General features: G+C 34.0%; 1 protein-coding gene across 7 annotated transcripts; it reads right to left on the bottom strand.

Annotated features, from left to right (window-relative positions):
- Positions 1-27,584: 27,584 nt before the first annotated feature.
- On the bottom strand, positions 27,585-72,057 carry GCC2 (GRIP and coiled-coil domain containing 2). 7 transcript variants are annotated; one of them, XR_897483.2, is made up of 20 exons: positions 71,986-72,057; positions 67,929-68,033; positions 64,771-67,245; positions 63,791-63,860; positions 62,164-62,264; positions 61,969-62,067; positions 54,890-55,009; positions 54,294-54,458; positions 53,833-53,937; positions 53,031-53,193; positions 47,288-47,388; positions 47,115-47,192; positions 46,187-46,324; positions 45,214-45,335; positions 43,362-43,538; positions 40,556-40,777; positions 38,783-38,971; positions 37,623-37,762; positions 35,694-35,895; positions 27,585-29,070 (listed from the first exon to the last, which is right to left on the bottom strand). XR_897483.2 is itself a non-coding variant. In XM_011386496.2 (20 exons), exons 2-20 carry the CDS (start codon positions 67,944-67,946, stop codon positions 29,000-29,002), a joined length of 4,752 nt encoding a protein of 1,583 aa, XP_011384798.1. In that variant the 5' UTR covers positions 67,947-68,033; positions 71,986-72,057; the 3' UTR covers positions 27,585-28,999. The 7 variants fall into 7 exon arrangements, 2 of the variants coding, with proteins under 2 accessions (XP_011384798.1, XP_023382436.1); XR_002778500.1 differs by having other exon boundaries at positions 67,929-68,061; positions 71,986-72,042; XM_011386496.2 differs by having other exon boundaries at positions 40,560-40,777.
- Positions 72,058-72,089: the final 32 nt, after the last annotated feature.

Here is a 72,089-nt window from a genome sequence, read left to right as displayed (position 1 = left end):
TGCTTAGTGCTCTGCAAATAAAGCGACTCTAATTTCTCCACTGCAAAACTCGGTGCTCAATGTTTGGTTCTTCTGTATACCAGGAGGGACAAACTCTTTTTCAGATCCGTTACACATTTATATAAGTGGTATTATGCTATAATCTCATTCTGTCTCTCGTTCTTTCACTCTACACTATTTTTAAGCAACCATCTCTATATGTTTATTTTACTTACTACTATACTACTGCAGAGTATTTATTGTATAGTAGATACCATCCTCCACATTTCCCTAGAAATGGACACCTAGGTTACCTCTGACTCTGCTACCACAACTAATGCTTAGATGAACATTCTCATCCTGTGCACATGTTTCTCTGAAATATATGCCCAGAAGTGGGATTGTTGGGCCATAGTTATGCAGGTATTCATTTCTCTAAATTCTGCTCTCCAGAACACCTATATCGTTCTATACTTGATCCTAATTTTTAAAAAAGACTTTGGGGTGCCTTAAAAAAATAGAATATTCAAAAGGAATTGCTATGTGCTGAACATTTAGCTTAATAGATAAGTAGCACATGAACCCCCTAATCAGCACTCGCTACCTTGGCCTGCAAGCTTTCTTGCATTTCTTTCCCACTGATAGAGCCTTTTCTGCACCAATATCTGCTTTCAGTTGATATTTCACATTCATTCTGATTTTTAAAAATGATTATTGTCTCCTTTAGGTACATGTACCATTGTCATTCTTCACCTTTCCTGTTTGCTCCATGGGATTCCTGTGATCTTGATTCTCTTTATCTATGATGCTGCTCATAGATATGGCTCTGAGCAGCATTCTTGGGGCAAAAACAGAATTCTCGGAATCCTAAGGGGCTTTAAAATGCTGGTGGACCACTGCCTCATACTTTTTCAGTCGTGAGTCCAGGGTGTCAACAGCTAAATTTTTAAAGCTTATGCCTACTCCCTCTTGATAATGCCTCCAGTGCTTTTCATGTTGATAAAAAAAAGAGGCCTGGACCAGGAGGATGTTGCTCAAGATGTTGCAAGGTGAAAGAAGGCTTAGGTTTTATAAATATTTCTAAAACTTTGCTCTTTTGAGTTGTACATGAACCATTCCATTACCCACTCCTACAGTGAATCACATGCCATGAGGTCAGTGAAGTCTCGTGAGATTCCAGCCTGACTTACCTACATGCTTAGGTGACTTACGTTCCACTGCACCACTACTGTGAAGGAGGCTGGTTATACTAGTAATGAATGGTATGTATGTATGTATTGTACATGTGGGAAAAAACTGAAAAGAATGTATTAAAACATTAATAATGACTTCCTCTGAGTGATTTTCACACGTTTTTGTATGTTACAATTTTATAACTTCAGTTACATGGAATTGGTTAATCATAGTTCTTAGTGCCTGACATAGTTTCATCATAGGTCCATTAATAGCTTGCTTTTAGTTGATTGCCTTGTTAGGTAGTTGATTAATTTAATAATGTAGTAAGAACCCGTGAAAACACCACTTAAAAAACTAGGTCTTTCATAACAATTTACATAAATATATGGTTACCAACTGGAACCATCCTCCTGCCTCTCTCCATCCAAGACATCTATCATTTTGAATTCCTTGTTTGTCATTTCCTTCCTTTTCTTTTTCTATAGTTTTATTGCATCTATATGAATTCTTGAACATACACATATCTATAAGCAAACAACTAAAATTTATTTTGATTCAGTATAAGTATAAAAAAGGTGCTATATAAAATCTATTAGAACTTATCAGTTAATATTACATTACTAAGATTCATTGATATTCCATGTTGCTATATTTAATTTGTTTGACTATTGTGTGTATATATAACAATCAATTAATCCATTCTCCTGTTGGGAGATACTTGGGTGTCTAGGTTTTTACCATGGTGAATAGTACTCCTATGAACATTTTGAACATGTTTACTGTTGTGTATATGTATGAATCTCTCTTAAATACATACTTGGGTGAATTGAAGAGAAAGCCAAACTACTTTTTAAAGTGTTTGCACTGAATTACACTCCCACTAGCGAAGTGTAAGAGAGGAAAGTACACATTCTCTCCAACACTTGGTAGTAGTGTCATTTTTTTTCTTTTGCAATAAAATAGTATTTTAATTTCCCAATCTGTAATGATAACGAAATCTGTTTTCTCATGTGTTTGTGGGCCATATGTGTTTCATGTTCTATGATGATTCTACTCATCTTTTGCCTATTTTTTTGCTTTGTTTGTGCTTTTTTATTGATTTGAAAGAGATCTTTTTATTTGTGATATTATGCTTTTATCAGTTATATTTGTTGTGACTATCTTCTCCCAGTTTCTAACTTGTTTTTCCACTTTTTAAAAGTTTCTTTGACAAACAAGAAACAATCTTAATACAAATTTATCAGTTTTTTCTTTAATAATTAATGTTTTAAACATCTGTTTCAGAACATCTTTCTCTACCCTAAATTTTAAAAGATATTCCTCTGTATATTTTAAGAGCTTTAAAGTTTTACAGCTGACATTTAACCTTTATCTACAGCTGTTTTCAAACTTTTAGTTGTGGTAAAATATACATCTTAACTATTTTTAAGTATACAGTTAATTCGTGTTAAGTACATTTACATTGTTGTGCAACCATCATCACCATCCATCTCCAGAACTCTTCATCGTCCTAAACTTAAACTCTATACCCATCAAACAACAACTACCTTTTCTATTCTCCTTAGCCTTTGGAAGTCACCATTCTGCTTTCTGTCTATGAATTTGGCTTCTCTAGGTACTTCATGTAAGTAAAATCATACAGTATTTGTCATTTTGTGACCCGCTTATTTCACTTAGTAAAACATCCCTAAAGTTAATCAATGTTGTTGCATGTATCGGAATTTTCTTCCTTTTTAAAGCTGAATAATGTTCTACTGCATAGCATATACCACATTTTTAGAGTTTATTTTTTATATATTGTGAAATACCTAAGTTACATATACATGTGGGTCTGATTCTGGACCCGTTATCCTATTCTGTTAGTCAATTTGTCTGTCCTTGCACCCATACACTATCTATGCACACTGTCTTCACTAATACCATTTTGTGTAACTTGATATTTGATTCGGCAAGTTCCTTGTCCTTGATTTTCTTCCTCAAAGTGCCCTGGATATTGCCCTTTTCTCTTCCATGTACATTTTGCAATCATTTATCAAGTCCCATAAAAAATCTCATTGCATTTTGGTTGAAATCACTGTGAATCTATCGACTAATTTGGGAAGGTTGACGTCTCTATGATATTGAGTCTTTCTGCTCATGAATCTGATGTATCTCTCCATTTACTTAAGTCTTTAAAAAATATTTTTAATCAATTATGTGACTTTCTTTCTAGGGATGTTGCATATCTTTAGTTATATTTATTTTTATGTACTGGGTATTCTTTGATTTACAATGATGTCTTCTCTTTAAGTTTTCCAGTTGTTTGTTAATAGTATAATGAAAACAACTGGCTTTTAAAATATATTAATCTTATAACCAGCAAACTTGTCAAATCCTCCTATTTTTTCTAATAATTTATCTGTAGATTTTTTAAACAATCATATCAGCTGAAAATAATGAGTTTAATTTTTCCCCCAGCTCTTTCTGTTATTTTATTGCACTATCTAAAATTTTCAGTACTCCATTAAAGTAATTATAATAAGCATCACATCATTATTCCTTATTTTTAAATGAATGATTATAAATGTGCCCAGTTATAAAGATATTTGCCCTTCATTTTTCATAGATACTCATTCCCAGTATAAAATTTTTTTCTATTTTTAATTTACTAGGAGTTTATATTAACGTATGCTGAGTTTTTTCAAATGCCTTTCCTTTTTTTATCTGTTAATGTATATGTGAATTCTCTAATATTAAATGATCCTTGCATATATAGAATAAATTCAACTTCCTCACAGTATATTATCTTCTTTTATACACAGTTAGATACAATTTATTAATCAAATTTAAAAAAAATTGCAACTATATTTTGCAACTATATTGTGCAATGGTTTGCAATGTTACTTTCTCATTTTATTTTATCTGATTGTGGTACACTGGCCTAGAATACATTGAAGAATACTTCCTTTTCTTATTGTCTGAATAAATCTGTATAATATTGGGCCAATTGTTACTTGAAAGTTTAGTGGAACATACCTCTAAATCCTTTTGGACTTTGTGTTTTCTAATTGAGAAGATTTTAAAGACCATTTCATTTTTTTTGTAGATATAGAATTATTCAAGCTTTTAAATTCTACATGATCATTGTTGAAACACAATATCTACAGAGTAAATTTAAATTAAAAAAACTTTTAATTCAGTTCATTTTATCTCCAAAGTTTCAAAACTGATAGCATATAGTTGTTTATATTATTTTCATATATTTTTTTCAGTTTTGAGAAATAATGTACATAATTCTTTGTATAAATTCAAGGCATGCAGGATGATGGTATGACTTACATGTATTCTGAAATGATTGCCACAGTAAGTTCAGCTAACATCTGTCTTCTCATCTGGATACAATGAGAAGAAAGAAGAAAATAAAAAAATATATATATATTTTTGTGAAGAGAATTCTTAGGATTTACACTCTTAACTTACTTATATATCACACAGCAGTGTTAGCTATAGTTACTATGTTGTACATTACATTCTTAGTACTTATTTATGTTATACCTGGAAGTTTGTACCTTTTAACTACCTTCATACACATCCCCCTCCCCAAACTCTCTACCTCATCTTTTTCTATAATTTTTTTAAAGTTTAGATTTTACATATAAGTGAGATCATACAGTATTTGTCTTTCTCTGTCTGACTTATTTCACTTAGCATAATGCCTTTAAGTTTCATCCATGTCACAAATGATAGGATTTCCTCATTTTTTTATGACCGAATTATACATTATGATTATATATATAGATTATGATTTCTTTATCCATTCATCCATCGATGGACTCTTAGGTTGTCTTGACTATTATGAATTATGCTGATATAAACATGAGGGTGCAGATATCTTTTCAAGATAGTGCTTTCATTTTCTTTGGCTATATTCTCAGAAGTGGAATTGCTAGATGATATGGTTGTTCTATTTTTAAGTTCTTGAGGATTGTCCACACTGTTTTCCATAGTGGTTACACCAATTTCCAATCCCACCAATAGTGCACAAGGGGTCTCTTTTCGCTACGTCTCCACTAATATTGGTTATCTCTTGTCTTCTGGTGATGGCAATTTTAACAGATAGGAAGTGATATATTATTGTGGTTTTAATTTGCATTTCTCTAATGAGTAGTGATGTTGACCATCTTTTCATGTACTTGTTGTACTTTCAGATGTCCTCTTTGGAGAAATGTCTATTCAGGTCCTTTGCACACTCTTTAATTGTATTATTATTATTTTTGCTTTTGAGTTATATGAGTTTTTTAATATATATTTCAGATATTAATCCCTTATCAGATATATGGTTTGATAATATTTTTTCCCATCCCATGGGTTGCCTTTTCATGTTGATGGTTTCTTTTGCTGTGCAGAAGCTTTTTATTTTCATGTAGTCCCACTTGTTCTATTTTAATTTGTTGCTTGTGTTTTAGGTGTCATATTTTAAAAAATCACTACCCAGATCCATGTCGAGGAGCATTATTCCTATATTTTCTTCTAGGAGGTTCATGGTTTCAGGTCTTACATTTAAGTCTTAAGTCTGTTTTGAATTAATTGTGAGTAGTGTAAGATATGGATCTAGTTTCATTCTTTTACATGTGAATTTCTAATGATCCCAGCACCATTTATTGAAGAGACTGGTTTTTCTCCATTGACTATTCTTGGTTCCCTTGCCAAATATTAATGTACTATATATGCCTGGGTTTATTGTGGGATCTCAGTTCTGTTTTATTGGTCCATTTGTCTGTTTTTATGCCAGTACCATACTGTTTTGATGACTAGAGCTTTATATTACAGCTTAAAAGTGGGAAATGTGATGCCTCCTTCTTTGTTCTCCTTTCTCAGGATTGCTTTGGCTATTCAGGGTCTTTCGTGGTTCCATATAAATTTTGGGAGTGTTTTTCTAACTCTATAAAAAATGCCAATGGAATTGTGATAGTTATTGCATTGAATCTATATGTGGCTTTCGGTTGTATTGACCTTTTAACAATATTAATTCTTCCAATCCACGAACATGGGATACCTTTTTATTTATATATGTCTTCTTTCATCAATATCTTGTAATTTTCAGAGTAGAGATCTTTCACCTTCTCAGTTAAATGTATTCTTAAGTATTTTATTTTATTTTTTGAGTACAACTCTTTATTGAATATAATAGACAATTAGTTGCTCATATTTACATTGTACAATTCAATGAGGTTTTTCAATTATCGTTGGAATACTATAATACATTACTTTCAGTTGTACTGCATAGTGATTAGAGATATATATAACTCACGAAATGATCACCCCACTAAATCTAGTACCTTGCCCCCCCTTACATATTTATTACAACATTATTAACTATTTTCCTTATGCTACACTTTATATCTCCATGTCTATTTTGTAACAGTCCATTTGTTCCCCTTCTTCCCAACACCCCTCTCATCTAGTAACCCTCAAAATATTCTCTATATCTATGAATTTATTTCTGTTTTTGTTGTTGTTTATTTTGTTCGTTAGATTCCACATGTACGTGAAAACATGCGATATTTGTCTTTCTATATGACTTATTTCATTCCATGCAATATCCTCTAGATCCATCAAGGCAATATCTTTTTCCATCCCTTTCCTTTTAGTCTGTGTATGTCTTTTAATCTGAAGTGAGTCTCTTGCAGGCAGCTTATATAGGGGTCTTGTTTTCTTGTCCAATCAGCCCCCCTATCTTTGGGTTAGAGCACTTAATTTTTTTCCATTCGAGGTACTTGTTGTTAGTAATGTAGTTATTACCATTCTTTATTCCTGTTTTTGATACGTGTTTTTTCTTCTTGAAGTTCTTCCAACATTTCCTGCAATACTGGCTTGGTGTTGATAAATTCCTTTAGCTTATTTTTGTCTGGGATGCTCTTTAACAGTCCGACTCTAAATGATAGCTTTGCTGGATAAAGCATTCTTGGTTGTAGATCCTGGGTTTTCATCTTGTGCTTCTGTCCTGAATACTTTTTTTGAGAAATCAGCTGCCAGTCTTATGGGTGCTCCCTTGTAGGTAACTAAATGCTTTTATTTTATTTATTTTTATTTATTTTATTATTTATGCCTACAGCACCTGGTATTCCTAGGTGGCCTCCCATCCAAGTAACCAGGCCTAACCCTGCTTAGCTTCTGAGATCAGACATCGAGCTTGTTCAGGGTGGCATGGCCATAGACCATGGACCATGGCTCCACTGGGGCGAGAACCCAGGACCTTCTGCCTGTAAAGCAGATGTGCTAACCACTATACTATGGAACCACGTCCTAAATGCTTTTCTCTTGATGCTTTTTTAAAATTCTCTCTTTGTATTTAACCTTTGGCATTTTATTTATGATGTGTCTTGGTGTGAGCCTCTTTGTGTTCATCTTTTTCGTGACTCTGAGCTTCTTAGGGAAGCTCTGAGCAGATTAGGGAACTTTTCCATCATTATTTCTTCAAATAGCTCTCCAACTTCTTGTTCTCCTTCAGGTACCCCTAGGACACTAATATTTTTACATTTAATTATGTCCCATAGGCTCCTTAAATTATTATTATAGTCTTGGCTTCTTTTTTCATGCCATTCTGATGGCATGTTCTTGGCTTCTCAATCCTCTATATCTGTGGTTCAAACCTCTTCTTTATCTACTCTGTTTATTCTCTCTAATATACTCTTCATCTCAGATGTGTTCTTCATTTCTGATTCGTTCCCTTTTATAATTTCCATTTCCATTTTTATGTTTTTTATCTCTTTGTTGAAGTTCTCACTGAATTCATCTCCACTCCCCTAAGTTAATTGAACATCTTTATAACCAGTGTTTTGAACTCTGTATCTGTTAGATTGCCTGACTCCATTTTTCCTGGATCTTCGTTCTGTTCTTTCATATGGTTTCTGCTTCTTTGCCTTCCCATCTTGGCTATTTTTCTGTGTCTGTTTCTATGTACTAAGCAAAGCTCCTAAGTCTCCTGGTTTTATTAGTGTGGCTTTATGTCATAGCTGTCCAGTGGCACAGTCTTGAGAGAGGATCAGCTGCAGGCCAAGTTTAGCCCCAGCCTGTATTCTTCCAGGGTCACCTGTTAAGATTCAGCAAGCAATCTACAGATGTTGTGCTTATAGTTGCCTCAAGAAGCCACTCAAGAAACCAAGGTCAGTTGAATCTTGGCACAGCTCAGTAAGTTGCATTGGACTCGGGGAGGACACAACTGGATGTGGCTTGGGTGGGGCCGTGGGTTGGGGGAGGCGGATTTTCAGGGAATCCTCTGGGCAGAGCAACCTCTGTTATCCAGTTCGATGATGTCTCAGCAATGATGGTGTTGGGTTCACACACTGAGAAAGGGGAAGGCTCAAAAGGGGAACAGTGGATACTTCCAGCACTTATGCCCGTGAGAGAGCCTTGCCTCTGGCCCTTGGTCCAACAACTTGGTGTTTCCCTGTAAGTTCCTGGTGCCACTTGAGCAGCCCACCCAGTTCTGGTGCTCAGAGCGAGCAAGTCTGTCACCGTGAAAGCCTGCTTGTGAACATAGCCCCTGTAAGAGGCATCTGCAGCTGCCAGAGCCTCTGTCCCATTCAGCTACTCAGAACCAGGCAGCCTCCATTTTCACCCCCTCCTACCTCCTACTGATTGCAGGAAAATTAGTTATTTCTCTCCCTAGTTGTAGGGTTTCTGTTCATCAAGACCCCAGGAGACTCTGTTTGCTATTTGCTCTGTGTTTCTGTCTCAAATTTGATTTGGTCATAAGAGGGATGAACAATGCCTCTATCATTTACGCCATTTCCCTCCGACTCCCAAATTAAGTATAATTAAAGTAAATTTATTATAAATAGTACATACTTGAGTCTTGCTTATTTAATGCAGTCTGACAATCTCTGCCTTTTAGTTATGTTTAGATTGTTTACATTTAGTGTAATTATTGTTTTTGTTGGATTTACATCTATCATTTAATTGTTTTTTGTGTGCATCTTGTCCACACGTTCTGCCTCATTTTTGATTATTTAAATATTTTTTAGTATTCTATTTTAATCTATTTGGTTTTTTAAATATCCCTCTTTTAAAGAAGTATTAGTAATAGGAATTATAATATACATAGCTAACCTTTCATTGCTTATTTGGAGTTAATTTTTACCACTTCAATGAAAATATAGATTTATAATCATATAGGTTCCTTTACCCTCTCCCCTTTATGTTATTATTATCGTGTGTATTACATCTACACCTATGTACATGGGAAACTCTACCAGACAATGATGCAATTTTAACTCATATGTATTTTAAAGAACTTAAAGTGGAAAATAGTATTTTAATACTTACCCAGATATTTATCATTTCCTTTGTTCTTCTTAAATTCCTGAAATTTCAAGTTTCCTTCTAGTATTATTTAGGATTATTTCCCTTTATTATTTAGGATTGTTTCTTTTGGAGCAAGTTTACTGGTGATGGATTCACTTCATTTTCCTTCATCTGAGAATGTCTTCATTTCACCTTCGTTTCTGAATATTTTCACCGAATATAGAATTCAATGATGACAAATCTTTCCTTTCAACAGTTTAAAAACGTTTTAAAATATTCACATCTTTCTAGCCTTCATGATTTCTGATGAGAAATCCAGTCAATCAAATTATTGTTGCCCTATATGTAATGTCATTTTACTCTAGCTAATTTCTAAATTTTTTTCTTTATTTTTATTTTTGATTTTCAGCAATTTGATTATAATTTGTCTGGGCATGGTTTTGAGTTTATCTTACTTAGGGTTAAACTGAGCTTAAATCTGTACATTTATGTCTTTCACTAAATTTGGGATTATTTTAGCCATTATTTCTATAAATAATTTTACCGTACCAATCTTTCTTCTTTCTTCCTCTACTAACATATATGCCAGATGTTTGATATCCTCAAATTCACCTGAAGCTCTGCTTATTTTTTTTCACTCTTTCAAATTGAGTAATTCCTATTGCTCTATCTTCAAGTTTACATGTTCTGTCCATAAATAAATTTTTTAAATTAATAGATTTTATTTTTTGAGTAGTTTTAGATTTTCAGAGAAATGAGCAGAAAATACAGAGAGTTCCCATATATCCTCTCACCCCACCCTCATTATCCCCTATTATTAACATCTGTACTAATGTGGTGCATTTGTTATAATCAATGAGCCATTATTGATATGTTATTATTAACTAAAGTCCATTGTTTACATTAGGGTTCAGTCTTGGTATTGTATCTTCAATGCATTGTGACAAATTATAATGATATGTATTCACATTATAGTATCTTACAGAATAGCTTTACTGGGAACTCCTGTGTGTACAAGTGTAAATAAATCTTGGTTTTTTTCTCCTGTTAATCTGTCTTTTCTCGGTTAATTTGCAGGTCCCCAATTATAGGATCTAACTTGGAAAATTTTTCTCCTAGCAACTTCTCGTTCAATTTTCTTTTTTATTGTAATGAGAGTAACAGCTTCCAAGCTCTTTACATGTTGAACTGAAAACCAGAAGTCCAAAACATTAACATTTAAAGCAAATTACTTTGTAGTAGAATAAACATCACTTGAAAAGTATTAAATAAACATAACATTTTAGATGAGAATGTTTATGCATTCATGTTCTGTCTTTATTGTTTGGCATAAGGTCATAGATAAATAGTATATACAAATGATTCCATTATCTCCCCAGGCATACAAATTTATGTAAACTGGCAATTTGACACCTAATTCTCTATTTTCTTTAGCAATTGTCTGACTTTTCTGTAGAAGGCATCTATGTAATGTTCCCCTTTCCCAGGAGAAAGAGCAGTTGCAGTACCCCTCTACCACAAATTATGCAGTCTCATTTTTTATATTTGGGGGATCAGCCTTTATAGGGATTAGTACACCCTGAGTGCTGTTAGTTAACCTTCCTTTTAGAATTACAGCATCTTCTCTGCCAGTTAACTATCATGCAGATTTTTTTTGTTTTAACTTTTTATTTTAAAATCATTTAGGACTTACAGAGCAGTTGTAATAGAACAAAGAACTCCTATACATCCCTCATATTGTTTCTTCAATGTTAACATCTCCCATAACTTTGGTGCAATTACCAAAACTAAGAAATTAGCCTTTGTATAATACCACTAACTAAACTTCAGACTTTAGTCAGATTTCATCAGTCTTTTCTGTTGTATCCTTTCTCTCTTTCAGAATTTAATTCATGATCCTTGACACTTATTATTTTGTCAAATGTCCCTCAGTTTGGGTTTGTTTATTGTTTTCTCATGGTGAAGTAGAGTCTATGGAATTTGGGAAAAGATACCACAGAGGTGCAGTGCTCTTTCGGTGTATCCTATTAGGGAGTATATCTCATTGATATGTCCCATGACTGGTGATATTAACCTTGGCCCGCCATTTAGGGTAGTTTCTGTCAGGTTTCTCCAGTGTGAAGTCACTATTATTCTTTGTAGTCAACAAGTATTTTGGTGTGGAGACACTTCAAGCTATGCAATATTCTTTTTCTTCTTAAACTTTTGTCCATTAATTTTTATATTCATTATTTGATCTTGTCTGCAATAATTAGTAGCTTTAGTATTCTAATGGTGATTTTTATTTCCTTCACTCCTAACAAGTTTATTAATTGGAATTCTTCTGTATGGAAGAGTTGTTCCTTCTCTCCCCATTTTAAAATTCACACATGGGACACATGAGTATTTATTTTATTCTTTGGGTTACAATTCAACATTATCGTTATTTATTTTGTTGCTCAAATTGTTCCAGCTTTGGCCATTGGGAACTCTTCCAGGTTGATTCCTGCATCCTTTTGACATACCCCATCCTTTTGAGTTTTTTTGTGTGTGTATTTCCTTAGTTTCTGGTTCCACAAGATGCTCCAGGCTCTTTTTCTATTTTCCCTGCCCAGCCCTAGAATCAACTATTTCTCCAGGAACTCTGGTTATTTTTATTATAGCATAACATTTTAAAACCAAGAGCTTGACAACTCAGTATATTCACCTAGGCCCTCTTAGCAAACATATATTTAAAAAAAATACATGTATGTATACTAGTCCACGTATATACACTTATCGATATTTCTGTCTCTCTGTGTGTGTAGTTAAAAAAATGATTTGTTCTGATACTTTTGGCTCCAATCTAGCACCATGGATTCATTCTAGCATTTCCCTTTTGCTTATTTGTAATTTTTTTCTCTGACAGAACCCTGGGTTTTATTATCTTATGCAGAGTTTTCCAAGCCAATTTAAAATTTTGTTTTGTAAAATGCAATGATTTTATACCTCGAATTTATTTCAAGGCATATGAATTTTTGATTACTCTAAGGGCTAACAGAACTTTCATATGCTTCCTACTCTTTAAGGAAAAGAGAGTTTTATTTAGTCTGTAATTCATAATCACATTACAAAAGTGATCCCGTAGTTCTCTAAAGCTAATTTATCTTTGCCATGTTTTAGGAAAAAAACAATCCAGTGATCTGATTATAAAATTACTAATAAAGGAATGATCCTACCCTAATCTTCTTCAATTTATGTTTTAAAAGAAGAGCTTAATAGCCCCCAGATAATATGTAATTGGTGTACTGGAGATGGGGAGTGAATATTTTTGAAGAGAGAAGATGTGTTTCTCATCCTTGCTGGTTTTTAGAAGTTGAAATTCAAGGAAACCCCCAACTTGGCACCTTATTCCTGAAAGCATCTGGAGTTAATTTTAGGACTTATCAGAATGGCTCTTTAGAACAGCACTGTGTAATAGAAAAATAATACAAGTCACAAATGTGATCCCTACAAGTAATTAAAAAAATTTCTAGTAGCCAAATTATAAAAGGTAAATAGAAATAGGTGGAATTAATTAAAAAAATATTTTTAAACAACATTTTGTTTAAACCAATATGTTCACGATTTTAAATTTTCAGCATGTAAGCATTATAAAAATTTTTAATAAGCTATGTTACATTATTTTTTCATATGTCTTTGAACTCTGGTGTGTATTTTATACTTATGGTATATCTCAATTTGGAATAACCACATTTCAATCTTTCAGTATCCACATGTGACTAATGGCTACTGTATTAGACAGAGTAGTTCTACAACAAAGCATTTCCTTTTAAAATATTTCAAAGTCAGAGTCTATAAGGCAATTTGAAAGCTGATCTTAATGATTTCTCCTTTTCCAGGAAAAGAAGAAAAATGGTGCAGTCATGAAATTAAGTTAGCTGCATATTTTATGGGTCCCAGGAGAAATGCTCATGGCCAGAAAGAATGATCTTAGTCAGAAACTCAGAATAAATCATATGAATTATACATTAGACGATGTCCAGTGCTCAACATGAGTTTTTAGTTTACCATAAGTTATAATACCACATATAGAGATTTCTTAATTATGCTTAGTGTAGGAGTTATATTGATACATAATTCTGTAGACTACCACAAATTCATACTTTGCGAAAAATTATATTTCATTCTTTGGGCGTTGTATCTTATTGTGATCTTAAACTGCAGTAACATAAATAATACAAACTATCTGTTAAATTACTCAGAGCTGGTCTGAATTTTAGCCTCGACTATGGTTGTAAAAGAAGTTATAAAAGTCATTCTTTTGTGTACCAATGAGACACCAAAAACAATCAACTGTATTTAACAAGCAGTGCTCTTATCAGTGGGACTATTTCTAAAATCTGGTACACCATTTGATATCAGTATGGGCATAAGATAAGGTTGGTCTATTAATTGTTTTCCATGTTTATAAGTTTTCTTTATTTTTTTAAGCAGTTAAAAAGAATTCCTTTCACTGAAAGACAACCTGTGGTGGAACTCCTAGTTCTCTTCAATCTGTATTCCACTAGACTTACCTCATCATTACAGTTTTGCAAGGAGTAACATTTACAACTATGTTGAGACAAAGCAAGCTGAAAAAAAAGTTACTGAATTACAGAGATATTCTGAAGTCAGATAGGCCAGTCTTCGGGAACAGATCTATTTCCTTGGGAAAGTTAATAAAAATAGACTGAAGTTGAAATAAAAAGTCTTCTCAAGGGAGTGTGACCTTCAGCTAATCTACTGAGATATGAAAAAAAAACAAAAGAGATGGCCATTTCTCAAAAGAGGCCCCAAAGGGAGGATGCCCTGTAACTAACCAGAAACAACATGTTAAGAAACAGTAAGCATAACATTTTTTTTTAAGTTGATCAAAAAACAAGCAAAAAAACACCTATTTTCTCCTAAGTTACCAAAAAAGATTCAGGGAACAAAACTAACAAATTGCAATATTCTGGATAAACTACATTTTAAATAGCTTTTTGCTAATTAGAAAAATAGTAACAGGAATGATATGAATGTCATTTATATTTGTTTTTTAAGTATTTAATTTTGTGTTTAGAATTTAGTATATCCTCCAGAGAATATTTATAGCCACAAACAATTATTTGACAAGGTAACATTAATGTTAATCTTCTTGGGAGTGACAGTAACAAGAGTGTGCTGAAACTAGTTTATAACTACACGTTTGAAGTAGAAAATAAAAATATATAATATTTATTGTGTTCTATGTACTAAACATTGTGTTGAATCAGCCTCTTATCTGAATTATTTCATTTAATCTAATGAAGTTATTATTTTTATTGGAAAATTAGGAATGAGTCAGTTATATATAACAGGAATTATACAAATAAGCATTTATTTCTCTCAAAAACAAGATTATCTGAGATAAAAGGTAGTTTATTAGCAAGAAACACAAATTCCTTAAAATTCAGCATTCTTAGCATAACTATCCCCTCATGGTAACGAGATGATTGCCACAGCTCCAGGAAGCACATCTACTTTCAAGGCAGGAAGAAGGAAGAAGAGTGATGCCAGGACGTTCTCTTTCCTTTTCTTAAATATATTCACAAAAATTTATTAATTTACTATAATGAGAAATGGAGTTCTAATAATCCATTAATTATTAACATTTGCTATTGATAGTTGATAAAATATTTGTTATCCAAGATCAATAGATTTAGTAAACACAACAAAAAATAGAATTTTTATAAAAATCCATTCGTTTATTATGAGAGTCCGAATAATGCATTAATTATTAATGTTTCCTATTGATATTCGATATTAATATTTGTTATCCAAGATCAGTAGACTTAGTAAACATAATTAAAAAAAAAACAGAGAACAATATAAATCCGAAAAGTATAACTTTAATATATATACTATATTGACATGTGTATCAGTCAGCTCACACTGCTAAAACAAAATACCATAGACTGAGTGACTTAAACATCAGAAATTTATTTTCTCACAGTTCTGGAGGCTGGAATTTCAAGATTAAAGTTATGGCCAATTTGATTTCTGGTGAAGACACTCTTTCTGCCTTTCAGACTACCATCTTTTTACTGTGTCATCACATGGCCTTTCTTTGGTGTGTGTGGACAGACAGACGGAGAGAGTTTCCTCTTCTTGTAAGGATACCAATCCTATTGGATTAGGGTCCCACTCTTGTGACTTCATTTAATCTTAATTATCTCCTTATAGGCCACATCTCCAAATACAGTTACGTTAGGACTTCAGACTTTAACATATGAATTTGGGAGAACAGAATTCAGTCCATAACAACATATGTTAGAGCAGTTTTGCTGGCATGTTTGGATTCCTGCTTATTAAATAAACGTATTTTTAAATTTATTTTATTTTAAAGCAGTGGTCCCCAACCTTTTTGGCACCAGGGACCGGTGCTCCTATGAGAATCTAATGCTTGATGATCTGAGATGTTGCTGAGGCAGTGATGCTAGTGTTGGGGAGTGGCTGCAAATATAGGTGAAGCTTCACTCGCTCGTCTGCCACTCACCTCCTACTGTGCAGCCTGGTTCTTAGCAGGCCATGGACTGGTATTGGTCCATGGCCTGAGGGTTGGGGACCCCTGATTTTAAAGGAGTATGATGGAAAAACATTAATCCCTTGCTCCATTTTTCTGACCCTAAGTTCTCTTCTGGAGTCAACTACTTTAAACTTTTTTAGCATTTCTTCTGATATTTATCTTCATATTTCTAAATAATATGCTCATAGATTTGTTAAATTCATTTTTTTTTTACCATTTTGATTGATTTACTTCTATATTAGGTAAAAATTTAGACCCTTATGCCTCCTCACTTCAACCATACCCATTTTCCTGATATAACATCCTAACATTTTACAAGTAGTGTTTTGACTTTATATTATCCAATGAGCCAGGAGTGACTCATTTGTTGTGTGCACTTTTTTGTTTTTCCTAAAGTTAATGTTAACTACCCGCTCCCTCACTTTCTTAGTCTCCTAGTTATATTTCACTAATTTTCTGATAATCTTGTTGTTTTTTTTTTTAAATTTTAGTAACTTTTAATTTTGGAAAATTTCAGACACATATCAAAGTAGTGAGAATAGTATCATATACACTATAGCCCTCATCATTAAATTTCAAATATCAATTTTTATTCCCAGGAATGCAAGCTTAGTTTAACATCTAAAATCAGTTAATGAAATAATATACCATATTAATAAAGGACAAAAAAACTTTATGATCATCTCAATAGACATTGAAAAAGTATTTGACAAAACACAACACTCTTTCATGATAAAAACACTTGAAAAATAAGAATAGAAATAAAATTTTCTAATTTGATAAAGGAAATCTATGAAAATCTCACATCTGACACCCTACTTACTTGCGAAAGACTGAATGCTTTCCCTCTAAGATCAGAATAGGAGAAGGATATCTTCTCTCACTACTTCTATTCAACATTGTACTAGAGTTTCTAGCCAGGGCATTTAGGTCAGAAAAAGTAAATAAAAGGCATCAAAATTGGAAAAGAAGGGATAAACTATTTTTATTTGCATATGACATGATCTTGTATACAGAAAAATCCTATGAAATTCACATACTCAAATAACTACTAAAACCAATAAAGAGTTCAGGTTGTAGACCACAAGATTAGTAAACAGTAAATCAATTTTATTCTATACACTAGCAATGAACAATTCACTAATGAAATTAAGAAGACAATTTTATTTACGATAGCATCGAAAATATCGAGCATAAATTCAACAATTAAATGCAAGACTTATATAGTTAAAACTACAAAACATTGTCAAAAGAAATTAAAGTAAACCTAAAGAATTGGAAAAAAAAAAACCCCTCTATGTTCATGGATGAGAAGACTAAATATTGTTAAGATGGTAATGCTTCCCAATCTGATCTACAGATTCAACACAATTCTTATCAAAATCCCAGCTTGTGCTTTTGATGAATTTGACCAGCTGATCCTAAAATTCATATGGAAATACAAAAGACCCACAAGAGTCAAAACAATATTGAAAAAAAAAGAACAAAATTTGAGGAATCAAACGCTCATTTCAAATTTTACTATAGAGCTGCAGTAATCAAGACAGTGTGGGACTGGCATAAGGACAGACATGTAGATCAACGGAATAGAATTGGTAGTGCAGATATAAACCCTTATATGTATGGCCAATTGATTTTCAACAGAAATGCCGAGATAATTCAATAGGGGAAGGACAGTGTATTCAGTAAATAATGCTGGGACAAATGGAAATATGCAAAATGCAAAATAATGAAGTTGAATCCCTTCCTACATTATATACAAAAATTAATACAAAATGGATCATAGACCTAAATGTAAGAGCTAAAATTATAAGAATGGATGTGAAGAAAAAATAGAAGAAAACATAGGTAAAAACCTATTCACTAGATACTTCTGTGTTAGTACAGTTTTCTCAACTTTTTCTGAGGTATCTGGAATTCTTAAGTCCAAAAGCTTATCTGTTTCAAATTCTTCAAAAAAAAAAAAAAATGAATCTGTTTCTTTCAGTGAGAGGGAAGGATTACTATCTGTTCTGGGTAGGAGTAACTACTCTTTTATTTTTTTTAATTAATTTTTTTTATGGTGACATTGGTTAACGAAATCCAGTAAGTTTCAGGTGTACAATTTAACAGTACAGCATATATATATTGCATTGCGTGTTCACCTTCCATAGCTACATTTCTTTCTATCACCACATATTTAACCCATATTACCGCATCTACCGTCCCCCTCCCCACTCCCTTTATCCTTTTGTAACCACTAGTCTTTTGTCCATGTCCATGAGTCTCTGCTTGTTTGTCCTGTTCATTCGTTGCTTTTAGGATTATATCCCACATATAAGTGATATCACATGATTTTCAACTTTTTCTGTCTGGCTTATTTCGCTTAGCATGATTATCTCGAAGGTTCATCCATGTGGTCACAAATAGCAGTATTTCATCTCTTCTTATGGCTGAGTAATATTCCATTGTATATATGTACCACAGCTTCTTTATCCAATTATGTATCGTATACACTTCGGTTGCTTCCATGTCCTGGACACCGTGAATAATGCTACTATGAACATTGGTGTGCAAATATCTTTTTGATATGGGTTTTCAAGACTGGGATAAATATCCTAAGAGGTATTGTTGGATCATATGGTAGATCATTCTTAGTTTTATGAGGAACCTCCAAATTGTTTTCCATAGTGGCTGTACCAATTTTCAGTCCCACCAGCAGTGTATAAGGGTTCCTTTTTCTCCACATCCCCTCCAACATTTGTTATTACTTGTCCTGTTGATAATAGCTTTTCTAACAGGTGTGATGGTATCTCGTTGTGGTTTTGATTTACATTTACCTAATAGCTAGCATCTTTTCATACGTTTGATGGCTATTTGTATATCTTCTTGGGAGAAGTGTCTGTTCAGGTCCTCTGCCCATTTTTTGATTGGATCTTTTTGTTGTTGTTGTTGTTATTGAGTTGTATGAGTTTTTCGTATATTTTGGATATTAGGCCCTTATTGGAGGCATTGCTTGCCAATATATTTTCCCATTTGAATGTTTGTCTCCTTACCTTGTTGACAGTTTCTTTTGCTGAGCAAAGCTTTTTAATTTGATGTAGTCTCATTCATTCATTTTTGCTTTTACTCCCCTTGCTTTTGAGGTCAAATTTGTAAAATCCTCTTTAAGTCCAAGGTCTTTCAGTTTAGTTCCTTTATTTTCTTCTATGCATTTTATTGTTTCAGGTCTTATATTCAGGTTCATAAACCATTTTGAGTTAATTTTGGTGTGTGGTGATAGACAACAGTCTAGTTTCATTCTCTTGCAGGTGGCTTTCCAGTTTTCCCAGCACCATTTATTGAAGAGGTTTTCCTTTCTCCACTGTATGTTTTTGGCTTTTTTGTCAAAAATTATTTGCCCATATAAACATGGGTTTGCTTCTGGACTCTCGATTCTGTTCCTCTGGACTGTGTGCCTGTTTTTTTGCAAATACCATGCCATTTTGATTATTGTCCCTTTGTAGTGTAATTTGATGTCAGGCAGAGTGATGCCTCCAGATTTGTTTTTATTCTCAGGGTGGCTTTGGCAATTTGAGATCTTTTGTGCTTCTATATAAATCTTATTTTTTTTGTTCTATTCCTTTAAAAAATGCCAATGGGATTTTGATAGGGGTTACATTAAATCTGTATAATGCTTTAGGTAATATGGTCATTTTAACTATGTTGATTCTTCCAATCCAAGAACTCGGAATAGCTTTCCATTTCCTTGTATCTTCTTCAATTTCTTTTAATAAGGTCCTATAGTTTTCATTATATAGGTCCTTCACATGTTTCATTAGATTTATTCCTAGGTATTTTATTCCTTTTGTTGTAACTGCAAAAGGAATTATTTTTCCACTTCTTTTTCTGACTTTTAATTATTAAAGTATATGAATGCTATGGATTTTTGAATATTAATTTTGTATACAGAATCTTTACTTATTTGCTCATTGTTTCTAGTAGTGTTCTTGTGGAGTCTTTAGGGTTTTCTGTACAAGAGAATCATGTCTTCCCCAAATAGCAACAGTTCGACTTCTTCATTTCCTATTTGGATACCTTTTATAACTTTCTCTTGCCTGATTGCACTCGCTAGGACCTCCAATGTTCTATTGAATAACAGTGGCGATAGTGAACAGCCTCGTCTTGTGTCTGATCTTGGAGGGAAAGTTTTTAGTTTTTCACCATTAAGTATAATGTTGGTTGAGGGTTTGTTATAGATGACCTTTATTATGTTAAGGTACTTTCTTTCTATGCTGATTTTGTTAAGTGTTTTGATCATAAATAGATGCTGTACCTTGTTAAAGACTTTTTCTGCATCTATTGATATGATCATATGGTTCTTACTTTTTAATATGTTTCTGTGGTGTATCACATTAATCAATTTACGTATATTGAACCATCCCTGTGCCTCTGGGATGAAGCCCACTTGATCATGGTGTATAATCTTTTTAATATGTTGCTACATTCGGTTCGCTAGTATCTTATTTAGGATTTTTGCATCTGTGTTCATGAAAAATAAAGGTCTGTAGTTTTTTTTTTTCATGTGTGTTATCTTTATTAGGTTTTGGTATCAGGGTAATGTTGGCCTTGTAAAATGAGTTGGGAAGTATTGCCTCCTCTTTGATTTTTTAGATGAATTTGAAGAGAATAGGTATTAAATCTTCTTTGAATGTTTGATAGAATTCACTGGTGAAGCCATCTGGTCCTGGACTTTTACTCTTTGGTAGGTTTTTGATGATTGTTTCAATTTCCATACTGCTGATCGGTCTATTTAGATTTTCCAGTTCTTCTTGATTCAGTCTAGGAAGGTTGCATCTTTTTAAGTATGTGTCCATTTCTTCTAGGTTATTAAATTTGGTGTTATGTACATTTTCATAGTATTCTTGTATGATTCTTTGTATTTCTGCAGTGACATAATTTCCTCTTTCATCCCTGATTTTGTTTATTTGTGCCCTCTTTTTTCTTTAGTAAGTCTAACCATGGGTTTGTCAATTTTATTAACCTTCTCAAAGAACCAGCTCTTTTTTGTGTTTACGTCTTCTATTGTTTTTTTTTTTTTATTTCAATCTCATTAAATTCTGCTCTAATTTTGATGATTTCTTTCCTTCTGCTGACTTTAGGTTTCAGTTGTTCTTTCTTTTCTAGATTTTTAAGATGAAGCATTAGGTTGTTTATTTGGGCTCGTTCTTGTTTTTGAGATAGGCCTGTAATGATATAAATTTTCCTCTTTTTTCATGTCCCAAAAGTTTTGATATGTTGTACTATCATTATTATTCGTTTCTATGTATTTTCGATCTCTCTTTCTATTTCTTCTCTGACCCAGTCATTCTTTCAGTAGCATGTTGTTTAATTCCCATGTATTTGTGGTTCTTCCTGCTTTCTTTTTGCAGTTGATCTCTAGTTTCAAAGCATTATGATCAGAGAATATGATTGGTACAATTTCAATCCTTTTATATTTGTTGAAGCTATCTTCGTGTCCCAGTATGTGGTCAATCCTTGAAAATGTTCCATGTGCACTAGAGAAGAATGTATAAGCAGCTGTTTAGTTATGAAAGGCTCTGTAAATGTCAATTATGTCCTGTTAGTCTATTAAGTCATTTAAGGATGTTATTTCCTTATTGATTTTCTGTTTGGATGATCTGTCTAAATCCAACAGTGGCGTATTTAGGTCTCCTACTATGATAGTGTTTTGGTCTGTTTCTCCCTTCAGTTCTGTTTGTAATCGCTTTATGTATTTCGGGTCTCCCTGATGGGGAGCATAGATATTAGTAAGTGTTATGTGTTCCTGGTGTATGACTGCCTTTATCATTATGAAGTATCTCTCAGTACCTTTCTTTACCTTTTTCTATTTTGAAGTCTATTTTGTCCAATGTTAGTACTGCTACTCCTGTTTTTCTTTGAATGCCATTTGCTTGAAATATCATTTTCTACCCTTTCACTTTGAGTCTATATTTGTCTTTAGAATTGAGATGTGTCTCCTGGAGGCAGCATATGGTTGGGTTTTGTGTTTTGATCCATTCTGCAACTCTGTACCTTTTTATTGGTGAGTTCAGCCCATTTACATTTAGGGTGATTCTTGAAATATGAAGTTTTCCTATAGTCATTTTAACTTTTTTTTTCTTCCTGGTAGCTCGGTGCTTGCATTGCTTCCTGTTTCTGTTTTTTGTTTGTTTGTTTTTTTGTTTTCTGTTTTTTTTTTTTTAATTTTGGTTGGGTTTTGTGGGTTTTCCCTCTGGTCCTTTTTGTTTTAGGTTATATTCTTCAGTTCTGAGTCTTTGGCATGTGGTTACCATTACTAATATGTAGAGGATATGCCTTATCTCCATTTCCTTTTGCGAATTTGGATCTTTGAATCCTCCCCTTTTCTATCATTGTTTTTTAAATTTGTCCCTGTGTATGCTAAGCATTTATTATCTTGCTATAACAAATCTCTTCTTATTGTTTAAGCTTATAATGCCTGTTCTTAGTAAGGGTTGCACTCTTCTGCTTCTATCTGTCTGCAAATCGCCTTACTTCTAGTTATGGTTTTTTGTTTTTTGTTTTTTGTTTTTTGTTATTTTGTTTTAGGTAAGCTGACCCCTTTCAGTATTTCCTGTAATGTAGGCCTTGTAGTGAAGAATCTCCTCAATTTTTGTATGTCTGGAAAGGTCTTTATTTCTCTTTCATATCTAAAGTAGAGCTTAGCTGGATGCATTATTCTTGGCTGGTAGTTCCTTTTATTTAATAGTTTGAGTATTTGATTCCACTCCTTTCTGGCTTGTAAGGTTTGTGCTGAGAAGTCCAATGATAATCTAATGGGTTTTCCTTTATAGGTTACTGTCTTCTATTCCTTGGCTGCCCTGAGAATTCTTTCTTTGTTGTTGATTTTTGATAACTTTAATACAATGTGTCTTGGTGAAAGCCTTTGTGGGTTGAGATAATTGGGTGTTCTGTTGACTTCTTGAATTCCAAGCTCCAGCTCATTCCTTAGATTTGGGAAATTCTCGTCAACTATTTTTCTGAAAATGCTTTCTAATCTCTGCTCCTTTTCCTCTCCTTCGAGAATGCCCATTATTTTTTTTGTTTCCTCTACTGATAGTATCAGCTAGTTTTTGTATTTCTCTTTCGTTATTTTTCATTCTTCGGTTTCTCTCTTCTTCCTTCTGATTAATTTCTAGATTTCTGTCTTTGATATCACTGATCTTTTCCTCCATCTGGTCGACTCTATTTCCTAAGCTTGCTATTTCATTTTTCATCTCTTTCAGTGTGTTCTTCATCTCCAGAAGTTCTATTTAGTTCTTTTTGAGGGTTTCAGTATCCTCGCTCTGTTCATCTAGTTGTTTTTTCAATTCCTGAAATTGTCGATTTGAGTTGTTTAGGATCTCATTGAGTTTTTTTCAGAGTACCATCCTGAATTCTCTGTCATTTATGTCACATATTTCTATGTCTGTAAGCTTATTTTCTGGAGATTTTTCTCTTTCTATTTGAATTGCCTTGTCACCTTGGTTGTTCATGATGTTTAATGGACTATTTCTCCTCTTGAGCTTAATGGAAGTGTATTCTGATTTTTTTCCAGAAAGATTTATTATATAAAGGTCTCTCTTTAGCCTGTCGCAAAGAAGGTGTTTTTCTTTTGGTTTCTAGTAGGTGACATCTAAGACTCTTGGATCCCTGCTTTATATAAAGTCTTAATAATGTCTTTCTTTTTCTAATAGGTATTCAATCATGCTTGCTACCCTCAGTCTCAGTCCCTGTCAGTGTTAGTGACAGTTTCAGTATCGTTTGCTCAGATTCCCCTGGGGCTCCGCGATTTTGGGTTTGGAAGACATGAGGGAAGAAGCCCTCTATGTTGGGGGATGGAGGCTGCAGTTCAGGTTCGTGTTTTGCATTGGTGGCTGGTAATAATCAACTCTTGCTTCTTTGCCATTCCCACTTCTCTGACATCCCCACTTCTTTGCTTCCTGCCCTGATCCCTAGGCAATGCCGCTGCATGGAGCTCTCAGCTCTGTCAGGCGGGGTTGTTCAGGGAACCCACTGCACCTCTTTCCTTCCTCCTTCTCCTGCAGGGAGCTCTGGCTGTGAAAGGTAGCTTCTTTTTCTCCCCCCAGTCTAGTGCTCAACTCCTGTGTTTCTGACCTGTGGTAGCTCTTATGTGAAGATCCCATGCTCAGATGAGCTGGTGTGCAGGTTGGGTGTTTTGGTTTTTTTTTAATTTTATATGTTCAGCTTATTGTTGTTTCAAGAGGAGAGATCTAGGGACATCTCTCACTCACCATGTTTCTGACAACCAGGAGTAACTACTCTATAGAGATTTCTAACTAATGTCCGTGTTTTCATCCCCGCCTCAACTCAACTTCCTTCCCCCTCCCCTAGCTCACAAAATAGCTAATGCCTCTAGTTCCTGTGTCTTTTTTGGGGTTCTATATGGCAAAATGTTTTCTCATGCTAGCTCCTATTTCCTGTACTCTGCCAAGTTACTCTAACCCATCCCTCCATCCAAATATTGTGGATTCCTTATTCAAAGGCTCTTATCTCTTATTTTTTTTCTTGTAAGCTTTTCTATTTTCATTTTAGTGGGGCATGAAGAAGAAGTGCATTCAGGCCACCATATTAAGCCCCATATACATGGTTTATGTTAACCTATTAAATAAAGTTACTTTCAAATTAATCGATTCAATTATTTTAATTCTGGACTGATCCAGATCTAGTGAATTTAAAACTACATGTTACTGATTGAGAGATGATAACTATTCCTTACTGCCTTTCATAGACATTTTGATCAACTTAAAAATATAGCATGAAAAATCAATAATGTTAATTAAGAACTTCTCTTTATCAAAAACTCAAAAAGAGATTTCTAGTTAAGATGGTGAAGTAGGTGAACGTTGTGTTTGCCTCCTCTCATGACATCAAAATTACAACTAAACTACAGAACAACCATAAATGAGAGCAGAAGTCCTACAACTAAGGACTGGTTGGAGGGGCAGAGACAACAAATTGGATGGCCCCACACTACTGGAGACAGAAGTCCCCACAATTTCTGGCTATGAAAATCAGCAGAGATTGTGGCTGAGTGAGATGGTGGGCAGTTTGAGTCCCAGGCATTTCTCTTAAAAGGCCTGTGCACTTACTCGCTGACAGACTTACTCGCTCTGAGCTTCAGCAATGGGGCAGCAGCTTAAAAGCACCAGGGACATATGAGGAGGAACTGAATTGTCTGGCTCCAGGGCGAGTGCTTGAGAGGCAGCTTTCTCTCAGAGTGCAGGTAGAATCTATTGTTTCTTTGTTGAGCTGTTTCTCCTCCCTGAATGCAGACACAGGTTGGCCACCATATCTAAGTCTCCATCAACATGGCTAACACTGGTTGCCCTGCCCTTGTATTCTGAGATCCCACCCCCTCCAACTTGCATGACCACCCAAGGCTTCCAGTGGCTTTTCCATACAAACAGCCTGTCTTGGTTCATGCTGTGGAATTTCTTAAAATCTCTCAAAGGTTCACAAAGCCTCCCAAAATAGCATCTAGCCTTGGCATGCCCCCTACTTTTGCAGAGTAGCCCCAAGTCCGGCACTAGTGGCAGGCAGCCCCAGGTCACAGCTTGGCCTCTCAAGACACCTCCAAGCTCAGTGGGGGTGGCGGCCATCTTCAGATTGCTTGGTGGCTCCAGGGAGGGCACAGGCTGTGGCTGAACTTGGCCTGAGGTGGGGGTCCTCCCAGGAGATTCCAAGGTGAGCACATATGGTAGCCGGCTTCTGACTTAGCTTGAGCACCACTCAGATCCAAGGATGACACACCCAAAGAGCAGACTCAGCATGCACCAGATCCCTGCTAAAGTGAATACTTCTCTGTAGGGTCAGTCCCTGAACAACAGCTCCTTCATTCTAGTCACTGCCAGTCCTCACAACCAATCAGCCCATGGGTCAATCCCTCCCACTGCTGTTTAGCAATCAAGGCTCAACTGTAACAGCAGGGCACACACACCCATACAAGGAACACACCTAAAACACCCAGCTCAGGTGACCAGGAAGACTGTGCCATTCAGCCCCACAGGACACCTACCACATAAGGCCAGTCCACTAAGACTGGGAGATGTAGCAGCCTTACCTAATACATAGATACAAACACAAGGAAGTAGTGAAAATGGGGAGATAAAGAAATATCTCCTAAATAAAAGAACAAAATAAAGCTCCAGAAAAAGAAAATGGAGACAAAATGGAGACAAGCAACCTACCAGATGCAGAGTTAAAAACAGTGGTTATAACGCCAGTTACATGAAGATGCTGACTTGACTCTGTAGGCCCAAATCCACATTCCTGAGAATTTGATTCAGATTTGGTCAGGGCTCTGTATCTGACTTAGTTGACTGTGGTTGGACCTATTTACCCCTCTGTATGGAGGTGGGGCAGTTTCCAGAAAGGGGCAGGGGTAGAGGGGATTGTCGTCAACTTAAATACTGGGCAGACATCTGGACAGGTAACCACTACATGGTTCAGAGCCCATCCTCGAAGGGAAACCGGGGTTGTCACCTCCATTATTGAAACTAAAATCATATTTCCTCAGTGTTCTATTCATACAAAATTATTTTTTTTTTACAAAACTATTTTTTTAAAGTGACAATTTGAAGGTCACAACTTGTTTTCTCCCATGTATTTTGAATGCAGGTGAAAAAGATTTTCCTTCTGTACATAACTTACACTTAAATAACCAAATGCTTTTTAACACTCATGGGTGAAAATCAGCTCAAAGACACATGCAAAGTTGTATCAGGTTGCTTTTCCTGTTGTATATTAATTTTGAAGCAATAGCTGATTTTCAGATAGCAAATCAAAACAGAATATTTAGTTATATGGTATGAGTACTTTTTTGTGTTGAGCCATTCACCAAATACCAAAATTGTGTCTTTATGAAAAACTTCATACTCCTCAATACTATATATTTCCAGCTACATCATCAGGTAACATGGGTTTAAAAAGAACAGATCACTGTGTGCCTTTAGCAAGTCTTATTTAGCTTTGCTAGTAAGTAGTTTGGTTACACTCTGACAAAGCTTGTTTAAAGAAATGTAATTCTCAGAGTTTAAAAAATATGTAATTCTTGATCTTATATTGTTTGGAGCACAAGCAGAGCTCACTGTACACAAAAGATGCCTTACATCACAGAGGAGGCTGTAACCTGAAGGTGCCCAAAGAAAGGCTAAGCATGGCTTGCAGTATCCACTGGAAGATGGATGTCAGACATGGCAGGTACCTTGGCCTACAGATCACATAACAAAAAGTCAATCTCTGTTGTTTCAAGCATCTTATATTCCACGTCCCAGGTGTGTAAAGACGGTAGTAAAGGAATTAGCAATTCTAATTCGTAAACTAATTTAAAACCCCAAAGAGACAGTGTCTCAAAGAAAAAGAGTAGGCATAAAAATATTATACACAGTTAAACGTATTTAATAGAAATATTAAAATAATCATTACATTTCCTCTCATTGCTGAAAACATGAAAGAATACTCCTTTCGTAATCAAAGTAATAATTTTTTAAACATGTGAAAAGGTATTTTTGTTATTACATAAGTAGAGGCTGTATTTCAAAACAAGTTTACACAGAATTCAAAAAAGGGCCTAAACTTAAAAGAAAAAATGAAATTTACTTAAATACTATTACAGTTACATTGTATGCTGCTGGCATACTTATATTCACAGTTTATAAAGTAAAAAAACTACAGTTTTAAAGTCAGCTCTGAAATAGATGCATTTTCATTAATACATTCACTAGTTAAGTCTGTTTTTTTTTTTAAACAGGAAGAAAGACATTCAAGATATTAAAGAACAAACTCAACATGTCAGCAGCAAATTTCAGTTAAATTAAATTGGAAGCCAATACTCTGAATAACCAAAGTACAAAGTCAGTTCACCAGTGGAGACGGAAAATGAGAATATAAATTGGAAGGCCTGAGAGAGAACTTCATAGAACATATTGTATGGTAGATTTTTTTAACAAATAAATATTAAAAATAGAATTCTCAAATTTATGATAACACAATTTTGATCTAGTCAATAAAATATACAGAGGCATCAAAGGCATACCATCATCTATAGTTATTCACAAGAATTGTGAAAATGTAGCACTGATCATAAAGCGTCTCTCTAAAATGCCTTCTAATGGAAAACTTATAGAATGCCATTATCTGCTGAAACATGGGAAGCACCAGTTTCATATTTAGATAAAATGCTGAGTAATGCAGTCAATGTTCTGATAAATTTTTATTTGGGGAGATGGAAAGAATTCTCAAACTAGACTCATGGCTTAGAAGTAGCTGAACCATAACAAGAACCTGGAGAGACAACATGAAATCAGCCCAAGGTAAGGTCACGCATGGTTCTATCTATTCATATTCAGCATATGCCAGCCAATAGTGCGCTGACAACACAATGAGTTCTGAGATAATTTACTTTACAGAAGAAAGAACAGTTCATTTTTAAGTAAATAACTACATAAATTGTATTTTAACTTAGTCTCATAATTAACTGTAGCATATTTACCTTAATAGTCCCTTAATAAACATGCCAACTTTACCAATAAAGCATTTTCCTTTCAGTTCTAACATTTTAAAAAACAACTTATAATAACAATCTACAATTCTGATCTTGCAATAAATTTTCTTGTAATGTTATTTTAAAAGCCTAAATTCCAGTTGGCATGGTACCACAATTTCGTTTAATTTCAAAATTCACAGTACTGCCCAGAAATAGGTGGGTCCTGAGGTTTCAGAGAAAGGAGTGAATTCATGCTTGGTGTTTTCACCTGGCAGCATGCTTGGAAGATCAGAGTCAAAGGGCTGTGGACTGGTATCAACACTTCAGGCTGCTGTACTTTTACTTCAAGATGAGACTTTTTAAATACATATGACATGCGTATGTACAAATATATGTAGATGTGGATGTGCACACACTTTTGACGAAAGAATGACAGAAATACACGTGAACCGTTTTTGCTAAGTGGATTCTATTTGGTTTTAATAAGTAATGTTCTTTCCATCAATCTATCGAATTCCAGACCAGCTATGCAGATAGGATGTCCATCCAGAGGAGTGGGAAGCATTTTCTTCCTCACCTTTGGGGAGTTAAAAAAAAATATATATTAATCTTCTCAAACCATACTTAGATATTACAAATCTGTCTGTTCTTAAACTTTCAGTATTTATTGTCTTTCTCTATTAGATAATTCCAAAATAAAGTACCCACCACAATTAAGCATTTTTTAAAATAAGGAGAATTATTCTTTTAAAACAAAAGCCTTTATATAATTTACCTTAGAATCTAAAACCAATAGATTTATGGTAAATCTCAAACCTAAACCAAAACAAACCAAAAACAACTGTTTTTTTTTTTTTTTTAATCATTTAAAAATCAGGTTTAAGGAATAATTTATTTACAGTTACCCTTTTTAGGGGTAGTGCAATCAGTTCAAACCAAGGTATAAAGCATTTCTACCACCTCAAAGTTCTCACGTGCCCTTTTTTCAGCCAGCACCCACCCACCATTTGTAACCACTGATCTTTTCTCTGTCCTTATAGTCTTTTCCAGAAAATCATATAAATAGAATCACATGGTATACATTCTTTTTGAGTCTGGCTTCGTTCACGTAGCACAATGCATTTGAGAATCATTCATGTTGCTGTGTGATGCAGTAATTCATTCCTTTTTACTGCTGAGTAGTATGCTATTATGTGTCTGTACATGTTTATTCATTTATCAGTGAATATTTGAGTTGTTTCTAGTTTTTAGCAATTTAAAATAAAGCTGCTATAAACATTTGTGCACCTGTTTTTAATTTAAAAATTCTGAGAATTCACATACCATAAAATTCACCTCTTTAAAGTATTCTAATTCAGTGTTTTTTGATATGTTCAACGAGGTTTGTGTTTGTGTAGACATATTTTCATTTCTTTTGGATTAATACCTTGGAGTAGGACATTTGCTGTACAGTGAATATATGTTTAACTTTATAAAAAAATGCCAAACTTTTCTAAGGTAGTCGCATCATTTTGTATTGAATATTCTAGTTTCTCTTTTTTATGATCAACACAAAGAAATTCTGTCCTAAGATTCAGAAAAATTCTGGGCTTCCCGGAAAATTTCAGAAAAGGCCTCCTTTATTGTTTTCATCTTAATATAATTTGTATATTAACATCTATGATGTGAAAGTTTTACAATCTTAAAAAAAAAGTGAACATCTCTTTTCATTACATGTTCTATCCCTCACTACTCTCCTCACCTCCCCAGAGATAACCATTATTAAATTTAGTATGTATTCTTCTAGATATGTTTCTGCGTTTTCAGACATATATATGTATCACAGCTGGATCTCATTCAGAGAAACATTTTCAAAATTTTAAATGAAGAAACTCTATAGTTTTCTAACCACTTTCATTTCTTTTTCTGTTCATTGTCTGATTTTATCCATGTATCAGTTGTGAACTGCTACATAACGAAGTACCACAAACAGTGTAAAACAGCACATAATTATTATCTCAGTTTCTGTGAGGCAGGAGACCAGGAATGGCTTAGCTGGGTCATCTGTCTCAGGGTCTCTCAAAAGGCTGCATTCAAGGTGTCTGCCAGGGATAGGGGTCTCATCTGAAGGATCAACTGGAGAAGGATCTGCTTTGAACTTGCAGTAGATGGCAGAATTCAGTTCCTTAAGAGCTGCTAGACTGATGGCCTCAGTTCCTTGTCATATAGGCCTCTCCAATATGGCAGCTTGCTTCAATAAAGTATACAAGTGGACAAAGTAGAGAGTTTGCTAGCAAGACAGAAGTCACAATGTCTTGTAACCTAATCATGGAAGTGATATCCTATCATCACCTTTGCTGTATTCCAGTGGTTAGAAACAACTCACTAGGCCAGTCTACTGGCTATTCAAGGGAAGGGGATTACATAAATGTACGCATAACTGGTGGAGGGTATCATGGGGGCAGCAGGCTTTTTAGAAGTCTTCCACAATCTACATGGAGAAGAGCTTCTAGAAAACCAGAGGAAATGATATTCTTTAGGGATGGACAACTGGGTACTAACTCTGCTTTATTCCATCAGAGGAGGTGGAGGCTTTGCTCTTCCTCCTCTGAGAGCAGAAAAACGAGAGCCAGATCACTGTGAAAATTTCCTTAAACGAAATGTAGAGACCGTTGTATGTTCATCTGGAATGAATGGTATACTCTGAGTATAAGTCTTGTGACACAATAAAAATTCAGCTGTGTTCTCAGATCTGACAGGACCCTGCTTGTGCAGTTAATATTCCTGGCAGCTATTCATCTCCTTAGGTAAATAAGAACTAGAGAAAAGCAGTGCTGAGATCGGTGCATTTGCTTCTGACCTAAGCGACTATTCTCTACTGGTAAGATTCTACATCCTCTGCAAATCACATCAGGCACTTACAGTAAATATGTCAGAATGCATGCCCTTCCTGCCAATCTGGAGATGATCAGAAAAGCTTATGAGAGTCTTTGCCTTTTATCCCATTGAGTTTGTTGGCCTTTTTCCTCTCTGTTTATGTCTACATAGTATTAGACCTTGATACATAAATAACAATATGTAGCTCTGTAAATTATAATCTAGTTGGGGAGTAAAGATGTAGAGAATCAACTTTTTGCTCTTGTTTGAGCAGTAAAGTTGAGATTCCAATTTTGCATAAGGAAGTACTATACAATTAACTTATTTGGAGAGCAAAATTGATTTATCACAAGTTGTATCTCAAACAGAATATACAATCTGTGAGCTCTGCTGGGATTTAATATGCAGGAAGCAGAGTGAGTTAACATTTGCATTGCAAGTAGAGCAACAATCTATACTACTTAGCAGTGTCTTCTTCATGTTACTTCTTTTTGGACTAATGTGGTACTTTAAGTTGTTTTATCTTACATAGAGATACAACAAGGCAGCTACTAGCAGTTCATGACACTTGCTTGGGGTGCAAGTTGGGCCCTAAATGGGTGTTTATTATAAGAAGTTTCATGTCACTTGTCAGAGTTAGATAACTTACTTTATTTCCTAAGCTAATGCTTCTCAAATATTTGCAACCCAAACTCACAGGAAAAAAAATTTATATCAGAAGCTGATACCATTAGACAAATAAACAACATCCATACATATACCTAGACAGTTTCAAGAAACAACTCTTACCCTTACTAAATTCGATGTATCCTTTGTTTGTCTTATTCTTTCTATTTAAAGAAATGTTCTAGATGTGACCCACCAAATTTCATCATTCACTAATGGTTAGCAACCTGAATGAAAAATACTGTTTAAACTCTACACAAAATCAGAGATTGTAAACATTGCTTCGAAGGAGACAAAGAATGCCAAGAGGTATGTGTGTTCTTTGCTTTTATGGTTCCGTCTTTCAGTGCCAAGAAGAGTAGCTCTCAGATCTTCTCTCTGGCACCCCACACATGTATAATGTGTGTTATTTTCAGAGTCTTGGTAAAGAAATGTCCCTGCTGTAGCTGGTGTGGCCCATGATCCATATCTGAAACATGACAAGTTTCCTCTGCATGATGTTCCTTCTTTCATCTCAGACTTTCCACCTAGAAAGTTTTCCTTACGCATTAAGTACACTGTTAAGAATTTCCAGAGGAGGTGAATTCTTAAGCTTCTGTCTGTCAGAAAAGATCTTGAAAAATGTTTTTCCAAAGTTGGCAGTTATTTCTTACAGCACACCAAACACGGTATTGTACCAACACTGTTGAAAAGTCCATTGTGAGCCTATTACTCCTTTAAAAGTAATGAGGCAATATGTCTTCTTTCTCTGGCTGCTTTTGAGACTTTTATTGAGTTTTTCAAATCTGTAGATGGGTATCCTTCAGTAATTCTTGAACTTCAATTATTAAATATGTGTTATATGCAGTCATTCTACTGTATCTTTTATTCACTCGTTTTTTTTTTCATTTTTCTCCATGCCGAGTTCTGAATAATTCCTTCCTACTTATCTTCTTGTTTAATCATTCTTTCTTAAGCCATATTTAAACCTGCTTCCAGACCATAACTGTTTTTACTTTAATTTTTATAATTTTTCTTTTATTTGCTTACATAGATATGAGATATGAAGTTAATAACCTTTAAAAGGTAACTAGTTTAAGTTTAATAAGTGGGGAGGTTTCCTTTATGTTTTCAGGACTTAGCAAAAGCAGGTCTTAGAATTCTGGATTTCTAATGAACTTCTAAGTATATCCTGAGTTGAATGATCAATAACATTGGTTTTATTGGGACTCTCAGGTTAGTCTCTTTGAGATCTTGGATTAATCAATGGACTCTCAACTTATAGGAGCCACTTGAATGTTAGCAACATCTACACTAAATTAATCATGCTGGGCTTTAAAAACATGAGTATTAGATATGTTAAATACTTTGACATCTAATTGTTCTATTGAAAACTATGCATTAATTTAAAAAATTCTCAAGTTCTGATTAAATTTACAATAAAAAAGTTTTAGCTTTGATAGAATAAATAAAAAGCAAAACATAAGAGCAAATTTATCATTTAGGATAGTGATTTACTAAAACTGGGCACTTTGTATTCTTATTTTGGATTTTGTGATAAAAATGCTATTGTGATTAAGATAATGTACCTGACTATTAGAGCTGAGATTACTATCATTAATTATTAGAAAAATGTACTGCAAAAATAAAAGATTCAAAGAAACTAACAACACTACTTATGAATTATTTCAGCAAAAAAAAAAAAAAAGAAAAACCTCAATTATATCAGTCCTCTAGATCATAAGGTACAGTCACTATACCAGGTCCTCAGAGTATCAATATCACCTGGGAACTTGTTAAAAATGCAAACTCTTGGGTACCACCTTACCTCTACTTAATCAGAACATGGGGTAGGGTCCAGCAAACTGAGTTTTAATAATTGCACCACATGATTCAGATATCCATTCAATTTTGAAGACCACTCTCTAGCTCTATCAGTTTAGTGAGGATTTATTGGGGTTGGAGGAACATGTTAAAAAGCACCCACTTGATGAGGCAAAGGGATCAAAAGTGGGACTACTACACATTCGGGCCTACTGACCTGATATCTGATATCTCCCATCCCACCCAACTGCACCTGGATCTAATCAGAGATCTAAGTTTCTATTTATAGGCAACATTGGAAGAAGTTTAATGCTATTTTAAAGTGCCAAATCCAGATTAGAACTTTTATAAGACAAATGACCACTTTCTTGAACGAATAAATGACATTATAGGAAGGAATGTGGAATTGATATATATATAACAAAAATAAAATAAAGCTTAAGGAACATCACCAAATGCAATGTGTGAATTCTATCTGGGATACGGTAAAAAAACATTTGTGATTATCCAGGTACACTGAACATGAACTGCTAACAGATGACAGAGGAGTCTAGCACACATTGAGGTAGTCAGTGGGGAAATCATATGTGTGGGATTTGCTTTAAAATCTCATGCTCTGCTCTGACCTTGCCTGACTGACAATGAATTGAAAATTGTTAAAGACGGATGAGAGCTACAAGGGATATTATAGTATTCTCTGTATGCTTGAAAGTATCAATAATAAAAATATTTTAAAATTAAAACAAAAATGAAACCATGATCCTTAAGATGCAGATAGCATCTGTATGTGAATCATTTAAAGTCATTTATAAAATCACAATATTAGATCTGACATGAAAATTTAAGCTCTAAACATAGGACATATGCATTTAAAGCTGCATATGCCTGGAAAAATGGGACTCCTGGATATGATTTGGATCAAGTACTAAGACATAGTGAGGAAAGATGGTTAGCCTAGGGATGTTCCCCCTCCCCTCCAGGACATAGTTCTGGAATTTTTCCTTGTCCCTTGCTCAGTTCTCTCCCTGTTTTGACTCAAGTGTGAGAAACAAGCCAAGGATGTGACACAGGTTGGATAACCTTGGGACATCCCCTCCCCATTCAGGATAAGGCTCCAGAGTCTTTCCCTTGTCCTTTGTTCAGCTTTGGCTAATCATAATACCATTATAATATCACCTGAATTGCAAGTACCAGTCTCCAGGCCTCTCCCTACCACCACCCCAAGGGAAGAAAAAAAAAAAACCCCATAATCCAAACAGGGGCAATTGTTCTCTGAGTTCACCTGTACTTTTCTCTAAGTGTGTACTTTGCTTTAATAAATCCTGTGTTTTCCTGTTTGCTATCTGTTGTATTCTTGAATTCTTTCTAGCAGCATAAGACAAGGACCTGGTCACCAGAGCTCTGGGTCAAGGTGCCTCTTTGGACTCCCACCCTGTGGAGCTCTCTGGCATCAATAGTACTATTGTCTCAAGACTATTTTAAGGTAGAAGGGGTGAACAGGCAGGAGAGGAAATAAAAGAGAACAAGTCAACACATGTTAAAAAGGTATGATATAAAATAAAACCACTTTCTCTGATAGAACTTAATGCTAGGATTATAAATCCAATTTTCAAAGAACCAGAAGATCAAACTAAACACTGTACTGTATTTTGCTGCATGTTAAAAATTATATAAATGTACTATAGTTGCCATACATTGCTAAAGTCAGCTTTTCAAATCTAGTTAGAGATTACACATATGAGATAAACCCAAATGAACAAAATTTAAGTCATAATGTTAAGTCATAGTGTCATGGATAAAATTCTAAGTACACACAAAGTTTTAACCACAAGGCAACATTTAAAAACAGAAATTATAAGACTTTCCTTCACCTACCTTGAGCAATTGCAGCAAGTTTTCCCTTTTCTTCAGGGCTGAGCTGTAACATTGTATTTATAACAGGAAGGAGTCTCTCTCTTTCACTACCTGGTTTTAGGAAAATGAACTGTAGCAAGACATTCTTCAAGTATTCCAGGTTAGCTACAGATTTCTCTCTTTCTTGATTTCTTTCCAATCTTCTAATTTCACTTTTGAGAAGCTAGTGTTAGAGAAATGAGTTAAAAATGGGTTTTAGGAGCTTCTGGTTAAACATGGTAAACTGAATACATGAATTTTTCTTCTCTTCTCCCTGAAATGCCCCACAAAATGACAATAAAGGAGAACCTAGGAGAAAAATTTAGATGAGAAATATCAAGAAATTCCCAGAAGATGGGAGAGATGAAGTGTAAGTGACTCAGTCCAGCTGTTTACCAAGTACCGCAGACAAAAGGAGAGAGTGCATCCCACAAAAACAATGAGAATCCCCTGTATTGTACAGGTTACAATGGACACTGGAGATGAAAACTGAGGATTATGTAAAATTTATGTAAGATTGGTACCATGATGTTCCTTCCACCTTCTACTCTCTACAGAAACTAAGCCAGTGGATTCAGGACCCTGGGCTAACAGACACATTGTGAGAAGTGCGAGCTAGCATCTGACAACAGGGGCTGAATTAAACATCTGCATCTACCTCTAATCCTCTTCCCTGTGCTACTCCCAGAATCCCAAGCAGTTAAGATGTACACAGTGAAATTATATTTACGTGATAAACAACATTTAACCAAAACAAAAGTCGAGTTCGGGATAGAGTGAAAATTCTGCAATGTAAGACAATCTAAAAATACTACCAACCAGATAAACAGAGTGAAAGATGATATGAAAAAGATGGTAGGATGTCAAAGTCTTTAAAGATTTCTGGGTTGAAACAAACAAAAAAATAGTTTTTTTGTCATTTTAGGTTAGTCCAGAAACGTTAATCAACCCTGTCCTAAAACTTAGGGTCATTTTTAAAAAGTGACAATAAAGTCTAGGAAATTATGTGAGAATGTATATTTGTGGAAATAGAATATTTAAATAGTCCCTTAGGTTCACTGGGCTAGTTAGTGATTTGTTAGATGTGACAATGTTTTGACTATGTGGAAAATGTTTTTTATAGAGATGCATACTAAAGTATTTAGTGGTGGGATGTCATAATAGATATAATTTACTGTAAATAATAATAACTCAGCATTAAAAAAATTAATTTGACAAGGACAGCTGGTCACCCTGCATGGTATCTGGCAGAAGCATGTGCTTTTCAGACAAACATGAGTATGAATTTTGCTTCACCATTTATCAGCTTCAATTTTTCTCTCATCCAGTAATTAAGATAATATTTGCAAAATATATGCAAAATCCAGGGGCTGGCTCATGGGAACTGCTCAATAAGTAGTATGACTAAATTTGGAGAGTCGATTCATCAGTGAGCAGGGTGGAGGAAATATTTCATTTGTGTCATCCTCAATAACTCCACAAACTACCTTATTTCTACATGTTTCTGGTCTCTTTAGGAAAAACTTTCTATATCATTTTTTCATTTCTGCCTCAAATCTGTGAAAAGTAGTTTAGTGTTATAAACATCAGCAGAATGATCGGAATAAGTGCTCCTTGATTTATCTTTAGAATTTAAGGACCTACATCCATTTTATTTAAGCATACATGGAATAATGACTTGTGAACGTCTATCTAATTTCTAAATCTATTATGGTTTCTTAGTAAAGGTAGGAATAGTATTTATAGTAGATACAAAAGCAATATGTCTTGATTTCAGAAATGTAATATCATTGAGAACTAAGATGCTATGAATAAACCTGATATGTGAATTTTTAAACTAAGCTAAGTGTGTTTACAAGGTCAAGAAAACCAAACTGATGTATTTTCTTGTTGGCAATGTTTTGACCTTACCTTAATTTGCTCCATAAGGATTGCATTGGTTGCTTCTGTTTCTCGAAGCAGGCCGTTTAAATGATCAGCACTTTTTGTGGTAGAACTGAGCTTTCGAACCAATTCTTCTTTGGTAACTTCAGCATGACATAAAGGAGACTCTGCAAGATGTTGTTCCAATAATTAATTTTCAAAATCAGGATTACAGATGAAGATTCTAAATAAGAAAAATATCTCAGTATAGATATTTTACTGTTATATTACCTAGATCCATTTTCTTTGCAATTCTTTTAGTCAATATATCTCAATTAAAAGGTTACATATTGAATGTAACACAAATAAGACAGAATCTCTCTGTTCTAAAGCATATAATCTAACCGAATATAAGCTCTATGAGCCCCAGCTCTGGAAGTTGTTAGTCCTGTGTTTATAAACCATTTTATTAGTTTTATCACTTATCCTCCTTTATCTATTGATATTCCAAGAGCTTGTGTCATTTTACTTATAAAGAAAAAGAAGTATTAACATACTAATATCATGGACTCTCATAGGAATTTCATATGAGGTGGGGTAGGTATCATTATTCAAATTTTACAGATGATGAAGCAAACTCAAATACAACAAAGAGTTGGCAAAAATCACAAAGCCAAGTCTGATTCTGAAGTCTGTTGCCACTCTATAGTGATGCCTCCTGCTCACTGCTATTAACTTCACCTGAAACAACTAGGACTGCAATTTCTGCCTACATCATAATGTGACTGTGGATGTAAATAGTCCTTACTACTGCAGATTCTGAGACTTCAGAAAAATAACAAATTTTCCCTGAATTACAAAATTAATATTCATTATAAAGATATACCAAAATTTTACTGTAATAAGGCAAATTTAGCATTACTACTTCATCAAGAGGAATAAACTGTTTCTTAGGAGTGTGAAAAAACATTTATAATGCTTTCTAATATCATTACAGAACTTCCACCTATTTCTGGTTCAAGCTTACGGCAGAACTAATTTTAACTAAAAAATTATTTTGTTTCATCCTGCAGGAAAGTTTTCCATTTGAAAAGTGGTAGAATACTAAAAGAAATTTTATTGGAGTATATCAAAAAAACATTTATAACAGAGTAATATTAATAAGACAAGAGAGTAGAATTAAGAAAAATATACTTAAAGAAACATACCAAGTTTAGCTTCAGGAGAATTAAGAAGCTGCTCTAAAGACTGTGTGTGAGTGCCGGTGGAAGATACAGACTCTATATCAGTTGTCTCCATTCCTTCTCCCTCCTCTCGGGTTATAGCATGCATGTCCAGAAGGGGAAGGTCTGTGTTTCTTCTTTCTCGAAGGTTCTTCACCGGTTGGTGGGAAGAAGCTGGGCCATAAAATTTTTTTAGAGAGGAAGTGAGAGCGTGTTCAAAATTGATAAATTCAGCATTAACAGAGATACAGAATAAAATTAAAACGATTCTAGAGATGTCAAAAGGTATGGAAAAGAATCTGAATAAATAGTGGGCAAGTAATTGTACATAAAAAAAATTTCTGAAAGTTACAAAAATTTAGTAATTGAACTTTTAAGCCTTTAAGTCATTTCAGCAGAAACTATAAATTAAATGCTACTAGCTAGATAAGATAAATTATTAGATAACAAAGCTCACAATATAGAGCGCTACACTGTTGCTCAACGTTGGTAGAAATTCTAAAACTAGATTCTAGCTATTTTTGAGGATTAGGCATATCAGATAGCTGCATACTTTCTGAGATGCCCTTGCTGAAGTCTGCTCAGCAGATATTCTTACTGATCACTGCCCATACACCTTCACTTCTACTGGTTCCTACCACTATACACTCACATCTTCCGTACTGAAGCAAGAACCACCTAGAATCCAGGGTAGGGAACTAATCAATCATAATTCCTGGGCAAGGCTTTTCTGCTTGCTGATAATGTACACTTTAATAGAACTGTATGTTTATAAGACACTTTTAAACACATTACTTAATTAATCCCAAGAAACCTGAAGTTCAGAAGAATTAAAATGACCTTGTTCAGGGTGTCATAGATAAGTTAGGGACCAGAATTCTAACCCAGGTCTTTTAACTTCAAAAATTTCACTTATTTTCCATTCCATAAAGTTTTCTTTCAAACACTGGTCCTCTGGTTACTTTTACTGAAGTATTTTCCTGCACTTCTGATATTTCTCTAACTGCTTATTCTACTGCTGATTCCTAGATGATGATCTCTTTGCAACTAGTGTTTCCCTGGCTGGTTACTTCCTGATTGATTATTAACATATGTTAAATGTTCTTGAAGCTTGGTTTTCAACCCTGATGAGTGACTCAGAGCTGTCAATGCCCTGGTGACATTTTCCACAGGAAACAGTATTAAGTATAGAGCTGAGACTTAATACTAATGTAGCCTCATTGTTGCTGACATAATCTCATCTCTTCCAGAAAACAGAATGGAAGATAATTGGGTATGGTTGAACTAAAATTCCAACTAATCAAAAATTTGAAAGGGAAGAAGCTATACCGGCCAAACAATCCTACAAGTTCAGTGCTATTTCTAAGCCTCTTGCTCTCTACTATTTCAAATAAAAAAAAAACAGATACATTTTGATGACTAACAATGAAGAACACCGAACAGATCCGGTGAATACTGGAATTTGGACACGCGTCATGAGACTGACAGAGTACATTTGTGTCAGAGAAAAGGAAAATACTCTATTACATGGTGGCTAACAAATACATGAGAATAAGTACTCTCAGGTTACAGAGGCTGCTGTTAAGTATAATCCAGAAGGGTTCAAATGGTTCAAATATCTTCTCAGTGGGCAAATCCAAAATTCATTAATCACAAAATCAACACCAGTTGTTACCTAGTGTTCACATTTGTGAAGAATGTATTAAGTGATATAAATGCATAAGAACATGAACAACTAATGTTTCCATGTGTACATACATACTTCTTGCGCTCGGTTCACTCTTAAGCTGGAAAAGTTGAGCTTCCACCTTGGAGAGCTGCTGCTGCAAAGTCTCCATTGTCTTTCTGTGTTCTTCCTGCAAATGTCGCACTTGATCTCGGAAGCTGTTGCGAAGAACCTCATTCTGGGATGTCAGCTGACTCACAGTCTGTGCATGTTCAGACTTCATCATCATGTTTTCTGATTGTACTGAACACAACCTGAAGGGTGAGAGGACCTTAATTCACGTGAGAGCTTTCAAATTAAGATGCCAACTTAGCCTTTCTCAACTGGGTTCTGCAAGAGAATTATTTGAGACATCCACTGAACATACGAATTTCTCTCCTTATGCATTTATAATAGTACTAGCTACAAAACAACCTGGGGAAAAATGACACTGGATGTCATCTTGTTCAAATCATATTCTGTGTTCCATAGTTCAGATGAGGAACATGGTTGAGAAATTGTGTTGTATGGTTCAGATGAGGAAATTCCTTCATAGTTTATCAGAAAATAGAACTATATTTAGAGTATAAGAAAATTATACTTTTAATTAGTCCACTTCGGGTTATCTTATGTGGTAGATCATAGAAATATAGCATTACTATATCTTTTCTCTATTACCCTGAAAACACACAAAAAAGAAGTACCTTCTGATTTATAAAGAAAGCCTTAAAGTGCCCCTTTCTGAGCCAATTAACATAGCACTCCAAAACACAGAGACTTGGTTTTATATACTACAGTTGTTTCTGAATCTCACTGCACTTCAGAATCATTGGGGTACCCTGTTAAAAATACAAACATCTAGTTCTCATCCTTGAGCAACTGAATCAGAATCTCCAGTGGTGGTTCTTGGAATTGCCTACTTTTTAGAAGTTTTCCATGTGATTTTTACACAGCCTGACATTAGCGAGGAACCTGCCATTTGGAACCACTGTTTTTAATGGCTCAGTTGTAGTGTTGATGTTCTATATGTTTGGCCTTGGTAAAAGAAAACATTTTCTTTTTACACAAGGTATTCACATGTACACTAGCATAAAAATTCAAACAGTACAGAAGCAATTATAGAAAAAAATGAAAGCCCTCTTTTATTCACTCCCACCCCTCATAGTGTAAAATACCAATTCGAGAGATAAACATCGTTAATGGTTTTTAGCATGTAGCTTTCCAATATCTCTTTTTTATGTGCTACACATATGTATACCATATAAAGTTTTAAAACAAGATTGAGTGGCTAAAGGGAGACATATGCAATAAAAATATCATGTTTTAGAAAGGGTATCATAATTGCCAAATTCATATCAATTAATTTAGAGAATGATAGTATATATGCTACCTCTCAAACCTGCATTTTTCATGCAAGTATTTTCTTCAAAGAATATCTATCAAAGAAGTAAAGGAAGAACCATTAGCTGTCACAACAATTTTCTAAGGAAAATAAAAGCTACGTTTTAGAGGTAGGGTAAGGCTTCTAGTATTTATGTGGTATCAATGATACTTTCGAATTTACTTATTTGAGAGAGCCAGAAGCTTACACCCCCACCTGGAACTGGAACTACTGTAATGACGGAAGTTCACTGTTCTGTCCCAGCTGTTTACTGGGGTGTTTATACTAGCTAGGTCTTCTGGGCAATGTGGGTATTAGCCAGTCACCCTATTTAGTCCTCTAGAGCCATTTTTAAAATCTCGTATAGGGAAAGTAAGAATATTAAAATGTTTAAAAAAGAGAATAAAGAAAAGGCTATTTCTTCATACTAGGGAACATATAGCAACAATATTATTAGTTTTTAATATTTTGGGGGAAGATCTCTATAGTTATCTCAAAATGCTGTGAACACTGTCCAGGATTTAGAATAATGATTGGCACATCATAGGTGCTCAAAAAATATTTACTCAACAACTGAATTACTTCAGAGGGATCATTTGCACTTTATTCATGTTAGCAATATAACTTGCAAAAATTTTTCTAAAGTGTTGGAAATTTCTGATATAAATATCAAGTATGCATCATTACACACACACACACATACACACACACACACACAAAAGCTGATCTCATGGTAAACCCTGGTGGTAGGTAGTTAGAAAACTGGTAGATATTCCCTGAAGCATTTGATTTACATGATTAACATATGCAAATCATACTGTTAAAAGAGTAAAAAGCCAAGAAAATAAAGTGCTTTCACTTTTAAGATTACCAAAAAATTGGGCATGTATTATAAACATATCTGACACATGTAAAGTATCCTAACATCTTTGATGAAAGATATTCAATGAAGAATTCTTTTCCTCAATCTAAGATACAATATTACCACCCAATATCTTTATTATAGGAATTCAAAGTTCCTTGATCACAATAATCTGTTTATTCTGCTAATACCCTTAATGTCTATTTAAAGTACCAATTAACAAAAGCGTAACAATACAAATTGAAGAGCTGCAATGGTTAAGTTGCATGTTCTTTTTCAGTCAGCAGCTGTTACAATGTGTTCCTTTAGAGAGAAAGAAAAATGCTTGTAATTTGATACCTGGTGTGGAAAGTAATGTGATACCTGCTTTGTGTTTTACACAAAACAGTCTAGCCCTGAAGGCCATAGAAAAAATTCAGTACTGGATGGTTAGACAAAACGAACTCTTCTTAAAATATCTAAGTACAATCAAAAGGGAGAGTTTTAAGATAGGAAAAACATCTATTTCTATTATTTTCCATTTGTATTTATCCCAAGGAGCAACACATTAGGAGATCTAACAAAGAAATACTTCCCTGCCTGATACAAACACTGTTAGTGCTGCCAGCAACCTTACTTTTCACGGAGTTCTGCCTCTTTGGATACAGTTTCCTGCAGCATCTTGTTGTGCCTTTCTAGCAGAGTATCGTGTTCAGATTGTAATGTTTGAAGTTCAGATACATTGACCTGTAAATTATTTTGGGTATCTTGTAATTTGATTTTCAGTTGGTCAACCAGCATTTCTAGGTGTTCTCTGAAACAGAAATAAACAGTTAAAACATTTTTTTTTTGAAAGAGGTGAATATGATTTTGTGATTTCAAATGAATTACATTTTAAACATTTAATCTTTCAATGTCATACTCCTGCTATTATTATGGGTGATTCTAAAGAAAATATAATAATCAGAAGTATTCAACTAGGATTAAATGTAATGCACTACAGATTTACACAAAGTCCCTGAACTTATAAATATCATATTCAAGTGGAGCAGACCATAAATGGCATCAAAATAACCTATTTTTGTTGTAAAACTATGCCATTAATTAAAAAAAAAATCACACAGTTCTAAGCTAAGCGTTATGAGAACGGTATGTTAAACCAAGTTATAGGTAAACCAAGTCCTTAAAAAAAAAAAAGTCCCTGGAGAACTCAGACTTTCTCACATTCCAACTCATTATTTTGCCACAACTAGTATAATATTAGATATTAGTTTTTTTTTTAAATAACATATAAGAAAGATGAAGGAATATAAACATTTACATTAAAATAACTTGAACCCCCAATTCTGGCACGATTAAAAAGCTGTCTTGCAAATAGTGACATTTTTATACTGTGTCAATATTTAATTTCAGATTTAAGATGAGCTATTGATAGAGAAAATATCTCATCATTTTCAGCCTGTAGTTCCTAAATTTATAATAGACACATGAACAAAAAGTAACATAAACATAAACATACAAACATCGCAGGGTTTAGTCCTACTTAGAACAGTAAGAGCCAGGTGTAAAACTGCTTTAACACTGAACTTATAAAAACAAAACACAGATGCTGTGGAATGCCCTTTTATTCCTAATGTACTTTTAAATAATTTTAAAAAGTGATTTGTATGCTAGTTTTAAAGAAGTATACACTATTGAAACAGCAACTGAGGTGGTCATAAACTTAAGAAAAATTTAATTCAGACCAAATTTAGTACTTAAACCTTTTTGATATAAGTAAAACATTAAACAACTTCTATTTAGCATAATTAATGGTTAGTAAGTACATCATGAAAGCACTTTTATTCTTCTACTTCTAGATTTTCAAAATGAAAAGACTTATCATAATGTAACTTTAATGTCTGTATTTCTACTATGACCAGATCCTACTATAAAATGAAATTATTTCACACTCAGGGACATGTACGATGGACTAGTGGTTACCAGAGGGTAGCGGGTGCGGGAGGGGAGAGGTAGACGGAGTAAAGGGGGTCAAATGGAGTGGGTCTGGGGGAAGGGTGAAGTGGGTAAAGGGGATCAAATATATGATAGCTGAAGGAAACTGGACTCTAGGTGGTAATCACATAATAGAATATATAAATGCCAAATTATAATGTACACCTGAAAATTATATAATTGTATTAACCAATGTTACCCCAATAAACTTAAAAATAAATAAATGAAAATAAAATGAAATTATTTCACCTATATCTCAGAGACTACACCCTGTTCATTTTACCCATGTTTTTGAGTTTTTAACAGTGCCCTTCATAGGGACATTTCTTTGTTGCTGTCTGGGGACAAAGTGAAGCCAAAAGCTCTGTTTTTGTTGGTAATTACATGTAAAATTCCCACAGTCGAAAGAAATCAAAATAGGATTTTAACCTACTTGGTGGAAGACCTGCCTTGGGGAGAAAAACCCTGCATATTTCTTATAATTCAGACTTTACCTTTCTTGTTTAGCTCCCTCGGTTTCAGCCTGAGACAAAGATTTATTTTTCTGTTGTTTTAGAACATTATGAACTCGGACTTTGTAGCTCTCAAATTCAGAGGTTATAGCAGCTTGTTCTGCCTATAACATTTAAAAGAGAAAAATTTTTCTATTGCATTTTCTATTGTAACATATCCTCCTATTTTCTTTCAGAGATTAATGAATTAAGAAGAAAACCTGTTTTTGAAAATAAGGAAAATGGCTGACACTCGTTAGTCTACCAATTTAACTTTGGCATCTGTTGGCCTTATCCTTTTTAAAAGATTTTAAAAAACATTTCGTCTGACAAGAGATGTGCTTCTACTATGTTTTCTTCCCTGGCAGGTTAATTTACTACCCATAAATTTAATAATGGCACTATCTACCTTTGGAACTGTAGGAAGATTTTCACTTATGATACTTCTTTTTATTAAAAAAAATTAATTCATAGAAATTAAGCTACTTGAACTTTAATTTTCAAAAGAGTGAGAAAAGTTAAATTCTAGGTCTTTCACTTTCCTGAAGTGATCTGTAACCCTTTTGCCAAGATCACTTAGATAAGAACTGCACCTCTGACAAAGCTACTGTACTGTCTGTTTTGTATGAAGGTTAAGTAGGCCAGATTCTACGAGAATGTTATTTTATAATCATTTATCTCTCAGAACTATAACAATTTTCTAATAAAAACTTTCTAAAAAAAGTAACTTTTTTACACAGAAATTGAAAAATAAGGTTGAAATGAAAACATGTAGCATGTAATTTTCCTTTTAGCAAAAAAATAGTTATTCAAGTGACAGAGTTGATATTGGATTAAGGTTAGTGTCAAATGAGCTGAAGCTGGTATTCATCTAATAAATGCACCTGCACAACAGCAAATACTAAAAAGTGAGACCACAGCCCTTAAGTAAACTGCTTGCTAGCTGTGACATGCTGCTTCTATGTGAAAAACGAACCTTGGCAGCACGGCACTCTTCCTGAAGGGCTGTCACTTTTTGCTGGTACGCACTCATTGTGCGCTGGTGCTGGTCTGCAGAGGTCTTCAGGTGCTCATGCACTTTGTGTTTCTCAGATGTTATTTCAGCCAGTCGAATCTGGGGGCAAAATCTTTCAATTAAGCTCTATAAAATACGATTGTCACTGGTTAACAGATTTTCCTCAAACATAAACTTAAAGGTGGAGACGTGAGTACATATAAGGGACATAATTATCATATTTTTAAAATCTATTATTATTGAAAGAATAGAGACAATATGACTAGAACATCTTTCTTAATAAATTGTTTAGTTACCCTTAAATCAAAATAAAACAGACTACATGTTATAGATCAATGTTTGATTAACCACCTCAAGATATTATATGTAAAAATATATAAAAATAAACAAGGTAAATGTATAATAAATCATAATTATATATAAAGCCATTTTATAAATTGATCCTGTGACTGTACTATCATTTACAAAGTTCAGATGCAGGTTTGGGGCCATGTTTATGTTGCACTATTCTTAGTGTATTATGGATTTTCAAATACATGAAATGAATCTAGCTTAAACTAAACAGTATTCCCTAGTTATATGCCATACTCAGCTAACTGTTTCTACTTCTTGAAAATGTTAAGGAAGAATATTCAAGGGAAAAAAAAATATAATTGACCCTCAGTATGTGCAGGTGCGCATCTGTGAATTCCCAACCGTGGAATGAAAATACTATTTTTGATCTGTTGACTCTGAGGACGTGAAATCCATGACATAAGGCCAATTGTATGTATGTGTATGTATATGTGTGTGAAATGTATATCTACAATATTTAGCAAAATCTCTAAATGATACCTTACTTCTACGTGGAAAAATTTTTCTAAATCTTAAAAAGTAAAAATAATCTTACTTTATAGACTTCTACTTGCTGTTGGCTTGCCTCCAGCTCACCCTTTAAAGATGCTTGAAGCATTAAGTGATCGGTTTCCTATAGAATAAGAATCTTGGTTAAATTAAAAAATAATTTATTCACAAATATACTATGAATAAGTATTAAAATATGAAACTGAGACATTAACATACTGCTTGCTTTGAATCTGCCAGTTCTTTCTTGGTTTTCACAAGCAATTGCTTGATTTTGGTATTTTTTTCTTCATACTGCTGCAATGAAGACTGTAGTGAAGCTAGTATAAGAAATAATTTCAGAAGAGATGAAACAATTTTTATGAGTGAATTTAAATAAACAAATAATGAGTCTTTGTATTAACCTATCTTTTAAAAAAACTGGTCTTAGCTTTTTATTATAGAACATTTCAAATGTACATGACAGTAGTGACAATAGTACAGTAAACCCCACTCTGTCCATCACCTGGCTTTAACAATTACCAGCACATGACCAATCTTATTTCACCCAGACCAGGAGTCAGGCCCACAGGCCACATCCGGCTGCTGCCTGTTTTGTGAATAGTTTTATTAGAACACAGTGAGGCTCATTTATTTACATATTGTTTAAGGCTGCTTAAGTAGAATAATTGTAGACTTGATCAATGGTGATAGAGACTATATGACCTGCAAAGCCTAAAATATTTAGTCCGTTTTATAAAAACTTGCTTTTATAAAACAAGTTTGTCATCCCCTAACCTACATATTGTGACCCCACTGCTTGTTTCTTTGTTTTACAAGATATTAATTAATCTGTAAATATTTTGGTATATATCTTTAAAATATAGGCATATATTGACAGCATATCTAAAAGACCAAGACTTAAAGAAATACCTCAAAATAGGTATTATGTATTTCCAACTTTAGCACATTACAGGCACATACCTGGTTGTCTATTTTTGTGATATTAATTGTTCTGAAGGGACTGTCAGTGAAAAACAGTTCACTAAGGAACCAATTGAAACATAAGAAAAACAAAAAATTATGCTAACAGAGATAAAGAAGAAACAAATATTAAATAAGAATAGTGGATTCATTGTCTATATCTCTGGTACCTATCTACAACCAGCAGGTCAAATCTGGCCAGCCTGTTGTGGAACAAAGAATATATGACAGAGATCACATGGAAGCCACGAAGATTTACTATCGCGTCCTTTACAGAAAAAGTATGCTTGACACTTGGGCTAGACCAGTCATACTGGCACTGTGTAACTGTGCTGCTAAAAGATCGTATAAACAATAACTTCACAAAGTTAAATCCACATGTATAGATTGTATTACTTGGTAAATATGAACAAGTGTACTGTAAGAATATATCTTAATTATGCTTTTTTATGATAAATCTAATTCAGTTATTTCCTGGCAACTATTTACCCAGTTCTAAAAAGCATTTTATAAAGCACAAACTACATACAAAGCCTTTGTTAAGTATTCTAGGAATTATGATAAGTAAGATCTAGAAAGTTCTTGAGCTCAAAGAATATATAGAATGAAATTAGGGTATAACGTTTTATGTGATAATGTAAAGTAAAATATAACATTTTAAAAAGAAATACAATAGGCTATGGGGATCCCATGAACTAAGTTATATACAATTTGCATGGGACAAGGAAGATTTCACAGAACAGGAAACAGTGAAGATTAGGGAGGACTTCAGAAGGTAAGCATAGTGGTGGAAGGGCAATGGCATGAAAGAAAGAATAGCAGATGAAACAGAGTTAAATCATGTCTCAAGAAAAATGGATAATCCTCTTTACCTGTGAGAGAGTAATGAGAATTAAGCTGAAAAGTTGGACTGGGGTCAGATGTCTTAGGGGTTTGGGATTAAGACTGCATCCTAATTCATTAGGCAGAATAAGCCAATTATTAATTTTTTTTTTGCATGGAACATTGTCCTGATGCTTATCTTCTTTCTACTCCACCACAACTCCTCAGCCCAGACTTCCAAGGTCTTTGCTATCATAAGGCTAGTGGCTTTTCCAAGATTCTACACCATTCTAATTAATTTGATACAGTAGGTAGGTAACTCTTCCCCACTGTCTTTAAAAAGGGCCCAGATACCTTCTGATATTCAGGTACTTCATGAACTGAATGAAAAATATCTTCCTAATTATACTTCACCTCTCCCGAACAGGTCAAGTCTTCACTCCAACTAGGATGCTCATACAGCAGCTGCAGAAAGGAATACCCTTTCCTAATCTACTTTTTCTCTCCAAACCTTACCTTCAAGGCTCAACTTGAGCCTGAAATTTTAAGTGTCTCAGTCCACAAAACCTCTCTCTCCCATCTGAACTCCTAGCACTCACTGCCTGTACAACTCATTTCTGTACTTACCATTGAGAAGTCTGTGGCCTTCTTGAGTTAAGCACCTTTTTTGTTTTTTTTTCCAGGTATTAGCCTCTCTTTCAGCTAGCTATCAAAAATATATGGATCCAATAATTCATAAAACTAAATGTTTGTATTGTGGGAGTATAACCTAAATAGAGCTCTGCTATTCAATTTACACCAAGAATGTAGCTGTAAGATCCGGTATATGCATGGTTAATGATATATGCATAGGGAGTTGTACAGAAACTACAATCTGTTCAATTGTCTGAAGGCAGATCATCAGAACTCTGCAAACTTGGACTTTATATTAGGTTATTCATTCACGGTATCACCTTTATTAAACTGGGATTTGGCGAAAGGCTGAATGAAACATGCATTACAAAACAGTCATGGAAGATTTATTTATTGTGGGAATGCCACTGAGACTACACATCCAAATTATCAGTGGTTCTTGTTAAAATTAAATACAAAATGGAGACTGGACTTGAAAATTCCCTAAGCAGACAAAACCATTTATACCACATAAGTGAAACTTAGCTTATTCTGCAAAACAAGTGAACCTATTAACTTGGGTGCTTCTTATAACTGCTTCTGACAATCATAAAGAAATTTAAGTCACCTTCCTAAAAATGGTATCTAATAATCATTTTAAACTAATCTCTCATTTAAAAACCAAACATTGCAAAGGTTAAACAACTTCCTCATTTTTACTTTATGAGCCATCCTGTGATATCATGCCCCTGAGCTATCAGTCTGTGAATTGAAAGTTCCCAGTCTTGAACTGTTTTTGTAAACACAATAAACTTTTACCTAATACTATTTATTGAACTGATAGTTTTAATTTTGCTATTTCTTGATGTTTGACACTCCTAAGCTAACATTAACTTTAAAACCACTTATGAGACTTTTGAAAATACGTATTTCAAGGCCCTACCCTTTAAGATTCTGATTCTTTACATCTCTGTCTGGGCTTTCTAAAATATTCTCTAAACTATTCTCTGGATACTGTGTGATATCCAACTCAGTTCTGGGACCATTGTTGCCATATGACACAGTGTTCCTTTTATAAAAATGTCTAAAAAATGTTCTCTCATACATCTTAGTCTCTGGAAAAACTGTATCTTCAGATGCATCACATTTGTTCTAATATTGTGGATACTATGAACCTTGTTACTGATGTTTCTGTCTTTGCTCTGGCTTCTGAGAATCTCAAAGCCAAAGTTATGGGAGACCTTAGTGACAACAAAGATACAAAAAGAATTGCACTTTATGTCTTGATCTTAGTCTGACTTTATTGTACAGTCCTACCTCAATATTACCTTTAATCACATTTCTTCATCATTCATATATCTAAAATCTTGTACAGTAATACCTCTGTACTTATCTCAAAATTTTTTGGAACTTCTGCTTCTGACCATGAAGGAGTAAAAAAGTTTAGACTTATGTTCTTGTAAAAAATTAGAAAACTGAGGAGGTCCAAGATGGTGGTGGTGGAGGAGGATGCTGAACTCAACCCTTCCCATGAACAAAGTCAAATATACATATAAGAAAGAGCAATTACTCCTGCCAGACCACTGAGGGCTGCATGAAGAGCTTCTGAACAACAAACAAAAGAAAGAGACAGCACAGAGAAAAATGGGAAACCACAGGAACTTTCTTGGGTAGGAGGAGCTGATGAGTGCCACTGTTTATGACCCCCTCCACCTCAATAGGGTGGGTTAGAGCACTGTTGGGGGGGGGGGTGCGGATCTGCAAAATCACCACACCGTGTTCCCAGCTATAATGCCTGGAGCCTTTTGCCTCTAAACAAAGGGAGCAAGCAGGAACAACAGGGCATTGCCAAATGCAACTGGCTTGGGAGCCACTCCAACCCAGCAAGCCAGTGCCCCAGGCACTCTAAGGGCTTGCCCAGTTCCAACCCACCTTCTCAAAACTACCCAGCACATGGAGCTTACACAGAGGTTGCTTGTACACAAGGCTACTTTCTGTACAACAAACAAGACAATGACTGTATAGAGAAGGCTAGGGAGCTGTGGGACCTGTCTGGGGACTTCAGGAATTCTTTCGGGTCAGAGGTGCTGGTGAGTGCCATTGTTTATGTCCCCATCTACTTCCATGGGGTGAGCAGGGGCTCTATCTTAGTGCTCGGGCCTCCCTAAAAGGCTGCTGTAGCACATTCCCAGAAATATCGCCAGAACCCATTTTGGCTTAGAACAAAGGGAGGAAGCAGGATCAACTGGTCATTACTACATGCACCTGGTCTCCCCACTCGAAGCCACTTTGGCTCAGTAGGTCAGTGCCCTGGCTGCCTTAGGAACCTGCGTGACTCTTTCTGGCCTGCCAAAACCACTCAGCATGTGTAGCCTACACAGAGGATGCTTGTACATAAGGCCACTTATTCATTACTGGGAGAGTTAGCTATTTTTGCCTAATTCTTACAAACAAACATAGAAAGTCAAACAAAATGAAATGACAGAATATCTCTCAAATGAAGGTATGGCAGCTTGACCCTGCCTGACCATTTCCTGCTCGAACCAGTTAGTTCCTGACTGCCCGCCTCCACGTTACCAGGACTCTCTGGACTCTCCAGCTGATGTTAGTTTTCTCATACCTTGGCAACCAATCAATGTTCTCTTTCCTTATATAGAATATCGGTAACTGTATAGGAATGTGGAAGTAGGAGACTGAATAAAACTGCCTGCCATGTTACAATTGGGGCTCAGCCTTTGGATGAGAATCTGCTGAGCTGGTGTCGGCATCAATAAATGCTGCTTTCTGCTTATAGCCTCTGTGTCCTGTCTCTCTGTTCGAGAATCCCACAACAAAGGAACAGTAAAAATCCTCAGAAGATCAGTAATATGCCTAATAAGGAATTCAAAGAAATCGTCACAAGAATGCTCACCAAACTTGAGAGTGGAATATGGGAACTTATGGAGAACTTTAACAAAAACATAATAAAGAACCAAGCAGACCTGAAGAATATAATAACTAAAATGAAAACTACATAAGAAAGAATCAACAGATTTGCTAATACAGAAAGATGGATCAGTGACCTGGAAGACAGACTAATGGAAATCGACAAATAGCAATAAATAAAACAAAACAAACCAACAAACCAAAAAAGTAAGGATAGTTTTAAGGGACCTCTAGAATAATATCAAGTGTCCAAACATTCACATTATAGGGATCCCACTAGGAGAAGAAACAGGAAAAGAAACAGAAACTTATTTAAAAAAAATAAAGGCTGAAACCATTTCTAACCTGGGAAAGGAAACAGACATCCAGGCCTAGGAAGTACAGAAAGTTCTAAACAAGATGAACCCAAAGAGACCCACATCAAGATATAATGTAATTAAAATGACAAAAGTTAAATATAAAGGGACAATCTTGAAGGAAGCAAGAGGAAAACAAGTTACATAAAAAGAAAACCCTAAAAGCTATCAGCTTATTTCTCAGCAGCGACTTTGCACACCAGAAGAAAGTGGAAGGACATCTTTAATGTCCTTGTATTATTATGATGAAATTAGCACGTTAAAATGAATTGTGTTTTACTCACACATTTCTTCTTGCAGGGTTTCTTGTTTCTGTTTTTGAATTTTTATTTCTTGCTCCAAATCTTCTATCTTGCAGTTTTTATTATTTAACTTTTGATTTAGTTCTTTCATCAAACGTTCATAATCAGCTATTTCCATATTCATCAATGTGGTTTGTTGGGCATCCTGAACAGAGTATAAAAAAAGATCCACAAAATACTAGCTCATTTGATTTCATTTGTAAAACTGCTAAAATAATGCCACAGGAATAAACAGATTCTACTATGCTTTTTTGTAATAAAAGATTAGACATTAATGAAGAAACTAGAAGTTGGATAGTTTCTAGTTTGTAACTTCAATAAGTGTTTTCTAATAGTTTCATCCAACTTTCTTGGTTTCATTATAACTCATTATAACTTTTATTAATCACAAATATTAGTTCTTCTCTTGTGGGGTTCTTATTTATAAAATATTAAAATTTTAAGCAGCTCATATGGTACCTTTTTTTAGTCTCATCTTTGAAAAAGTTGAGAAAAATTAAGAGTTAAGTATAATACAAATTTCAACTTTTGATATTAAATCTTTATGTATAAGAATCATGTATAAAAATGAAGTATCAAACTGAAATGTAATAATTCATGAGCACAGATTCTTCTGGAGGGATAGGCAGAGAAATAAGTTAAATTTTTAATATTCTGAAGCATTTTATAAATGATAATTTTAGTACAAGTGATCTTGTTTTTGAAATATTTCTTTTCAATATTTATAGAACAGTTTAATGATGTGAATACTGACATTAGTTTTGAGTCTGGTGTTTTATGTTACCTTCTTAACCAGCTCTAATTCTTGCATGGTTTTCTGAAGCTGTTTCTTTTCCTTTTGAAGTTGTAGCTGAAGTTCTTCAAGTTCGTTTACAGAACTGGCATGCTCCTACGATTTTAAATAAAAACACACCCCCCCCCAAAGCCAACCAATGTTTAAAAAGGTATTTGTAAGAAACTATAAAATAAATCTGACAAACTAAAATACAAAATGTTTGTTAATCTTTTAATATTTAAAAAATATACATCCAAAAATCATAGCTTGGGTTCTCAGATTCATAGTTAGCATACATTAAGGAATTAATAAACTTTGCTGTATTCTCAAATGCTACTCGTTAATCTCTCTATAATTTAAGTAACACTGATAATTTAAGTGATATTTGATAAAAGTGATATTCACATTACATAGTGAATTGATCAAATATCACTATGTAATGTGAATTAATCCCATAGGGCTGTTTTTACCTTTATCTTCTGCTCTTTCATAAGTTTTTCAGCTTCTAACCCTTTGTCTGCCATTGCTTTGGCTTTTTGGGCTTCTAAAATCTGTACTTCTAATAACTTGGCATTAGACTGCAGTGTTTCAACACGAGCCAGGAGGTCTTCATTATCAGAATTTAATTTTTCACACTAGAATGACAAATGATTCAGTACTGTAAACACACACAAAATATATACAGGAAAGGAAGAATAAAATGGTAATGAGAATATTGGCACAGTATAAAAAAATGAAGATTTCAAAATGAAATCCAAAGAATGACAATGTTAAGTCAAGAATTAGTTATAAACATTATCACTGGTGATATTAATTTGGCAAATATTACAAAAGATCAGATATACTGGCGAAGGAAAAGGCAAAAATGAAACAAAAACCCCAGGGGAACTAAGATTAGACCAGTAAGTAAGACAGGATAGTTGCTAGTTGTTTTGTCATATTATTCTCCCAACAGCGTGATAAGAAAATGAAATTAAGTTTCTGCCTATGAATTAATTTTATGCAAAAATATAAAAAATGAAATACAATTATTGCAATTTTCATGTCCGTATTTACTCAAAGTTACCTGAAAAGTCGAATTCCTTAATTGTCTTGTAAGGTCTTCTATATGATGCTCAAAATTATTAGCACGTTCTTTTTCTATATCCAATTGTTCTGATTGTTTATCATATTCTAGTAAAAGATTCTTCAATAAAAGACAAAATAATTTACCTTTAGGATATTATCATACATTCAACCAGATTGTATCATTGAGTCATCTTAAGATTTATGAGTCCATTCTGGAAGCTTAACTAGTTACCTAAGTTCAACTTTTGACAGAATATCTAACTGGAATTATATAATAAAATTTGCATATTTCAGATGACTTTTGGTAGGAGGGAATCTATTCAAGAGAATTTTAAATGTATAAAATATAATATTTCCAAGTTAAATATTCTAGTCATCAAAAATAAACTTGTGAAAAGTAAACAAAATTTTAGGAGGGAGGAGAAAAGGTATAATCTGGTCACTTATTAATTTCTCGTAAAGAATTCTGATGAAGGAAATGTTTCAGGTCTGGGCTAACATAAAATAGAGGTGCTAACAATACGAGGATATTATATAGATACAGTCTCACACCTTATGGCAAAACATTCAATATTTTCTGAAGACTCTAAAATCAACTGATTTTTTTTTGACATTCCTAATTGGCCCCTACTAAAGGACAGAATGCCCAGACTGACCTTTTTGCTACATACCAATCAGGTTACCCCCAAAATATGAAATAAGATTTACTGTTTCCAGGTTGCCTATAGTACTTTTCCCTCTTCCCTCTTACGAATCCTGTTTTTGCCTTTGTTCCTGAACAACTATTGACTGTTCTCCTTTACATAAATGAATTTGGGTGTAAAATAACTGAGAAAACGTTTCTAGGTTTTCTTTGAAAGTTTATTTTTGGAAGCCTGAAAAGCAGCCTTCATCCAGCCCTGGACCTCAGGAGTCCTTGAGAAGCTTTCCATGTTCCTCTGATAGTCTCACACATGGCAATTATATGTTCCTTCTGGCTCTTCCTTGCCAAATCTGACTCTTGGCCAAATCTAATTTTGTTTCTAATTCTGATTTCTACACAAGTTAATTATCGTCCACACTGGTTAGAATCTGAGTTTTGATGGTCTGCCCACTTAGTTACTGGCAAAAGGCAGGAACTGGAAATCTAGAATCTGGCTTATAAATTTGTTTGTCCATGTTTATTTGTCTGAGGATTCTGTTACTTCTTGGCATACGTAAATATGGGGATTGAGAGATCATCTGCCTTCTTTTCCATAGAGAGAAGATGCTATGCTTGTTTTGTATTTATGTGGATTCTCCTAACTCAAAAAATCAAATATCTTTATCAGACTTTACCTGGCCTTTTTTGTTTTTACTCATTGTGGTTCTAATAGTTGTCAATAGCTGCAAAAATTGAATTGCTATACTAAGGTTGACTCTAGTAAATAATAGACCCCTATAGGAAATTCTGATTATGATCAGCCATTATTTCTAATGGGAGCCTTGGAATAAAAAATTGAATGTCATGCAAGCAATGGTCTAATTTCCTTGATGGGTATGCTGATGCTTCTAAGCAATAATGACAAATTATTGTTCCTTTAGAACTGTTGCATATTCAGATCTTTTTAAAAACTGGTAAAAATTATTATTATAAGCAATATGAACACTGAAAAAAACTCACAAGTAACCTACTAATTTACATGGCATCTTAATAGTGGTGCTTCCTGAGGAACCTAATGGAGCTTAGTTATATGTCTGTTTTTACTAAAAATGATCACCATTCTTAAACATATAAGCACCTCTGATTTGATCTTAAATCCTGTTGCTTCATTACAAATGGAATCTCTAACTTACTCAAAGATTGGGAAATTTTTATGCTATAAAATCTATTTTAAATAGTGTTTGAATAGATTTTATTTTTTTTTTAAAGCAGTTTTAGGTTCACACCAAAACTAAGGGAGATTTCTCATTACCTGCTCCTCCCAATGCATAACCTCCTCCATTATCAACATTCACCATCCCAGTGGTACATTTATTACAATGTATAAACCTACACTGACACATCACTATCTAAAGTCCATAGTTTACATTAAGGTTTACTCTTAGTGTTGTACATTCTAAGGGTTTGGACAAATGTATAATGACGTATACTCACTATTACAAAGTATTACAGAGCAGTTTCACTGCTCTTAAAATCCTGTGTTCCACCTATTCATCCCTTCTTCCCTACAACCCCTCAGAACCATTTCTTTTTTACTGTCTCCACAGTTTTGCCATTTCCACGATGTCATATAGTTGGAATCATTCATTACATAGACTTTTCATACTGGCTTCTTTCACTTAGTAGTGCTATACATTTAAGTTTCCCCCATGTCTTTTCATGGCTTGATAGCTTTTTTCTTTTTTGCACAGAGCACAGTCATGCACTGCTTAACAATGGGGACACATTCTGAGAAATGCATCATTAGGCGATTTCATCATTTGAACATCGTAGAGTATACTTAAAAAAACCTACATGGTATAGTCTACTGCTCCTGGGCTACAAACCTGTACAGCATGTACTGAATACTGTAGGCAATTGTTAAAACAATGGCATTTGTGTATCTAAACATAGAAATGATACAGTGAAAATACAATCTAAAAAACAAAAAATGGTAAACTTGTATAAGGCAATTACTATGAATGGAGCTTGTAAGACTGCAAGCTGCTTTGGGTGAGTCAGTGAGTGAATGGTGAGTGCAAGTGCACGTAAAGCCTAGGACATTACACTACTGTAGACTTTATAAACACTGTACCAAAACCCCTCCCCCTGCTTCCACCAGACAGTCAAAAATAGAACATCAAAGCTGTCATGCTCCTCCATGAACAGAGATGTGAGCTGGACTGATTGGAAATATTAAGGAGAAACTGGCTAGTTAAGGTATAAATCACCATAATAGTGGCTGTCGGGAAGGAGTGAAAGGTGGCCTGAGGATCAGGAGGAATAAGAAATCAAGAACATAGGGGATTGTTGTGACAATGTGGTTTTAGCTATTACATGTTGCAGCAATGGTCAGATTGAAGAACTTTCTGGTATTCATTAAAAAAAAAAAAAAGGGTATTTAACATGGAGAGGGTACAGAACTGAGGACTCAATATTTTGACTGGAAATTTTAGTTCCACTGCCCCAATCTGGTACAAAGGGCTCCCTCTCTGACACTGAATTGATGGAAAAAATAAATCTTATCTATGCTTTACATCATTACAATCTGAAAGTATTTCCAAAGTACAGGGATAAGATGGCTCCACAGTATCACAGAAAGCTTTTACTAAAGTGGCAGTGGCACTCAATCCCTGTGCAAGTAGCTCCTCTGGATCTGTGTCCTTGTACAAGATCTTAGCTCCTCAACAAAGAATTTACAGCAATGCCCTATGAGGACCATCAAGCTAGGTCTAGAAGGGCTATGATGCCCTCTGAATATGTAGCACTGGGGGCACAGGTACCTGTGTGCTGAAACAGGTTAGTGGCTGACTGACTGGAATGTAATCTGTACACTCAAAATTGAGAGGGAATCTATTGCCAAGCCCCACAGATACTGCTCCCATCAGACGAAAAAAAATTCTTCCTGAACCACATATTCTATTTCTTACAGGAAACTCAGCACCATTATAATCGTATAGGACCATCATATATATGGTCCATCATTGACTGAAATATTATGTGGTGCATGACTGTAACATTCAGTTGTCTAAATGCATCAGTTTATTTATCCATTCACCTAGTGAAGGCCATCTTGGTTGCTTCCAAATTTTAGCAATTATGAATAAAGCTGCTATAAACATCTACGCATACACAAGTTCTCACATTCTTTGGATAAATACCTAGGAGCACGGTTCCTGAATCATATGGTACGAATATGTTTAGTTTTGTAAGCAACTGCCAAATTTCTTCCAAAGTGGCTGTACCATTTTGTATTCTCATCAGTGATGAATCAGAGTTCCCGTTGCTCCACATCCTTGCTAGCACTTAGTGGTGTCGTCACTTTGGATTTTGGCCACTCTGATATATAGCGGTATCTCACTGTTGTTTTAATTTGCATTTCCCCGATGACATATAACATGGAGTATATTTTCATGTGCTTATTTGCCATCTGTTTATCTTTTTCAATGAGGTATCTGTTAAGGTCTTTGGCCCACTTTTTATATTTGTCTTTTTGTTTTCTTATTGTTGAGTTTTAATACTTCTTTTAATATTCTGGATAACAGTCCTTTATCAGATACATGTCCTCTGCAAATATTTTCTCCAGTCTGTGGCTTGTCTTTATTCTTTTGACATTATCTTTCACAGAACAAAAAAAAATTAATAAAGTAGCTTAATTCTTCCATGGGTCATGCGTTCACTGTTCTAGCTAAAAAGTCACTGCCATATGCAAGGTCATCAAGGTTTTTTCCCGTTATCTTTTAGGAGTTTTATAATTTTATTTTTAGGTCTACGATCCACTTTGAATGATTTTTTATGACGGGTATAAATAAGGTCTATGTCTAGATTGTATTTTGCATGTGGATGTCTAGTTGTTCCAGCCTCATTTGGTAAAGATTATCTTTGCTTCACTGTCAAAGATCTGTTGACTGCATTTATATGGGTCTGTTTCTGGGCTTTCTACTCTGTTCTACAGATCTGTCTATTCTTTTAGTAATACTACAGTCTTGATTGCTGCTGATTTACAGTAAGTCTTGAAGTAAGATAGTGTTAACCTCCCACTTTGTTCTTCCTCAATACTGTATTGCTTATTCTGGGTCTGACTTGCATCATTTTCCTTCCCTCTAAAGAACTTCTTTAAATATTTCTTGAAAGGCATGTCTACTAAACACTAATTCTCTCAACTTTTATCTGATAAAGTATTTCAGCTTCACTTTTTGGAAGATAATTTTGTAAGGCACAGAAATCTAAGTTAGTGGATTTTTTTTCTCTCAATACTTTAGGTATTTTATTCTACACTCTTTCCTACATGGTAAAAAGCTGGATGTAATTATTATTTTTGTTGTTCTTGTAAGTAAGATGTTTTTCCAGTTTGGCTTTTTTAGAATTTTTTATCTTTGATGTTCTACAGTTTGAAAATAGTATGTCTAGGTATAGTTTTTTTGGCATTTACCATGCTATCTGTTCTCCGAGCTTCCTAGATCTGTGGTCTGGTGTATGATATTAATTTGGAAAAATTCTGTCACTACTGTGTCAATTACTTCTTTTGTTCTTTTCTCTCTTCTTATGGCATTCCTATTGTGTGTATGTTATACCTTTAGTAGTTGTCCCACAGTTCTTGGATATTCTATTCTTTTTGTTTTCAGTCTTTTTGAAATCTATATTTTAAACAAATATATTGGTATACTTGATCTACCTCTGGAGGAAATTAATAAATTAGATTGTGAGGTTCTTGAAATGTAAAAAGTAAGCTCCTAATGGCCCATAAAAGATAAATAAGTCCATACATAAATTTCAAATAAATGTTTTTAAAAAATGTAATTATGAGCTATCTTTATATATTAAGGATACTAATCCTTTGTCATATTTTCATATAATTTTATATTTTGTATAGTTCAATATATTTTCCTTGGTAACTTCTTTAACTGCTTTTAAGTATAGAAAAGTATTTAATATTCAGAAATCAAATGATCAAGTATTTTATTCTAGTTTTTAAAAAATCACTTTCATTTTGACAAAACTCTTTAATCTACACAGAATTAATTTTGATGTGTAGAATAAAGTAAAAATTTAACTAGATTTTCTGGAATAGTTTTCTAATTCCTTCTCCTTTGGTTTCTGTGTTTTTAAATCTTACTGAGGTAGTATAGCTTACTTGGTCAAAGAACAGATCTGAAACCAGACTACCTGAAATCCAATCCCAGTTCTGCTATGTTACTTGCTCTGTAACCTTTAGTCTCTTAACCTCTTTGTACCTCACATCCCTCACTTGTACACTGGCAATAACTTATTTCTTGGGGTTGTTTTGAGAATTAAGTGTGATAAAATATGCAAAATGCTTAGAAAAGAGCCTGGCCTATAAGTGTTTGTTGTTATGCATAAGTCTCTACGTCTTCTGTTATATTAATGTCTTATATTTGCATAACAACTATATCACATTATTGTAGTTTTATGATAAATTGTCTGCTAGAGTAAGATGTCACTTTTCACTTTAAAAAATATTAGTTATTCTTGCTAGCTTATTTTCTATTTGAAAATTGGAATGATTGTCAAGATCACCCCACCAAAAAAAAAAAAAAAAAACCTAGAATTTTTAGTGAAATTGTTTTAGAACTTGTAAATCAAACTGAGAACTAATATTTCAAATAACATTCAGTCATTATATATATCTTTCACAGTTTTCTTCATTAAGTGCCAAATTTTCTCATTAAAGTTCTTGCTGAACTTTTATTTTTTGGCTACTATGAGGCTTTCTTCTTTCAATTAAATTCTACTTGATTATTGCTCACTCTTTCCCTACACACCTTTACTTTTCTATATAGTATGTATCTTGTATTTTTGTCTACTTGTCTATTACTGCCATTGGAATTTAAGTCCTGAGGGGTCAGTAACTTGGTCTATTTGGTTGACCACCATCTCCCCAGTACTTAGTACTCAGTCCAACTGTAAAAATATTTGCTGAATGAGTAAAGAAATACAATGGCATTTATCTTGCATTTAGTGATTTTGTTAATTTTTAATTCTTATATTTTTAATAATAGATTTTCATGCTATTTAAGTTGATAAGCACATTCCCTCCAAATAATATTTTCATTTTCCTGTTAGACCTGTTGATTAAGCTTCAGGTTTATTCACTTGGCCAGAAGAGTAAATAACAACAGTAATAATAGCCATCTTTTTTTGTTACCGATTTTATTATGAAATCCCAAAATAAAATTTTTAGTTTTAAAAAGCAGGCACTATTAAAAAAAAAAGGCACTATTTAAAGTTTAGCCACTTAAAATCTTGACACTAAAATGATATTACATTACACAAAAACAGAAAAAATGATTTACTAAAAAATACAAGGTGATTGTCTTATGGACAAGAGTTTCATCTTTCTAGTACAATTCTTAGAAGTTACAAATATAACTTGTTATTAAAATAACTATTTTTACCTTATAGCTTTCTGCTCCTTGAATAAGATCTTTGATGGAAGTAGATAACTGATCTTTTTCTGATCGAACAGATTCGAGTTCCTCCCTTAGAGTCTGGGCCTATTTTAAATATACAAGAGAGAATTTTTATGGACAGAAAAACTTGATTTTCAAAAATGTAGGATTCTTGAAACTTGCCTTTTTAAGTCACCTTACCTCTTTTCTGCTAGAATCTAGTTCTTTCTTTGCTTTCACAGCAACTAGTTTTATCTTATTTATTTTCTCCTCTTTCTCTTTGGACTCTTTTTCCAGATATTCTAAAAACATAAAATGAATGGATTATGTATGATCTCAAAAGAAAGAAAGGGAAAATATTTAAATTATTTGCTTATTTTAGCTCTAGAAATTGATCTTTAATCTGAAACAAATTCTGCAATTTGAAATTAAAATAAAATAAGCAAAAATATTAAAACTTATTTATGTGAAAACTTGTTTATTATCTAAGTGAGGCAAACGATGTAAAAAATTTCCATTTTCTTCAATCCTCCAAAATAGTCTACTTTTTTTTTTTTTTTTAAGCCATTTTATAAGGGTCTAGGAATTGGAGAGGCTGTTAGGACACCTTTAACCTTAGATTTCCTGGAAACGCAATGCAAGAATGCCAGGATTTTAGCTGGTAATTTGTAAAGAAGGATCTAAAAGAGATACCAGATGAAGTTATGTATTTATGCTCCCTAAGCATATTCCTCTTGGTTGGTGGGTCTGATTTTTATGACTTAACCTTTAATGTGTTTTATGTATCCAATCCTGATTCCTGCCCTTAACTTCTTTAGCCATTTCCCCTATTGAAACTCCAATGCTCCATATCTTACTTCTTGATGGTATCATTGTTTAACTTCAGTTACAATTTGGATTTTTGTCCCTGCTTATTGATCTAGTTGTACCTGTGCTCATACATGTTGTCTTTCTTTGGCTGCTACAGGTAAATCATCTGTGTGTGTGTGGCATGGGCCAGTTGTTCTAATTCTGCATTTCATCCTATACTTCCTCGCCTACTCAGGCATCAATGTAGCAATTCTCCCCCTCTTCTGAGCAGCATATCCCCATCTCTATTGTTTTTTTTCCCCAACAATTTATAAATATGCAACAAGAAAAATATCATCAAGAGTTTAATCTAAAAAGAGGAATGATGGGCACATTACATATTTGTTTCTTCATCTTTAAAAGAGCTACCCCATAATGTGTCTACGAGGAATAATGGATAAGCATTTCCTGGAACTTCCTAATATACTCCCTGGTGTTACATGTGTTAACATACAAGCACCCACTATTTCCTTTTGCCAGAATACCTTTCTTCTTGTGACAAATTTTTCATCCTTCAAGAAAAGCATAGCCTATTCTGTGTTTTTCCTAACTCAAAACAGGCAGTTAACTATGCCTTTCTGTACTGCCAGCACTGTACTTTGCCCACATCTAAAACTACTGTAATAACAGCCACTTCTGGCAGTGATCTCTTTGAAGACATGGTCTGTATCTTAATCACCTTTCTATTACTAGTGCCTAGGTAGTTAGGCATTCAAATAGTTTGCTAAATGAATGAAAAATCCAAAACATCGTGGAAACATTTATAAGTGAAATAACATCAGTCCTTTATCTGGATTAAACAACAGAAAGTGACAGTTTTGAAAAGAGAGGAAAACAGATGGCAGAGGGGCAAGAATGGGGACAATAGGAAAAGACAGCTACTTATCATGATTTAAAGACTAATTAATTGGCTACTATATTTCCCAATCCATTGTAACACTAAGAAGAATTGTGGCAACATATGCAAAACTGTACTTACCTATTTTTTCTTCTAGCTCTTTCACCAAAAAAGGTTGATCATTATCTACAGGTGTTTTCTCTACGGAATCCTAAATTTTAAGGAAAAACAAAAACAAAACCAGAATTATTTCATTCCTCATGATGTAAGCCATATTAAGCATGAGAAAATCATGATTAAAAAATATTCATGCAAAAAGTAATTTGGTGAAGTCTTTTTCTTGCATTAATAGAACAGGTAATACAGACTTTATGCATGTAGTAATTTCTAGAAACAGTAGTATCCAAGGCCAAGATGAACAACCTGACACATATCAAATACATAATTATCATGAAAAAAATTAGTTTACCATACTTTCACAATTTCTGGAGAAAAATCTAAAATTTTGGCTAAACACCACTGTAGCCTACTATAATATTCAATAGTGCTCTTTAAGAAAGGTAATATGTACATCAGTGGTCCCCAACCTTTTTGGCACCAGGAACTGGTACTCCTATGAGAATCTAATGCCTGATTTAAGGTGGAGCTGAGGCAGTGATGCTAGTACTACAGAGTGGCCACAAATAACGTGAAGCTTTGCTAGCTCACCCACTGCTCACCTCCTGCTGTGCGGCCCAGTTCCTAACAGGCCATGGACCTGTACCGGTCCATAATCTGGGGGCTGGGGACCCCTAATGTATATAACAATAAAATTCAAATTTTTTCATGTTTAGTTGTAGTTTTGCTGACTAGTTTTTTAATAATGACCAAGACATTTAACTCCCTAATCATTTAATCTTATGCAAGATCATAAATCTAAAATGATCTACAACCAAAAAGTCACCAACGCAATAACAGGATATAAAACATGAAAATGTTTAATGCATTTTCCAGAAATTTTCCATTTGAGCTTACATGCTAAGAATTTACTTCTGACTATAAAGTGTAAAAAAAGTATGTATCTATTTTCCAGAGTCTATGACTAGAACTAAGAATTTAAATCAATAAAATTCAAATAGTACCTTTAATAGTATCAACTCTGCTCTCACATCTTGCAGTTCAGATTCTTTTTGTTCCAACACTAGTCTTAGATCTTCAAGTTCCTTTATAAAAGATTTTTCTTTTTCATTATGGATTTCATTTTTGCTACATAATTTTTGAGATACTTCTTCAAAGAGAACTAAAAGATTCTGATTTTCAAGCCTTGTTTTTTCATTAGCAGTTTTCATTTCTAGGAGATCAGATTGCAGGGCCCCTTTTTCTGACTGGGTTTCTGCTAACTCTTTCCTTAAGAGAATTTTCTCTTGTTCACAGTCTCTTAGTAAAGACCTAAGTTCCTCACATTGAACTATATTCTCCTCTTGAAGGCACTTAATATTTTTTTCTAATTCTACCACCTGCTTATCATATTGAGAAACTAAGGTGTGTTTTTCCTCATTTATTTTAGCTAAAGATTCACCTACAGCTTGTAGTACATTTGCCACATCTTGCTCTTCATTTTCTTCTGAAACATTTGACTCCATTTGTTTAAGAAAACCATACAACTGAGTTTTTACAAATAACTTCTGACCTTGCTCATTTTCAAACAGTTCACCTAAATTATCTCTTTCTTCAACTGTTAACTTAAGTTTCTTTTCTAATTCAGAAATGTGTTCCTTAAGCAAAAGATGTCCTTCTTTTTGAGACAGGAGAGCTTCTAAATCCCTACTCAATTGATTCCTTTCTGAATTTAGTCTATTATTCTCCTCATAAAGAGACTTCACTTCAGATGACAGTGCCTCCTGGTCTTCGGAGAGTGTTTTCAATTGAGCCATTAGCTTTTCTAGTTTTTGGTTCTTTTGATCCTTTTTTTTTAAAGTTTCTTCGAGTCTGCTAGTTAATTCATTTACCTTTTGTTCCAGTTCACTATTGTACTGTGTAGTCTGCTCCATTTTCTCTCTAAGTTCTATAATTAATCTTTCTTCCCTTTCACATTTTATATGGAGATTATCCATCTCCTCACGAGAACTTTTCATTTTACTAATGAAATTATCTTTTTCCTCACTAAGAGAACTTATCTTTGCTTCAAATTCTTGTAACATGGAATCTCTCTGACTAAGACTAAATAAATAGACTTCATTCTTTTCTTTAAGGTTCTTTATGGTATTTTCAAGTTCTGGCACAAGTTCTTTTTGTGATAACAACTTTTCATTTTCTCTTTGGAGAAGATTCACCGTTTCAAGAAGAGCATCTTTTTCATTAAAAGCAGTTCTGAGTTTCTGCTGAAGTTCATTAACATCAGATGCTTGTTGCTGCTTCATTGATTCAAACTCTTGACTTATTTTTCCAGCAGATTCTCCCAGTTCTGCTTGTAAGATTTCCATAATCTCTCGTAAACTCTCATAATTTAAAACTGCTTCTTGCTTTTCTTGCTGTAGGTTTTCACACTGCTCCTTAAGACCCTGTATTTCAAACATTAATGTTAATTTTCCTTTTTCTGAATCTGACAAAAATGTCTCATTTAGTTCTGATATTTCTTTTCGATGTTGTTCCCGAAGATTCTGTACTTCTGTGTTATGCTGTTCCACAGTATCGTGAAATCGTTTATTTGAATCTTGTAGCTCAGATTTTAATTTTTCAATTACACAGCCCTGTTCTTCTTTAGCTAGTAGTAATTCATTAATTTTAAACTCTAGGTCTTCCCGTTCATGAAAAAACTCATCCTTTATACGCTGGGCATCAATTTCAAGTTTTAATTTAAGATTATTCATATAAGTTACTTCATCTTTTAAGATACTATGTTGAGACTCCAGTTCTTTTAAGGTACCTTCCAAGTGTCTGACTTTCTCATTTACTATTTGTTCTACAAAAGTATTTTCTTTTAAGAGCAAAGAACATACCTGATTTTCTTGGTTTGCATTTGAGGTTCTCCATAAGTTTTCTAACTCACATTCATATTTCTCCTGAATGTTCTCCTCACTTGCCTCACACTGTTTGACTAAGTTCTCCTTTAGCTGGTTTAAATTATTTACTTCTGCTTCATGTTCTTTAGCGGATGCTTCAATTTGGCACATCAGTTCTTTCACCTCTTCTTGGTGTGTAGCTTTTAACTGCAGAAGTTCTTCTTGCAAACTATTAATATCTTTTTGGTAGTGCTGAGAATTAGCCTCAATAGCTTTTTGGAGATGAGTAATTTCTTGCTCCTTTTCATTTGTGGTAGTTTCTAATTGCTTTTGCAGATATAAAATTTGCTCCTCTAAGGCTGGCTTAATTTTCTGAATCTCTTCTTGCAGTTTTTTAACATTATCCTCAGAGTCACTTTGAAATTTAAGTTGTTCTGAAAACTCTAATTGTTTTTTCATTGCTTCTTTCAATTCCTTCTGCAAGCTAGCTTTATCTGTAATATGTTTGGAATGTACTGCCATTAATTCATTTTTTAAATTTTCCATTTCCTTCGCACAGTTTCTTTGTGATTGTTCAAACTCCTTGTGCATATCTTCCATCTTAGTTACAGAATCCTATTATAAAAATAAGCAAACAAAAACTATTTAATTAAGACAAAAGAAACCCCTGCCCTATGGGAAAATATTAGCCATAGGCTAACTAGAGAAAAAAAGAAATGAGCAGAAATGTACATAGGAAAATAGGATACTGATATTCCAAGAATTCTATTTAGGCTCTGACTACCTTAAGCATAACAATATATATTAGCAGTACTAATATTATTCAAAGTAATAACTAAAAGCTAGGAAATCTCTTAATTTAATTTCTTTTAAAAGGTGATAAATTATGTAAGCTGTATTAAGTCACAAGGTTTTAACGTATAACTCCTGAATAGATTAATACAAGAGTTTTTGGAGAAATTTGCCCAGACCCAAGGGACAACTGAATATTCTAGAACTAAACAAATAGTATTTAGAGGGTGTGTAAGAATTTAAGTACTTTTTCATAAAATAGGTACTTTTTCATTTTTACTTAAGAATGACATATTATAGCAACAAGAAAGATTAAACAATGCAATGAGTAAATGTTAGCTCTGTCTCTGTAGCTGAGTGATTACAGTTATTTTTCTTTTTAAATATCAATTTGTTTCCATGTTTGTAAATTGTCAAAATCAGATCAGGTGCTTTAAAGGTCTTAGGTTTAAAATTCATAACTACATTATATGAGTTAATTAAAAAAATTTAAAACATTGCTTTACTTCAATCTCTTGCTTCATTTTAATATTTTCTTTCTTCAGAGAAAGACACTGTTGCTCAGTCTCTGCCTTTTCCAGAAGAATAGCATCCAGACGTTCAGTCAATGCCTGTTTTGAAACAGGATGATTTGTTTGCCTGAGGTTAAAAATAGTGAATTGACCACTTGCATAATTATCTCCTTACCTTTTCCAACCCACACTAAAGTAAGAATAAAGATTTTAAAAGGTATATGCAGATGAACAAAAATAAAAGGAAAAAAGACATCAGGATATGAGAAATTTCAACATATTTTCGGAAAATTTAGAGTAGAAGAGGAGGAACTGAGTTAGAGAAGAAAGCTATAACCTAAGGGTCTTCACAGGCTAATACTTATAAAACCAGGAAATACTCTTAAGAGAATTAAACAGTCAGGAATTGGAGGCCCCAGTTATTGTCAAGGGAGGTACAATGTGTGTGGGGTTTAAAAATTGGTGACAAAATGAATAGGGAATAGTTAGAACAAAAGGCAAGAAATTACCCATGTCCTATCTCCTTTAGAGATAGATTTATTCTCTGCAGAAATTAAATAGGAGAGGAAGTTAATAAAATGGAAAATAGATCAACAACTTAAGAGTCAGTTCTTTGAAAAAAAGCTAACAAAGCAGGCAACCTCTCCCGAAACCAATCAGGAAGACTGAAGTAACAAACAATATTATGAATAAAAAGGGAACATATTTACATATAAATCAGAGATTAAATAGTTAAAGAGAGTATTATGAACATTTGGCAATAATATTGAAAACTGGAATGAAATGAATAAAAACTCCTAGAAAAATGTAGCTCTACTAACTCAAAAAAAAAAAATTTAAAAGCATAATTAACTAAATGTACCTAAAAATCAAACTAGCTGTTTAAAATTGTCCACCAAAGAAAACAGGATAGATAGTTCTATAGGTGAATACTATCAAATTTTCAAAGGACGGATTATCCTAATTACATATAAACTTGTTCCGACAAAATAAAAAGTGAAAAGAATTCCCAAATTATACAAAATTAGCACAGCTTGATACCAATACCCAAGAACTTCGCAGACCCTTTTTACCACGAATATAAATAAAGTTAATCCTTAATGTTCAAATCTAGAAAAACACTGAAATCCTAAGTAAACATTAGTCCACCATCACCTTAGAACTGCCTACCTCTGAACTTATGTAAATAAAGAAAAATTTTGTTTAAAAAAAAAAAAACATGTAGAAAGTTCAGAGTTTTGTATCAAGTTATTATTATTCAAACATGAAAGTAAAGCCATTTTAAAATACAAGATGACAAAAATTTTCCTCCCATGCATCCATTCTCAGGAGGCTACAGAAAGACATGATCTACCAAAATGAGAGGGCTAACCAAGGTGAACAACACACGGCCTAGCAAACAGCGGGGCCAGGATAGGAAAGCCGTACAGAAATTCACTGGATCATGGCAAAAGGCCAATTCCAGGAAAACTGTGTAGCAGACTTAGAGAACAACCAGACCAAAATAGTGCAGGAGGACAGAAGGCTTTAGAGGGCAGGTTTTCAGGGAAAAACATAAAAGGTAATTTGATCTATTTGACTATTTGGAAAGTAGAAGTCATTGTGAAAGGTAGCTAAATTTTCATCTACTTTAACAGGAAGTTAATAGCTAAATGTCTAAAATGGATAAATCAAGGAATAGCAGTATAACCGTATTATTTAGACATACAGAGATAATTTCTAGATGTTATTCAGTATTATAAGAAGTTACTCAGTTATTGGTATTATTTCTAAATCATGTGCATATACTGCTTTGGTCAAAACAATTTTAATTTTAAAATTAGTTTTTTCACATTACATATATTATTACAACATAAACTCCTGGTTTGTTAAGTAGCAGGGGAAGCCTAAACATATTAATTTTAGGAGCCATATAGAGGTCATTAAAAGAAAAAAACCTTATAGATTAGAGGCCCAGAATAGACAGTTACTTCTTAGGAAATACAGATTTGTTTCCAGCAAAGAGAAAAAGACAAGTGATATGTACTAGAAATTTTAGTATCTTAACATACAATTTTCACTATATTTTTGCATTTGGAAGCAGCATATAAATTCAATGTAATGCTGTACACCTAAAATTTTGACATGGAAAATATGGCTTTGTATTCCCCTTTTCTAAAAGTCAAATATGTCAGGTTTGTAATAAAACTTTAGGTGTATTTCAATGCACTAGAAGATGACTAACAGAAATTTCACCATAACTACAACATGTAAAAAGTCATAAATTTCTAACATTATATAAAAAACAAAATTTTATATTCAAAGCCACATTTTTCCAGTATACATTTCTCAATAGAGAAAACTTATCAAGATATTTTCAGTTTTCCAGAGGTATAGAGGACCTATTAAATTGCAGTACATAACTTTTCTCAAACAGAAAACTTATAGCAGCTGAATAACTGATGCACATTTTTTTCAATCACTCTGCAAAGTAATTTTCTTGTTACAACTGGAAATCAAAGATTTCATTCTCATCTAATTTTGCCAAATCTTTATTTTCTAAGACTTGAGTGATCAGATAATATGCTTTAACATCAAATAATCTGAAAGGTAAAGTTGGCTAACTTAGAAATATATTCTAATTTCATCTTTAGGAGTAGTTTTGACAGAATGGGAGAATACACTGGAAACAAAGGGCAGACATTAGATATTCTGAAATGCAACTGTATAAAAAGTATTTTAAGGGCTAGAGTTAACTGATACAAAATTAGAAAAGAATCTTTACGATTTTCTTTTCAAATACAAAAATTTTTTAGGTGTGTATGTGTGCGCACACACGTGTATATAAACGTGTGTATAAAATATCCCCCACGAATAATATACAGTAATAATAATAAAGATCTAAATCAGGCAGTCTGGCTCCAGAGCCAATATTCTTAAGTTAAATATCATGTATCTGCACTTTGGCTAGCAATGATTAAGAAATAAATAATGACCAGATAAATGATGAAAACTACTAAGAATTCAGTAATGCTAAAATAAATCAGTACTTGTAAATCCCAACGATATTTGTGCATGCCATTCATCCTTCATCTATTACTTTGGCTAAGTAAAGAATGAAATGATATTGCGTGATATGCAGAGGGATTTAAAGACCCCTTGCAGTTACTCCCTGGGAATCCTTCAATTGTGCACTGCTCACAAGTTGGGAGCCACCTAATGAGTGTAAGATAATATATAATCAAAGAATAGATAGCAAAATTCAAATTATAAATATAGAAAAGGAAAAAAAATTATTGCAGAGCTTTGAGAAGCAAAAGAAACTTTTAAGAAGGTTAAGTCAAGTGGAGGAAGGAAAGGCATTTAGTTAGCATTAAGGGCATGTAAGTAAGAATAAGCAACTCAGGTTCTTATACAGAATAACAAGATAAAAATAGTATTCTGTGATCTGGCAATAGTATGTAGGACTGAAAAGAGACTAGTTAGGGGGTTATTAATATAAGTTACATGTGACATGAAGCATTTAACACAGAGCCATGGAAATGGAAAGAGGATAAACTGCAGCATTATCTAGAAGAAACAATAGGTGACTGACACACATAGAGAAAAAAGGAGATAGGAGAGCTAAAGAGTCTCTAAAGTTACAAGGCCTGAAAAATAGTGCTGCCACTGGTTGTTCAGGAAAGGGGAAATGGTCATGATGAAGAGAGGACAAGAGAAATTGGTAAATGTTTTTTTTCTCTAAAAAGCTAAAAATTTAACTGTGAGATTTGGGTCAGTAGTCATGTCCAGCGATACATATCTACCTACAGATGATATGTATCTATAGATGATTAGTTCAAAAATCATCAAAGGAAAGAGTAATACTCTATTCAGAACAGAAGGGACCTAGAGGTCATCTAACCCTAACTTTTTACAGTCCACCAGAGGTTAAAAATTTATCCACAGGCAGAGAGAAAGTGGAAAAATAGTGCTCTAGGAGGCTGACAGCGCCCAAGGAAGTTTTAGTTTTAGACACTGCCTCTAAGTAAATAAATAAAAATGAAAGCAATATTCACAACTGCTTCATTACCTTAATAATATCATTAGTTTCTCCAGCAACGGGATTTGATTTGAGTTCTTCAATTTCTTTCTCCAATTCTAAACATAAAAAAAAAAAAAAAAAAGATTCTGGTT

Source organism: Pteropus vampyrus, unplaced genomic scaffold (assembly GCF_000151845.1).
Source record: "Pteropus vampyrus isolate Shadow unplaced genomic scaffold, Pvam_2.0 Scaffold2158, whole genome shotgun sequence".
Taxonomy (NCBI): Eukaryota; Metazoa; Chordata; class Mammalia; order Chiroptera; family Pteropodidae; genus Pteropus; species Pteropus vampyrus.
Note: the sequence above shows the minus strand (reverse complement) of the source record. Positions and strands in the feature narration are given on the sequence as shown.

Excerpts from the sequence above, each read along its gene's own strand:
- GCC2 (XM_023526668.1), bottom strand. Across the intron at positions 67,246-67,928 it reads AAATGAAGCAAGAGATTGAA|GATTCTGTAACTAAGATGGA; the intron begins GTAAAGCAATGT and ends TTTTTATAATAG. Across the intron at positions 53,938-54,293 it reads TGAAAGAGCAGAAGATAAAG|GAGCATGCCAGTTCTGTAAA; the intron begins GTAAAAACAGCC and ends TTAAAATCGTAG.